The sequence below is a fragment of the Miscanthus floridulus genome, chromosome 7, assembly GCF_019320115.1.
Source record: "Miscanthus floridulus cultivar M001 chromosome 7, ASM1932011v1, whole genome shotgun sequence".
Classification (NCBI taxonomy): domain Eukaryota; kingdom Viridiplantae; phylum Streptophyta; class Magnoliopsida; order Poales; family Poaceae; genus Miscanthus; species Miscanthus floridulus.
Window position 1 is genome coordinate 125,644,196 of NC_089586.1, and position 72,089 is coordinate 125,716,284.

Genomic DNA, 72,089 nt, shown 5'->3' on the forward strand with positions numbered 1-72,089 from the left:
TGTTCCATAGCCATGCTTGCCTCTTAGTATGCATACACATGTGACATACACAAAGCATCGAGCTATAAACATGCCAGCATAAAAAAAAGATGGCACAATGATCATTCTAGTCATTACTATTAGTTGATCTCCACTAATAGGCCCAACGGCCTATTGGGTCCTTTGATCTGCGCCCTGATCGGGGACGCCCAACTCTAATGTGGTTGGTAGGCCCCTGTCGCACAGCACTATTAATAGAGGAGTGGGGAACTGGGCTCAACAAACGAAGTTGACCGGAGCCGCCACAATCCTACCAAAGAGAAACCTAATCCGATCTAAAGGAGTGCTACCAGCGACGGGATGCCCCACCGCACCGCCATCGCCCCTGTAGCGTCACCACCGGTCCACTACATCGCCACCACAACGCCAACAACCCCATGGTACCGGCGTCTACCCTGCTATGGTGCAACTATGCAAATGCAAGGAGGCTTACCTCAGATCTACGGTTATAGAGGTACATTATGATACTAACATTGGTACCAGAGCCAGATTGCCAGTGTGTAACCCTAACCCTAATCAGGTAAAAGCAAATTAAAAAGAGACCGGGGTGGCGGACGTCACTAGAACCCCGGTCACCACCGCCACCAAGCGGGGAAAGATGCCGCACCGTCATCCTCACCGGCGTGCGGCAAGAAAACAAGAGAAGAACATCCGTGATCAGATCAGAGAAGAGATAGGGGTCTCGGCACTTCAAGCCGAACCCTAACCCACAGACAGACCGTGGGAAAGAAAAACCTTAACCCTAACTGGGTGAAAGAAAGAACAAAGGAAGAAGGATTCGGCCTAGAACAGAATCAAAGTCGAACCCTAAACTAAAAAAGAGAAAGGGAAAGGATCTCAAGAACCCTAGAACAAATCCCCATCTCGATCTCGAATCAAAACCGAATCGGGTTCTTGAGAACCCTAACCCTAACTCGCATGAAGAAGGGGAAGAAAGTGATTCGATATAAATAGAAAAGAAAAAAAATCAAAAGAAAAGCGAAACCCTAACCCTAGATCCTGATTCGAATGAACTCCAAAAAGAAAAGGAATAAAAAAATCAAATTGGACTCAACCAAAAAGAGAATCAAGAACCAAATCGTAGAAGGGGAAAGGGGGAACGGACCTACCTCGCCGTGCGTCGGGATAGCCCTTCGCCAGCGCGGGAGAAGAAGGGCCGAGTCGGGGGGTAGCTGCTCACCAGGCTCGGCCAAGGGGGTGCCGTGGCCAGGCCGCTCGACGGCGGCGTGCTCACCCATTGGGGAGCATGTGCATCGGCGAGGAGGCCGGCGCACGGTGCCATAGCTGTCTCACTCCACTGCCTTCATTGCTCTCGGTTCGCTTGCTCGGTTGTGCTCGCTGCGCTGAGGAGAGAAGAAAGAGCGACGTAGAGAGAGAAGAGGGAGGGGCGAATGATGCTAGGGTTACGGTGGCTCTGACGCGGCGCTGGTTTTGACCGACCAAAACGACCGCTCGACCGTCCGATTGAATTCAACTGCGAAGGATGCATGGGCCACATCATGGCCCAGGCGGGCGAGCGCGCCACGGCGCTTTGCCGGCCCAGGCCCGCGTTGCGGCCTGGTAAGGCAGCGTGAGAGAGAGAGAGAGAGAGAGAGAGAGAGAGAGAGAGAGAGAGAGAGAGAGAGAGACGAGGTCGGCCTTAGGCCAGATCTGGGCCGGGCCACTGTGCCAGTTTTGGCCCAAGATCAGTATTTTCTTTTTTATTTTCCAGTAATTATTTATTTCTAGAAAATAAAAAATAGCTCAAAGAAAATAGAAAATTATTTTTTCCCTATGGGTAAAATTCAAGAAATTGAGTATACTTTTTCCGCTGTTAAAGAAATAGTTGATTCTCCAGTTATTTTGAACCAACGTGATATTTAATTGGAGAAAAAGAGAGTTTTTCCGCTGCTAAAGAAATTGTTTATTCTCCAGTTATTTTGAACCAACGTGATATTTAATTGGAGAAAAAGAGAGTTTTTCCGCCACTAAATAAATTGTTTATTCTCCAGTTATTTTGAACCAATGTGATATTTAATTGGAGAAAAAGAGATTTTGACATGATTATGATGTTGTTATTTTCTGACCAATGTTGTTAATAACAATATCATAATTTTAATGATTTATGCATTAATTCTATTTCTGTCCAACGGTGATGTAGAATTAGTGTATAAGAATAGTTATGAATTTTAATGATTTATGCATTAATTCTATTTCTGCCCAACGGTGATGTAGAATTAGTGTGTAAGAGCAAGTTGTGAATTTTAATGTTTTATGCATTAATTCTATTTCTGCCCAACGATGATGTAGAATTAGTGTATAAGAATAATTGTATGTTTTGATTTTGACCTATGTTGGAATCAATGCATACAAATAGTGTCATTTTTATGTTAAGAAAAGGTTTGACTTGGTTTTTATCTTGTCTAAGGTGGACTGGGTAGTCACCTCGCCTTGTTCCACAGAGCCTGTGGTACCGGTGAGGGAGACAAATGGGATGATGCCATTTGGGCAACTAAAGAGAGAGATTTTAAAATCCTAAAAGATGTCCTATACCCTTGTGCATAGGTAGTGGGTCACTGCCAATAAGAAATGTTTGGCTATGATAAAGAACACAATTAAGTCTGTAATTGTGGGCTTAATCCTAGAGTATGACACAGTCAACGAGTACCTCGATAGAATAAAGAGTCAGTTCACTAGCTCTTCAAAGCAATATGCTACCCAACTGATAAAGCAGCTAGTGACAAAGAGTTACTCTGATAATGGTGACATAAGAGAGCTCACAATGTGTCGTTGAAATTATGGCACTATCGTTTAGGCCATATTTCGAGGGGGAGAATAGAAAGACTAGTTAAGAATAATATTCTTCCTCCATTAGAGCTCTCAGAATGCATAAAAGGAAAGTATGTAATTGAAATTAAGAAAGATGCCAAATGAAGCGCAGGAATTTGATAGATTATTCACATAGACATATGTGGTCAGTTTCTTGTAAAGAGTGTGGATGGTTATGTTTTGCTCATAACATTCACAGATGATTACTCCCATTATGGCTATATTTATCCAATCAAAGAAAGAAAAGAAATATTGGATAAATTTAAGATATTTAAGGCAAAAGTTGAAAATCAACATAATTTAAAGATTAAGATAGTCAGGTCCGACCGTGGGGGAGTACGACGGTTGGCATACCTCATATGGCCAAGTTCCTGGACCTTTTGCAAGGTTCTTACAGGAGAATGGCATAGTAGCCCAGTATTCTATATCGGGTGAACCTCAGCAGAATGGAATAGCTGAGAGACGGAATTATACCCTGATGAATATGGTGTGCAGTATGATAAGTTACTCTACCTTACAGTTGAGCCTATGGATAGAGGAGTTAAAAACCGCCATTCATATTCTCAATAGAGTACCAAGTAAGTCGGTGCCCAAAACACCGTATGTGTTGTGGACAGGAAGAGTACCCTCACTAAAACACTTAAGTGTGTGGGGGAGCCCTGCTGAGGCTAAAGTATTTAACCCAAACATTAGAAAGCGAGATTCTAAAACAGTAAGTTGCCATTTCATTGGCTACCCAGAAAAGTCAAAAGTTTTTCGTTTCTACTGTCCAGAGAGACATACAAAGTTTGTGGAAATGAGACACGCTGTCTTCCTAGAGGATGAATTGATGAGGGGGAGCATGGTAGCTCAAGAAATTGACCTTGAATAGAAACGGGTGTATGCGCCCACTCCAATGATTCATGAGCTATTTTTCTCACTACTTGCTGTCGCTGCACCGATAGTGTCAGATACTGTGATGCCAACACCTGTTGTTATTCCACCTATGGCAACAATGAATGATGATAAGAAACCTGTTCTTCAGGATCCTATAGAACCTATTGCCACACATGAGGGGGAGCAACAACAGTCTCAAACAGAAGATGTGCCAAATGTGGAGGCCCCTAGAAGGTCTCAAAGAGTTAGAAAATTAGCTATTCCTGCTGACAATGAAGTATACACCACTGAGGAATTTTAAATGGAGGATAATCCCACCTCATTTGAATAAGCCATGAAAAGTGATCATTCATCAAAGTGACTTGAGGCCATGGAAGATGAAATGAAATCTATGAATGCCAATAAAGTTTGGGACTTGAAGTTAATTTCTAAAGGAGCCAAAACAGTAGGCTGTAAATGGGTCTACAAAACAAAACTTGACTCTCAAGGGAATATAGAGAGATATAAAGTACAACTTGTGGCAAAAGGCTTTACGCAAAGACAAGGAATTGATTACATTGAGCCTTTTCTCCGGTCTCATGTAAGGATTCCTTCAGAATCATAATGGCATTAATGGCACATTACGATTTAGAATTACATCATGTGGATGTAAAGACGACATTTCTCAACGGGAACTTAGAGGAAAATGTTTACATGGCACAACCGAAGGGTTTTGTCATGGAAGGAAAAGAACGAATGGGATGTCGCCTAAAGAAATCCATTTAAGGATTAAAACAAGCTTCAAGACAGTGGTTCTTGAAGTTTGATCAGACAATAAAGAATTTTGGGTTTTAAAGAGAATGTAGAGGACAATTGTGTCTATACAAAGTTTAAGAATGGGAAGTTTATCTTCCTTGTCCTATACGTGGATGATATCTTACTTGCTAGTAGTGATGTCAGTCTACTACTGGAGACAAAAAAGTTTTTGTCCTCAAAATTTGATATGAAAGATCTTGGTGAAGCTTCGTTCGTTCTAGGGATCGAGATTCACCGAGATAGAAGTAAAGGGGTATTAGGACTATCACAAAAGACATACATAGAAAAGAATCTTAAAGAAATTAAGTATGCATAAATATAGTCCCTCACCTGCTCCTATAGTCAAGGGCGATAGATATGGGGATTTTCAATGCCTTAGGAACCAATATAAGATCGATCAAATGAAAGTGGTTCCATATGCTTTAGCTATCGGAAGCTTGCAATATGCTCAAGTATGTACGCGCCCTGACTTAGCATTTGTTACCGGGTTACTTGGCAGATTCCAGAGCAATCCTGGAATAGAACACTGGAAATTGGTAAAGAAAGTTTTACGTTATTTGCAAGGAACGAAAGGCCTTATGATAACGTATAGAAGATCTGATTCACTCCATATAGTGGGGTATTCAGATTCTGATTATGCGGGAGATGATAGAAAATCCACGTCTGGATATGTATTCACTCTCGTAGGGGGAGCTATTTTATGGAAAAGCTCAAAACAAATCGTCCACAATGTATGCCAAGTTTGTAGCGTGTTATGAGGCAACGGGACAGGTGAACTGGCTAAAGAAGTTCATACCCGGTTTGAAGGTGGTGGACATCTATAGACCACTAAAGTTATACTGCGATAATAATCCGACAGTACAGTATGCTCACAACAATAAGTCAAGTGGTGCTGCCAAACACATTAACATAGAGTATTATGTTGTGAAAGAAAAAGTCCGGGATCAAGTCATAAGTCTTGAGCATGTAAGTACAGAAAAGATGCTCGCGGATCCGCTTAAAAAAAGGCTTACCACCCAACGTGTAGCTAGTATGGATTTAAGGGAAAGCCTAAAATTCCTGGACAAAAGAAGGCCCAAAGATAAGTATCTATTTCAGAACAGAGTAGTGTGTTGTAGCTGTTAAATCCATCGGCAATGGACCGTGACGACGAGACATGCTCTATGCGCTAATCTGTAATGGAATGAACAAAAGTAAATGATATGAAATTGAAAGATAGTAATGAGATCAAGGGAAAAAATGTTAGTTGATCTCCATCAATAGGTCCAACAGCCTATTGGGCCCTTTGATCTGCGCCCTGATCGGGGGCGCCCAACCCTAATGTGGTTGGTGGGCCCCTGTCGCACAGCACTATTAATAGAGGAGTGAGGAACTGGGCTCAACGAACGAGGTTGACCGGAGCCACCGCAATTCCACCATAGAGAAACCTAATCCGATCTAAAAGAGTGCTGCCAGCGACGGAATATCCCACCGCACCGCCATCGCCCCTGCAGCGTCACCATCGGTCCACTGCATCGCCACCACGACGCCAACAACCCCACGGTACCGGCGTCTACCCTGCCGCGGTGCAACTACGCAAAGGCGAGGAGGCTTACCCCGGATCTATGGTTACAGAGGTACACTACACTGCATCGCCACCACGACGCCAACAACCCCACGGTATCGGCGTCTACCCTGCTACGGTGCAACTACACAAAGACGAGGAGGCTTACCTCAGATCTACGGTTCCAGAGGTACACTATTATACTAACAATTACAAACTTGTTTATACATGTTCATCAATCGCCATCAGCCATAATGGCACCCTCGCTGCCTTGCAAGTTGCAAACAGCCAATCACATACACTACTCCAACCAACCTACTCCTAAATGAAAAGAGAGCTGCAAGCATGGTCCATTGGTCCACACAACCATGGTAGCGGCAGCTGAATTATTCCGTGGTTCAGTCGAGTAAACAATGGCAGGCAGGAAGGATGCGTGGAGATCTCGGATCTGATAGCCCTGTTCTTCTGCCCACAGCAGTAGCCAGTAGCAACAGCAGCAGTCTACATGGCAGCTGCTCCACCGTTGGACGGCCAGGTCACGGCAATGGGGCTCGTGACGTCGTGCGCGCCGTCGCTCCAGGTGATGGACCCGAACGAGTAGTTGGCGTCCACGATCACCGGGTTGCCTGACACCGCGATGGTGATCTCGTAGCCCAGGCTCTGCTGCTTCCCGTCGAACGCGAGCTTGCTCGGGCTCACCGTGACATCCACGCCGGACGGGCTGACAATCTTGGGCTGGTACACCGCGCTGGAGTTGCTGCCGACGTTGCGCACCACCCGGCGGTAGGTGACTGAATCTTGGTAGGAGGAGAAGACGGCGACGAAGGCAGGGTAGTTGAGGTCGCCGGGGCGAGCGAATTTCCTCGAGCAGTGGGCGACCGACGCGTCCTGTGTGAAGATGGAGATCAACGACGGAGAGTACCCGAGCGTGCAGAGGAAGGCGACGTAGTCGTCGGTGCCGGCGTCGTACACCAGGCCCGGGTCGAGGGCGGCGTTGGGGTCGACGTGGCCGGCGCCACGGACGAACGGCGTCGACTCCTCGCCCGTCGCGAGGTCCTTGATGGTCTTCCCGGAGTTGTCCAGGTTGTACGCCGTGGTCATGAGCGCCGACTTGATCGCGGCGGGGCTCCACTCCGGGTGCGCCTGGCGGAGCAGCGCGGCGAGGCCGCTCACGTGCGGGCAGGACATAGACGTCCCGGAGATGATGTTGAACTCGACGCGCCTCGTGTCGATGTCCAGGTCGGTGGGGGACGCGACGCCGGTCCACGCCGCGAGTATGTTGACGCCGGGGGCGATGACGTCGGGCTTGAGGATCTCCGGCGCGCGGTAGTTGGGGCCTCGACTCGAGAACGCCGCCACTTGCGGCGCGGACGGCGACTTGCCGATGACCGTGCCGCGGAACACGATGGTCGCCGTCGGCGACGGGTCCGTCTGGACGTAGTACCTGATCTTGTCGCCGAACTTCTGCCCGACCATAGTCGCCGACACGAGGTGGGAGTCGGCGATTAGCTCCTCGCCGCTGTCCTCGGTGTTGGCGAGGATCATTCCGACCCCACCGGCGAGCTTGACTGCCGCTCCTTTCTCGACGCGAGCGTTGTTACCACGCAGACAGAGCACGATCTTGCCGGCCACCTTCTTCGGGTCGAGCTCGCCTATCAGGCACAGGCGGGAACCACAGTCCCCGGCGAACACCAGCGGCAGCTGAGTGGAGTCGAGGGGGTCACCGGCGTACAGAGACACGCCGCCAAAGACGCGGCCGTCACCAAGAACCACATCGGCGGGGAACTCGCGGTCGATGGTGGACGCGCCGACGGTCAATATCCACGGCGCAATGTTGACGGAGGTGTACTCGCCGGGGCCGGAGTTGCCGGCGGAGCAGGAGACGACGATGCCCTTGCGCACCGCGTGGAAAGCGCCGATGGCGATGGAATCGGTGTAGAAGCGAGGGGCGTACCCGTTGGCGCCGACGGAGAGCGAGATGACGTCGACGCCGTCGGCGACGGCCTCGTCCATGGCGGCGAGGATGTCGGAGTCGTAGCATCCGGACGCCCAGCAGATCTTGTACGCCGCGATGCGCGCGCCGGGGTCCATGCCCACGGCCTGCCCCTTGGCGTAGTCGAAGAACCCGGCGCCGGGCACCGGCGAGCCAGCCGCCGTGGAGGCGGTGTGCGTGCCATGGCCCTCAGTGTCCAGCGGTGACTTGGACTCCTTGGTCTCATCAATGGGTTGGCCGAGACCAGCCTCGTACCCCTTGTAGAAGAACTTGGCGCCGATGAGCTTGCTGTTGCAGTAAGCGGACGCGTTGAAGGAGCCCGCGGAGACGCATCCTCCGGAGAAGGACGCGGGCGGCGGGCCGAGCCCAGCAGCTGCCGCGAACGAGCCCCGGCCGATGGGGTAGAGCCCGGTGTCGAGCACGCCGACGACGGCAGACGACGCGCCTCCCGCCGCGGCTGGGAGGAGCCCGGCGGTCTCGGTCAGGCCTAGGAACGACGGGGTGTGGGTGGTGTGCAGCTGCCGCGCCTTGTCGGGGTACACGGCCAGGACGCCCTCCGCGGCTGCGGCGTGCGCGGCCTGCTCGGGCGTGAGCTGCGCGGCGATGCCCGTGGCAGCGTGCTGGTAGGAGTAGAGCACGCGCGGCCTCGGCGCGCGCAGGCGGCGCGGGAGGAGGCGGCGGAGGACCGCCTCGCCGCCGCCGTTGGCGCGCGCGGCGGACAGCGCCGGGTGGCCTGGCGCGAGGTGGATGATGTATGTGGACTGCGCGCGCGCCTCGGCGGCGGCGACGGCGGCGAGGACGGCGAGAGCGAGCAGGACGATGAGGCTCGGGCCCCTGATCCTCGCCATGGTGCTCGGAGCAGATTGGAGGGGGTTGGTTTGGGATAACAGTATCATAATAAAAACAAGTGTGGGCCCGGGCGATGTGTGGACCTTGGATTGGTCACGCTGTCGAGGAGAGTTTGGACTTTGGAGTGGCCGCTTGCTCTACCTACCTTCGCTGTCGCTGCCTCATTGTCATCGGTGGAAACGTGGAATGTCTTGGTGGGTGTTTTTGCGTATGCACGTGGACACGTCTTAATGCAAGGTACATGGTAAAGGCATTATATTACACTCACTACTCGCAAGCAATAGCAGTTGTACAGTAGATACTTCAGGCTGTTGCGTGATGCGCCCAATCTTTTCGACAGGGACGCTGTTCTCTTGTTTCCTTTTGAAATTATTAGAATTGATGTGAGATGTGGACTTGGAACTTCCATGACCATTGTTGCTAGCTATACGTAATTCTTTAGAATTTACCAGCAGTAATGGTGGTACTCTAGGCATAGCGTGGAAGAAATCATGGCTTGGGCTTTGAAAGTAGACCGATAAGGTTTTATTTGTCTGCATCGGTATCCATCTCAATTTATATGGATTTAGGGTAAAAATTAACTAATTTTGATCCTAACTAACTCTAACACACGTGAATTGAGATAGATACATGTGCAGTCAAATAAGCCCAGAGTGTGTTTACGACATGATCGTGAGATGTTTCTTTTTTCTTTTAGAAAAAAACTTGGATTCTTTGTTCTTTTATACACAATATTGGGTGCTCATATATCGTATTTAGAAAAAGCTTGGACGCTTTGTTCTTTTAGGTTTATTTTCACATGACTACTCTGTCCTTCGGCCAAAGGAACTTCACCAACACCTTTGGCATCTACACCAACACCACCTCCACCGACACCTTCATCAAGTTCTAGTTTGGTTTTGGTGAATTGATAAAACCCTAAGTGCTAACCTATTGCTCTAGTGATTATAAGATAGGTGGCACATTTCAAGTGATGGAGCATATGAAGATCATGATGATGGTGATGGCATGGTGATGATCAAGGTACTCAGACTTGGAAAAGAAGAAAGAGAAAAATAAAAAAGCTCAAGACAAAGGTGAAATTTAATAGGAGCTTTTATGTTTTGGTGATCAAGACACCAAGTGGGTGTGATCATATTTAGGATAGATAGCCGTACTATTAAGAGGGGTGAAACTCATTGTGAAATGCGGTAATCAAAGTGCCACTAGATGTCCTAACTCATTGCATATGCATTTAGATTCTAGTGAGTGCTAACACCCTTGAAAATATTTGTGAAAATATGTTAACACACGTGCACAAGGTGAAACACTTGGTGGTTAGCACATTTGAGCAATGGTGAAGAAGTTGGTGAAGTGGAGGCACCGATTTTCAGTGACCGAACGCTGCTATCGAAATGATCGGACAAAGTGGTAGAGCGTCCGGTCAATTTTAGAGAAGGTGGCGTGCTCGGGCTCTATCTGGTTTGCGACCGAACTCTGCAAAGTGAATGTGACAAGACGCGCAGGGCCTGCGTCTAGTCACAGGTGACATAGCGGTGCATTGTGAGGCTAACGAAGAGCGGACGCTGGTTGAGTCCGATTGTTCCTGATCGAACACGTCCGATCGTGGGAAATCGTCTCTAGATGCTTACTAGAAATGACCTGACACTGGGAAGCCATAGGGTGCGGCGTGTCCGGTCAGTACTTGGTGGCGCGGGCTCACGCGTGGGTAGGGCTAGCACCGGCATGTCCGGTCCTGCCTAGCGCCGCATTCGATCGTCACTTAACCGTGAGGGCACTGGATTTTGACTGTTGGAGATCGACGAACGTGGTTTAAAGCGGGGGACACATGGATGACATCCAGTGACCGGATGTTGGGGGTTGTGCTTCTGATCGGTTAGACCTACATGTTCGGTCGCCTCGAATTCAGCACTGACAGTGAGCCAACGACTCTATTTTGAGGGGACGCCTATATAAGGTGTTTGGCCAGCTCTAGGTCACTCTCTTAGCCATTTGCATTGGCATAGCAACCTTGTGAGCTTAGCCAAAGCCCTCCCACTTATATCCATCATTGATTCACTATTTTGTGAGATTGGGAGTGAATCCAAGTGTATTGCTTGAGTGATTGCATCTAGAGGCACTTGGTGATTGTGTTTCGCTGTAGGATTCGCTTGTTACTCTTGGTGGTTGCCGCCATCTAGATGGCTTGGTGCAGCGAGGATTGTCGAGTGGAGGAAGGTGCTTGTCTCAGGCTTCGATCGTGGTGATTGTGAGGGGTTCTTGACCTTTCCCCGGTGGAAAGCCAAAAGTACTCTAGTGGATTGCTCATGGCTTGTGTGATCCTCATCTTGTGTTGGTTGTGCTGCACCCGATTGCGGTTTAGGCGTGTGATGCCTATTAGCGTATGAACCTCCAAGTGAGTGAATCACCACAACGGGGACTAGCTTGCCGGCAAGCAAGTGAACCTCGATGAAAAATCATTGTGTCATCTCTTGCCACCGGGATTCTATTGTGATTGATTGGCTTCATCTTGTGATTAGTTTATTCCTCGACACGGTGGTATAACCCTCTATCCCTCTCGTGTATTTACTTTCCTAGTGTGGCTAAGCTCTTTAGTGTAACTAGTTTTGAGAGCTAGCTTATGTTGGTCTAGTGTGGTTAGTGAGGCTCTTTAGTTAGTCTTTGAGAGCTCACTAACTTAGTGTAGCGACATAGCCTTTGTATGCTTAGAGACTAAAGAAACTAGAATTATGGTAGGTGGCTTGTATTTTATTGTAGGCTAGCGCAACATTCGCTTCGCCTCATAATTATCTAACCGCTTTGCTTAGTATTGTTGTAGAAATTTTTATAGGCTATTCACCCCCCTCTAGCCATTAGTGTGGTAGAACCACCTAATCTAATGTCTCCTAGGAGTACTTGTCTTCCATTAGACACTAAGTACTCAAGAGAGGACACTAAACTACGCAGTTCTATCGAGCACACCCCAAGGGAAAACTTAAAAATCCACATTTTTCATCAGGGTCATAAATGAGAGAAATAAGTTTACAACATTCTTAAGCCATTTGTTACATCATTTTATTACAGTAGTAGAATATTACCTCAATTTATTATAACAGCGGAACATAGCAATGTTATCTGAGTTACAGAGGAAACATAGATTAATTTAATGACATGGTGGAGTATTCACATAATGGATATTTATATACGAGAGATGCTAGCAGATTTTACATCTTTTTTATAAAAACCTCTAGTGAGGGTTATAAGTAAACACTACGGTCATAGCGTGAAAGGAATTCTCTTTGAGCCCACTAGGAGGTTTCCACACACAAGAGTCAGCTCTAAGTATCCTCCGATCACCTGCAACAGGGGGAATAAAACCTTGAGTACTCGATTGTACTTAGCAAGACTTACCCAACATGAGAAAAATAAAAGACTCCAAGGATATGCAAGGCTTATTTGGCTTGTGGGTTATTGCATCTACGAAAGTATTACTAAACGTGCATCCTTATATATAATTTTATTAGCAGTTATTATTAGTTCATTAACTAACCATTCTATGTAAGCACTTATGCTACTTTCAAGCATGTGGTAAGCAATCAGAACTATTTTACCATCTTTCATATTCCAGTTCTTACTACGGTGCTAGACCATAGCCAAGTCGTACCAACTCACAGAAACGGTGATTCGCGAATTAATGTATCCCAGCTAGGTACCCCAAAACGCATGCCTTGTTTGTACCCCAGGAACAAACAAGGTCAACCCATTTCACTCCTGTCACGGGGTCCAGGTCCCCGTCCAAACTTAGACTCCAAGCCCCCACACTTGAGACCCGGTCTCAGTATGGTGCTTAGACCTCCATCTTTCTCTGCTTCTAATCAGTCGGTCTAGAAAGAGCTAGAACCCACGACAAGAGCATAACGAGCCTTCCCGCTCCCATAAGCAAGTATGTGCTCAGGATAATAAGTCTGTGACCTGACTACCATTCATAGCAACAGACAGTCCTCAATTGACATAGGCAAAACCAATGCAATCGCTCGAATGCCTAACCAAGTCCAAATCCAAGTACCATTCCGCCTGGTCTCCAATTATCATTCATATATGTTCCATGTGATAGTAATATAATAACAACAATAATATCTTTCCTATCTATCGCGAGACACAGGTAATCACTTGACTTCTACCGAATCCTATAGCATAGCAATCTACACGATCCTAACATAGTAGTAGAACTCATAGGATAAGGATATATATATATATGCAAGTGGTTTCATTCAACTCTTTAAAACTTAATGCACAAGCATAAATTAAAGTGTAGAATAATAGGGGTTATGCACCGGGGCTTGCCTGGGTAAGATATAACCAAAAGTTAGCATTCCATCATGGTGACACAATCATTAAGGCACCATCTTTTCTGCTACTCCGATCATCTCCATGATCCATTGTTGTTCCTATTATGATATACGTGGATGCAACATAGAGACGTAAATAATCAACGACAACTGAAACTCTTAGAAATACGATTACGCCTCGCAAGCTAACGAGATAGCTCTAATAACTAACGTGTTAGGCTACGTATCCATGTTGTTGAATAAGGCGTTGTTTCTCGGAAAAGGTTCTAGTTCTACAACCCTAAGGTGCTTTGGCATTTTATTGATTAAATATATATTTTCAAACTAGGGCTCATTTAGCTACCTTAGCAAACTAATTATTATGGAGCTACAAAAATTACAGTGAGCACCTAATAATGTTAGGAATTTACTGTGAAAGTTTCAGAGTCAACACTATCACCAATTTATCACAAAAATTCCTACAAGTTTATACCTTACAATATTAAGCATCTCAAATTAATTAGATAACTCCTAAAAATATTACAAAACTATGTGAACAAAATATACTAGTAGATAGATCATGATTTTAGGAACCTAACAAAATTGGTTTCATAATTTTTGGTTAACTACACAATTTTATACTGAATTTACAAGTTTACCTTAGAAACTAAATTAAAAATGCATTAGAAAGAGAAAAGGGCCGGCAGCAACCCATCCTGGCCCGGCAGCCCAGTGGCCCAGCGCAGGCATGGCCTCGCGCGGGTCGCAATGGCCCAACACGTCCTAAGGCCAGGAGGCCCGCGCGCGACGGTGGCTTTGCAGAAAAGCCCCCGTGCTTTTAGATAATAACATGACTACTATACGCACTATTCCTACCGTCAGTAATCTTGCAACCAAGCCCTCAGATGTTTTCACCTTTACCACAGGAAGGTCCCTAGGGATCCCTGCACGCGCCGGCTCGGCGATCGATGGCATAAGGCGGTTTCACGGGGCAACCTAGGCGTGCTACGACAGAAGTAAGGGGCCGACCACCATCTGTAGCTAAACACACTATGATGGGAGGTGGTTAGGGACTCGGAGGCGTACTGTCGTGGGCTACAGTGGTGGGTGGCTATCCACGATGGCGGCATGACTATTCCGGCGACCTAAGGTTCTATCAGGGTGGTAGGGATAGTGGGTAAGCACTAGTAGCTCACCAGATTTGTGCTGTGGTGACAGTTGAGGTGGAGGAGTGCCGAGGTGGCCTAGCCACGTGCGAGCCATTGGGGCGGCGGTGCTCCGAGATAGACACCCATGCGTCACCACTTCTCCGATAAGCGCCCTGGCCAAATGGCGTGAGCACCAGATAGAGGAGGTCAAGGCGAGCTCATGGATACAAACAATTGAACTAATTCGGACCTTACCCCAATTTCACTGGCATGGCGGCGCACCTGGCCGGCAGCGAGAAAACTAAGAAATTGGCCGCTAGTAGTGCTCGGTTGCACCAAGGTGAGGGTTGGGCTGCTAGCTAGCTTTCTTGTCTAACTATGGGAATGTCGAATTGAGGTGTGGTGTCCTGAACTGCACGTATTTGTCGTGCGAAGCGGGCAATTCTGTCGGTGACAAGAGTAGGCGGGGGCGGTAGGTCTTCAAGGTTATGCCTGCTTTGGTCGAGGCTGTGTTAATGAAGCAAGGCGTTCGTACAGGGAAGACTCAGAGAGAGAGCGTCGTGAAGCAGCGATCGTGCGTGGGGCCATCTTGTAGGGCTGGCACAACAAAATGATGCAAGGGAGGGCAGTGACACCGTGACACGGACATTAGTACGACGTGAGTACAGAGGTAGGCAATGGCTCATCAAGTAGGTGATTCGAGCGGTGAAAAGAGTGCCACGTCGGTAAGACGAAGGCCGCCGCAACATTGGCTTGGCCCCATGCACGGCCTGGCCGGCAGCGCACATGCGGTAGAGGCAGTGCCATCGGATAGGGCTAGGAAGCGGTGTAGGATTGTAGAGAGCGTAGACACGACGGCGATGCGATGACGAGGTGATGGCACCGGTAGCGGCTCCGTCATGGCGCGGGGCGGGGCCACCGGCGGCCGGGCCATAGCCAGGCCAGAGGCAGCCACAGCCGGCCACATGCGGCAGCGCACACACGCGCGACCAACGCAGTGATGCCGAGCGCCCGGGCCTGGTGACCGCGTCCACTCGACGAGCCAGCCCGAGAATGTGTCGTGCATGAATTTTAAAGCACCTATAAAAACTAAACGGTTGCTTCTGGACCTAAACCATCTTCACCATGCATAAGATGGCATATGATACTACCAAATCTAGCTATAACACTACACCACCCTTTAACCCAATCTCTCAAAATAATTTGCTAAACATAGCAATGTCTAGCTATTGACAAACTTGGAGTTTTTCTAAGTTTTTGAGTTGAACTTGATTCCAATTTGCAATTTCTAGGCTAGTAGAAATATTAGTTAGTAATACCATTTTTCAACAGCAAGTATTTCACTGCCATCTACAAACTTTGTACTTCAAACTTTATTTAAGTATCACACACATGTTCTATAGTATTTTTGCTTAATACAAATTGATTTTCAACCCTACTTGATATACATGAGCTATTGAATCAACATTCATTTAACATTTTTATTGGTTATTTTAGGCTACAAGAAATTTATCAACACCTTCTATCACATGTATTATTATATAAATATGATGCTCATGACATGATTTAGTAGTTTGTTTAGGGCGTAACACCGAGGGTGTTACAATTAGGACCTTTCAGTCATGAGGGGCTTCGCCGACACCTTCGACATCAACACCGAGATTGCCTTCGCCAAGCTCTTTAGCATGAGAGGCTTCACCATCGCCTTCAACGACTACACCAACATCACCTCGGACAAATGCCTTTGCAAGAGGGCCTTCACTAACACTTCCTCAAACTAAGAAAACTTACCTCCTTCAACATGATTAGCACAAAGGAGCTTCGTTGACACCTTCGACGTCTACAACAACATCACCTCTGCTAAACACCTTTATAGGTGGGCCTTCACAAACATTTGGTGAACCACAACAAAATGCCTCTACCAATGCTTCGGCAGGAGTGCTTCACCAACATCTTCAGCGAACCACTATGACTCACCTCCATCAACACTTTGGCAAGGGACTTTGCCATCATCTTCACCTACTACAATGACTTGAGAGCCTTTGTCGAAAACTTTGGCATCAATGCCTATGATGACTTTGCCTCTGTTGCTAAGCTCTAGGTGCTATGTCAACTCCTTAGGCACCGAGGTCTACTACACCTTTGTCAACCACTTTGGCTCGAGGGGCTCATCGACAACTTCGCTCCGAACATCTACTTCCACGACTACATCAACTACACCAAGCATGACTAAGGATCTAGTCATGAGCACCGACCAAGAGGGGCTAAGGAGCATACTGGAGGGCCAACCATTCTGGAGGGTGTAGTATTTTGCTCGGTGCTCGTGAGAGAAGATTCGAGGGCCTCACAGCAACCTTCAACCACAACTACTTTGACTACATCAGCTATGGCAACTATGCCTATTTTCCAAGAGAAGATGCATCATCAAGTGAAGCTTTCAACGAGAAGGTCCCTATCAAAGATATGGGATCGGGATACCTCACCGGCTATATTTCGGACTAGGACCTGGCGAGTGGGCCAAAGACGACGAGTATGAGGCCCACGTACTACATTTGGCGCAGCACTAGACATGATGAGCAAGCAACTTAGCATAGATAGCTTGCATTCTAGTCTTTATGGAAATAGTAGAAGGATTTGTTCTACTTTCTAGGTAATCAACTAGGAAACACATCTATTAGCCGATCAGATCTCTTGTAACCCTACCCCTAAACTATATAAGGAGGGGTAGGGAGCCTCCAATGTGCAATCCTTAACATCCGTACTAGCTCATAGCTACAATTGGCAATCCTTATAAAATCGAGCATACAAATAGAGAGATCTACTTCAAACTAGATGTAGGGTACCACATACCTGAACTAGTATAAATCCTATGTCTTGTGTGCTACCCTTCTGATTCTCTATGCATGGATACGTTGATTTGTATTATTGGAGTAAACACTTTCGATAGTGCCAGAAATGAAGACCTACATGCTCAGAAGGCCTTAGAAGATAAAGATCTATGCATTGAGAAGGTACTGGAAGAAAAGACCTATACGCCGAGCAAAGTTGATGAACCATGTCATAGAAGCGACAGAAGGAGTCGAAGCCCGAAGATGGAGACATCGGGGAAATCAACATTAAGGCACTTGGAGCTACAAGCCTCGAAAGTTAAAACATGTTTAGGATAGAGACATGCACGTGCTTTTTTCTTCATGCCCTTTTTTCCCATAGGGTTTTGGGAGGAGTTTTTAGTGAGGCACGTGTAGGTTGCGAAGGGCGATCCTCGCAACCAAGATTCAAGTTGTATTGTGTCTATTCTTGTATGAGCATCTACTAGGTCATGTAGTATCAGCCATAACCTAGTAGATGAGGGGCTACTGTTAGGAGAGCCCATATGACATATGGACCAAGTATTCCCCTAGAAGAGGCCCAAAAGGAGTTAGTGTAGTAACTTATGAAATCCTCCCCCACCAAGGGGCCACATGTAAATTTTCATTGTCTATATATAGAGCAAAGAGTAAGAAGAGAATTCATTGTGAGCCAATATAAAAGTTTTCAATTCCCTATGAGCCACTGCAAAAGTTACGATGTCACATGAGCCACTGCTCCAAATTTTTGGACCCTTACATGCCACTACCGTTACCTTTTGGGCCAACGACAGCTAACAGGAGCTTATAATGTCCATTTTGCCCCTCTTACACGTGGGCCCTGCATGTTAGCCTTCTTCATCTTCCAGACTCCCCCACTATCTCTAAGGCATGCGCCTCACACCTCGCCAGCGCCGCTAAAAGCTCTAGTTTGGTTTTGGTGAATTAATGAAACTCTAAGTGCTAACATAGTTTATCAAAGTGATTATGAGATAGGTAGCACATTCCAAGTGGTGAAGCAAATGAAGATCATGACATGATGATGGTGATGCCATAGTGATGATCAAGTGCTTAGACTTGAAAAGAAGAAAGAGAAAAAATGAAAGGCTCAAGGCAAAGGTATAAGTGGTAGGAGCCATTTCATTTCGGTGATCAAGACACTTAGCGAGTATGATCATATTTAGGTTTGATAGCCGTACTATTAAGAGGGGTGAAACTCATATTGAAATACGGTTATCAAAGTGCTACTAGATGCTCTAACTCATTGCATATGCATTTAGAATCTAGTAGAGTGCTAACACCCTTGAAAACATTTATGAAAATATGCTAACACATGTGCACAAGGTGATACACTTGGTGGTTAACACATTTGAGCAAGGGTGAAGAAGATAGAGTTGAAATGGAGTTAGTCGCGCTGGTCACAGAGTGACCGGACGTGTTCGGTATGGCGATCGGACGTGTCTGGTATTAATGACCGGACTCTGGCTCAGTGGACTGACTGGACGCTAAGGAGTTACTGTTCAATGTCCGATCAAAGTTATGTGGCTCAGTACTGGATTGAAGAGTGCGACCAAACGTGTCCGGTCGCCACACCGGACACGTCCAGTATGAACCAGCAACTCTCGGGTTTTAGTGCTATAATTGATCAGACTCTAGGAGCATCCGGTCTGGTGTGACCGGACATGTCCAGTTGGCCCAGAGCGGCTCTAGGAGCTCTCTAGACTCGACCGAACGCTGCCCGTCCTACGTCCGATCATCCACACCGGACATGTCCGGTCGCAGTTGAGTATGGGACTCGTGGCAGCAATGGCTACTTCATTTGAATAGGACACGTGGCGGTTAGGCAACGACTAGACATAGGCGACCAGACAGTGCACATGACCTGTGCATCCAGTCGATGCGCAGTCAGCCCAATAATTGAGCCAACGGCTCTATTATTTGGGGTATCTATAAATACCGTTTGGTTAGCTCTAGCTCATCCTCTTGGCCATTTGCATTGACATAGCAACCTTATGAGCTTAGCCAAAGTCCTCCCACTCATCTCCATCATTGATTCATCATCTTTGTAAGATTGGGAGTGAATCCAAGTGCATTGCTTAAGTGTTTGTATTTAGAGGCACTTGGTGTTCATGTTTTGCCATGGGGTTCGCTTGTTACTCTTGGTGGTTGCCACCACCTAGATGGCTTGAAGCAGCGAGGATCGTCGAGCGGAGGTTGGTGATTGTCTCTGACTTCGATCATGGTGATTGTGAGGGGTTCTTGACCTTTCTCTGATGGAGAGCCAAAAGGTACTCTAGTAAATTGCTCGTGGCTTGTGTGATCCGCATCTTGTGTTGGTTGTGTGGCACCCTATTGAGGGTTTGGCGTGTGATGCCAATTAGCGCGTGAACCTCCAAGTGAGTGAATAGCCACAACGAGGACTAGCTTGCCGGCAAGCAAGTGAACCTCAGTAAAAACTCATTGTGTCATCATTTGATTCTGAGGTGATTGGTCTTCATTGGTTTTCATTCTTGTGATTGATTGGTTCATTCCTCTACTCATCAGTATAACCATCTTGCTCACTCTCTTTACATTACCGCAAACTAGTTGTCAAGCTCTTTAGTGTAGCTAGTCATGAGAGCTTGTTAGTTTGGTTAGTGTGGCTCTTTAGTTAGCCTTTGAGAGCACACTAACTTAGTGTATTGACATAGCTATTGTGTGGATAGAAACTATATAAACTAGAATTGTGTTAGGTGACTTGCAATTTTAGTAGGCTAGCGCAACTCTTGCTTCGCCTCATAATTGTCTAACCGGTTTGTTAAGTGTTGTTGTAGAAATTTTTTATAGGCTATTCACCCCCTCTAGCCATTAGGACCTTTCAGCCGCTTGCCCATCCGCTCGCCTGCCTTAGCCACCTTGAGCGAGCTCTAGCCCTCCCTCCTCCGCTCGCTCCCCTCGCCACTGGTCCCATTCTGCCGGTAGCCGCTCCCCAGCCGTAGGTCGCTACGCCATACCACAGCAGTCGGCACAGGCGAGGCTCAACTGTAGGTGCGCCATGGCCACCTAGTGTCACACAGTGTGCCCTCGTCGACCACCATGTCCCGTCGTGCCACCACCGTAGCTCGCGTCCACCGATGCACTCAACCGACCGCCGGTGCCCACGGCTAGCCCATCTTAGGCTGCCTCTAGCATGTTCATGGCCACCAACTGGTGAGTCCACGGCCACCCACCGGTGTGCAAGTCATGGACACATGAGACACGCATAGTCACACGATGCCTCACCGGTCAAGCCATAGTGCTCGTCGTGCCCAATCGAGCCAAGCCGTAGTCACGAGCGAGAAAGGCAGGGACGCCATGTAGGTGTTCGAGGAGCATGACCGCACAGGATGGGAGTGCACTGCCGGTATGCGCCTAACGCCTTGAGCACCATGTCCTTGATCTAACAAGTCTACGCTAGATTCCAAGCAAGTTCATCAACAGGTTACATTGAAGGGGGGAAATCTACTAAATTCAGACCAGACCTCCACTCTCTAAGACCAAAATACTATCCCAAGATGGCAAGAACCCACCTAGGCCATAAGCACCTTGATGGCATGCTCATCGTGCCTAGTCGAGCAAAGCCGCAGTCATGAGCGAGAAGGGGAGGCCTATAGGGACGCTGTGCAGGTGTTGGAGGAGCATAGGATGGCCATCGGTGCGCCCTGGCCAGTCCTCCTCCGGCAAGTCCATGGGCACCCACCAGTGCACCTTGGCCAGCCACTCCCCAGGCACTCCTGCTCTATGGTGAAGAAGAGGTAGTGGTGTGTGGGGGAAGAAGAAGGCTGACGTGTGGGGTCCACCTGTAAGAGGGGCAAAATGGACATTTCAAGATCCTATTAGCTGCCGTCTCCCAAGAAGTTAACGGTAGTGGCATGTAAGAGTGAAAAAATTAGAGCAATGGCTCACATGACATTGTAATTTTTCTAGTGGCTTACAGGGAATTGAGAACTTTTATAATGGCTCACAAGGAATTCTCTCAAGAGTAAGAGGGCAAGAGAGACTCTCTCCCTCCCACTCTCATTTGCAAACCCTAACTTTCGCCACCTCTTGTGTACACCCTCCCTCCTAAACCTGTTTGGGATCGCAATCCCAACAAATATCCCTTCATAGGACCCTAGGAAACCACATATTGAGACAAAAATGCTAAAACCACATTATGTGTTATATATGTAGCAGCAATATTCCATTTCAAGTATGCTAGGTAGAATCATTCTCTGTGTTGAACTGTTACCTCAATAAATCAAACATATTAACCAATTGTTTCCAACTTATCATATGTTGTATACACTCCTCACAAAGACCAGAAAATTACCCACATCGTCTTCTATATTCTCACACCATCCTTGTGCAAATGATACAACATACTTCACTTGGTCATTTTCTCCTAGGAAAGTAGACATCAAATCAAGTCACAGTCCCCATAAGATTTTGGCACCTTACAGAAGCACCAAGATGATATTCCTTCTTGGAGTACATAAAAAATTTACTATAATAATAATAAACTGCATATAGAAATCCTAATTCATCGGTGGCATTGTCTAATTTTCTCCTTGAAGTAAAAGCAGTTGCCAACTGTTTTAGACATAGCGTGTCGGGTTCATAAACCCGAGGTACCTCGAGGACTGGCTTCTGCGCCAAGGCTCAGCCCAAGAGTCTAAGAACAACAGGGCAAAGGGGTGGTCCAGCAACCGACCAGAAGGCCATGCCCAAGAAGAGCAACGCCCGCTCATCAGCTACTTCGGCCCACCTATCCGACCGGAGTGCTCGATTTAGGCTCCAGACGTCTCCGGACGGCCTGCCCCAAGCCCTACTTCTGACTCTGACCCTGCGTCCCTCTGACCGAGGCTCGTAAGAACCCTGCTCACCGCTCTTCTCCGACCGGCGCACTCAGAGCCGACTGGAGCCATCCGACCGGGGACGCCCGTTCGGTAGGAACCAGAAGGCGTACGGAGAAAGGCAAGGCAAGGCTCACAAGTCAAAACCACTATACCAAGGACCATACCCTGCACGGAACAGTACTCTGTAGCCACCCTGACACAAATAGTATTGTAGGCGCCGACATCTCCCTCTACAGTATTGTAGGGGCCGCTAAAACTCCCATACGATAAGGCCCCCCGCGTGTCTCTAGACATCGATAGCGGTATGGGCACCAGGATTTACCATACCGGGTGAACATAGCGAGACTCCTCACATGACTCTAGGCATCAAACAATATTTGTAGGTACCGACTTCCACCATCCCTGAAAAAGGCAGCACGACCTCCCATGTGCATCTGACATTCTACAGTGACAACAACAGTGTTGTAGGCGCCTACCACTATCTTGTACCCGTCGGTGTGGGCAACAAGGCTTGGTAGGCGTGGGCAACAAGGCTTGGCAGCATACGTACCCTCACCCTCTCACTTGTAAAGCCATCCCCTTCATCTATAAAATGGGGTGTGATTCCTCTAATAAGACGGACCGATTCTAGGAGGCCAGAGTTCCTTAGATCGATAACTCACAACCACAGAACCACCAGGTTCAGACCTCAAGCATCCGCTTGAACACTTAGCTCATAGCGAAGTTCCTGTCACTCTCGGCCTTTTCGGTCGTAGCCGACCGGACCTCTTGTACACCCCATCTTTCTCCCTCTCGTTTGTAACCCCACTGCAAACTTCGAGCACCTGGGCTTAGGAATAAAGTCACCGACCGACCCCGACTGGACGTAGGACACGTTGCCCGAACCAGTATAAATCCTGTGTCATTGAGTGCTAGGCTACCTCCGATCACAACGTACAGCAAAACTACAAATATTCACTAGTTGGTCACTTTCTGCACCGACATAGTGATATTTAGAACAAGTGTGAAAAAATGGAAAGACCATATTGAAACTCATGAACAACCCATAATAAATAGAAGCAGCGGCGGATCCAGGAAATATTTCAGGAGGGGCTGAACAATACTGCTGCTCGATCTGAAGTCTCAGCCCCCCTACACTATAGAACTTTGCCTAAAAATTCATGGGGGCTCCACAGGAGGTTCCATTGTTTCGGTATGGGTAGGGGGGGCCGTTGGATCCGCCCCTGAATAGAAGTAGCTAAATCAACGTTGGCAATTATTACTAAGTATAAGGTAGCAACTTATGTTCACGCAACAACCCCTTTGTATGAGCTAATGAACCCGTGTTGTCCTATAGCAAAAAAAAAACTGAATAGAAAAAGGGGCATTGGTTGTGTTGTCGAAACCATAAACTAGATTTGTGGCATCATCCTTCTTATAGAGTTCCGCATAACCACAATCATTAAAATATACTTCTCCGTGTGTATAAGGGCAATGCAGACCTGCATTAAGTATTCCAACTACATGACCATTCATTTCGATTTCTAATAGGAGAACTGCTCTTTGCTATAATGCTTTTGCAAACTAAACTAGGTTAAGCACATTAGGAAGATCAAAGATCTTAATCTCCTGCAAGTTCACCAGATCTGTTAAGATGTAGTTACTGATATATACTCGCTTGCTTGTCTTTTTCTCCAATCAAGAGTTGCACCATATTTAATATAAATTTAGAGACCCCTAAAGCTTTTCCTCCAACACGAGTGATAGAGCTAGCACTTGATAAGTCATGTACCAGCAATGGAATGGAAATGTGTCCACCCATATCGACCAATTAATCCCTATTTCTCGATGACATTATCTTTATTCTGGAGCTAAAGCACTCGCTAAAAGCATGAACAATGCATGTCCCTGCAACGCAGAAGATAAACAAACATACAATTTTTAGGTTGAAACTTTTTATGATTAGAAGAAGCACTGTCAGTTGAGAAATTGTCACTAATTAAATCATGTTTAGAAGTACTATCTCGCCAATCCCAATTAGGCAAGACCATACCAGATGGTAGTGGGATATAATCCTTCCAATTCACATATGCACTTTGCAAGTTATCTTTCCAACTAATAGACTCACATGCCTCCATTTTTTTTGAAAGGTGAAAACTCATAGCGTATCAAATGCTCACATATAGAATAACCAACATCAGCCTTGTTAAATAATATGAAAAGACAAAATAACAAATATGTCTAATAAGAAAGATAAACTTAGCAATAGTAATTGATAATTTAGTTGGTTTGAACCAACGTCAATGATATTATCTAGAATTGTTCAACCAGATCGAAGCATTTAAAACAATGCATACTTAGAAACTAGGAATCTGTGAACGATTTATTTATGACTGAACCAAAAATTAAGTCTTCATTTTTATTTCCTATTACTTTGCATAGCAACTTATAGCATGAAGGTAAAACATTAACAAGCTGCTTATGACCAAGTTAGTATAACTGATTTGCATGTGTTGACACCAAATTTTGACCGATATACACGAGAGCCCTGGATTTCAAAATTCATTAAAAGAAGCGAGATATTCACGAGATCGGCTAAGCGAGTGGCCATCAAAATCAGCTGAGTGATGTGACGTCATCATCCTGGGGAATGGCCTTATCGACGAGAGATGGCGGTGACTTAAAGCAAGAAGACGTGTCAGACTTCATAGAAGGGAAAGATTGATGTCCAAGTTATCTTAATTTGGATATTTTGTTTTTAACCCCGGCTATTGTAATAAACATCTTTTGATCAATCATAAAACCCGTACCTTTACTTTTCGGCTTATGCCAACCCTAGGAATAGGAGTAGAGTAGATCTCGGCGAGTTCTTCAGGCAAGCAGGGCTGCATCAGCTGATTGACTTCCGGTTTGTTTGTGAGTACCCATCACTTGTATTATTACTTGTAAGGCTGCATCAGCTGATTGACCTCTTACAAGTCGTAGTATAAGTTAGTTATCGATCTGTATCGTTGTTCGTAAGGCTGCATCAGCTGATTGACCTTTTACGAGTCATGGTATAGATTAGTTATCGATTGGTATTATTATCTACAAGGCTGCATCAACTGATTGATCTCTTGTAGGTGTCGATTTCAATCAAAGTTATCGACATTGTGTTAGATGGTTTGCTGTTTAGTATAATATCACAATTTATCCGGTCTAGATTGAGATTCGTTGGTTTTTATCATATTGATATATCGTCTACTGCCGTTTTATGCTTGAATTCAACCTTTAACGTTAGATCCTGCTCTAATCGACTAATTCATCTTGATCTTGATCGAACATAGTGAGTATTCGAGGTCTTGCTCTATTAAGAAGTAGATCCATTAATTATCAATCTTCGATCTAGGGTCCTACTGTTAATGCTGCATCAGCTGACTTGATCTGTTGGCAGTACAATAGATTGAATATTGTTGGTTAGTGAATTTACGTCGTTTATCCACTATGTTTCTATAGGCTATTCAGCTGATAGCTTGAGATTTCACGCATATGACATGCTTTCATGACTTTACTGTAACATCCTAATGGGCCAAAGTGGGCCCAATCCAATCCAGTCATGGGCGGTGGCACTGTAGCAGAATGGGTCGGCTAAGGCAGCATCCGAACTCCGGGTTACTGTAGACCAAGCACTGTTCACCGAAATGGGACGGCCAATTCCGGGGTGCTGGTCACGGGTTACTGTAGCGCCGCGAAAAACACTGCACGGCCAGTTTAGTACCATACTGGAAACTCTGAGATCGCCGGATCGACTTAAATACCAGGGTCAGGGACGCGTAGTAACCTTCGGTTAACCATTTTGAACGAAACGAGGACGAAAGTTCACGCGGGTGGGATCACTCCTCGGAAGAGTGGGCCTGAGCCATGTATGTCGGGACTGGTTGTTACATTTACTGAGATATAAGTAGATCTATCGATTGCTGATCTCTGATCTAGGGTCCTACCACCAATGCTGCATCAGCTGATTCGATCTGTTGATGGTACAATAGGTTGAGTTTAGTCAGTTTGTAGATTTATTTATGTAAGGAGTGTTCACATGTTGTACGACAACATCACTAGAATCGGCTATTTTAGCAGATAGTCTGTTTATTGAGGATACACCGGCTATTTTAATGCTTGTACTTGTTTTTGTCTTGGTCAAAAGCTAGATGATTCTCAATTAATATAAATGCTTTCATACCTATTCTTTATGCTTTTGCATGTTCTCATGATCATCGGCTGTTAAGATCTGCATAATTAATACCTCTTAATTATGGATAATGTTTATTTTACTTGCTCTGCATCATGAACATGCTAGATATCGACTCTTTAGTCGATAGCCTTATCTCGTTCGCTATTTAGCCACATATTTAGAACTGTCTGGAGCAATGCCGGCATGTTCCACTTTAAATTACTGATCAATCTTTTCTCCTTGTCAATTACAGGATCAAATTGACTGGCATGCCTCAGGTCACGACCATCCAGTTCTGTGTTTCCAAAGTCCTTGGAGATCTAGGGATCTGCTCCACGCGGCTTCTCCCGGCTTGCTGCCGTGTTGGCGGCGAGGTATTTTTCGACGTCAACAGCATGTCATGAGAACAACTAAGCACATCTTTTGCGGAGAAGTAAAATACAGAGAGAGTATGTAAATAAGTCAGCTTGCATTAACAATTCACTATCACAAGCAAACCTACTCCAGCAGTAAATGAACATTAGGAAGATTTACTTATTAACTTCTGCCAACAAAAAGATTCAGTGTATAGAACAAATCATTATCATGCCAAAATTCATGTGTCCCAAGAGAATCTATAGAATCTCAAGCAATCCCAAAAGGAAAAGAGGAGAGGAAAGAGGAAGAAGAGAAAGGTCAGAGAGTTATGAAGAAGGTTGCCTATTTCATCAAAGTACACGCATACATTATTCACAGATAGTCCACAGGACCGCATGGTATCAAAATTGAAATAGCTAGTATCTGCATGGGTAGTTCATAATTGTACTCTAGATTCAACAAGATTCACTTGAGTCCTGAGGCATGAGGAAGAAGATCTGGTGAAAGAATAGGGGTGGACCTTGCAATGCACAGGACTAATGACATGTCATGTACATTGTGTGACTCCTCACCAAGTACTACCTGCAAACACCAGTTTGATAAACTCTAGATATTGCCCATGTAATCCTAAATGATAGGCTCAAAATATAGATAAGACAAGCACAACCTGTTTGATTTGTCCATCAAATAGCTTGTCAAACTTACAAGCTAAGCCAAGCAAAAGAAATATTTGTTTGTACTTGGGAATATTATTACAAGAAGCTTAAATAAAAAAAATACATATTGCCATGGAACAAAAGATGTTATCAGAATACATTCCCTAAATACATATGAGAGTTGTGTATCATTCTATTAAAGAACAAATGGTACAGAATCAGTTCAAAAACATGCAAAAAATACATAAGACGGGCCACGTGCTAAATAAAGCCGTATACTTAGTTACAACCGAAAGCAAATACTGATGAACAACTTAACATACCTAGGGTGCAAATGGTTGAGTAGGATGCAATATTCAAGCTGAATTTGAAGATCAATAAGGATTGAGGATCGAAACTTACCACATCCGTTGGTGCCATTTCCTTCAAAACAATTGCCGAACCAAGTGTGTCTATAATATACTGACCCTGTACAGAATAAAGTAGTTTTTGTGAAAAAGATATTCCAAAATAATAATTGTATATTGATCAAACGGTTGTAACTTACGTGTGATTTAATCTCTTCCCGTGTTTTTTTTCATTGCCCGAAAATTTATAATACACATCAACTGGATCAATAGGTTCGAGCTCAGCAGTCTTCCCTAATTTTAGGATCTTGTTCACAACCTGCACAAAGATACATATAGTAACTACTCCCTCCGTCTCCAATTATAAGTCACTCCAACCTTGGAGAGTCAAAGCATCTAAAGTTTGACCAAAATTATAGAAAGAACTATAAAGATTTATGACATCAAATAGGTATACTATAAAAATATAATTAATAAAGAATTTAATGATACTTATTTGGTATCATAAATATTATTATTTTATTATATAAATTTTTGACTCTCCGAGAAAGTTAAAATGACTTATAATTTAGGACTGAGGGAGTATATAAAAATATATATTTAGCAATAAGCAATTGAGGTCCCGGACAACCTTAGATATACTTTTTAATGATGTTTTAGTAACAATATGCTAAAACTTAGACAGAAATAGAAAACTTGTCAACTACCTCTCGAGCCACTCCAGCTTCAAACAATCACGGGTTAGTTCATAGATCTAAAATGACTAAAATGTCACCTATAACAAATGCAACATAGGGATGTTTTACAAGAAAAGATTAGCCAAACTAACAAGACAAAATAGCATATTCATGACAAAACCATCTCATACAGCGTCAAACTCCTTCTCTGACACATTTTCAGGAGGCTTGAATTATCGGACCACCTAAAAATAAAAAGTCTACAGGTAAAATTTGTACAAATGGTGAAGATGCAGAAAACTGAAATAAACACCTCCTGCGGTCTAATAGAAACATATTGCACTGAAGTATTCCATGATGCAGAAAACTGAAATAAACACCTTCTGAGGTCTAATAGAAACATTTTGCACTGAAATATTCCATGCCTAGTGATGAGCATGAGAGAGAGAGAGATACAAACACACTAAACTTATAAGTTTCTCCCTTCTTGGGGCAGAGGGAGTAGTCTTCTAATCATACTAGTTGGAAACTATTTGCTACATGAAGATATTTTTAACAGCATCCAAGCACTAGCAAATTTCTAGTCATAAGCTTATGCAATCACCCAATGTTGAGTTGTTGACAGTTGTTATTTCCATCAGACCAAGGACTGCATGTATATGGAACATTACCTTAATATATATCATCTAGATCCAAGCAATGATCCGCAAAAATGAAATCTCTCCACTTTTTTCAAAGGCTAAGATCTGTTCCTGAGTCATCTTCTTCATCACATTTGCTACTTTGCCCATGTCTTTTCCAAGCCTTTTTCCTAGTATACTATAAAGTACCACAAGCATTGAGCAGTGGGTGAAAATGTGCAATATTTGTGCATTGAACTAATCACCCTGAAGTTGGGTTCGGCTCGCAGAGAAGCATACATCAAGGGGTCATTACATGGAGTGACAGTCTTAACATTGACTTCCTCCATGACATACTACATGGAATGAAGTAGAAGTAGTCAGCATCCACCAATTAATGAAGAACCAAAATTTAATGTAAATTAAGAAAAAACTTGCACAGAAATGAATGCGTCTGATTGATGACTACAAAACGGTTCCATAACTTCAGAATGGGAAAGAAGCTCAACGACTATAGGCTTCAGTCTAACAACCTGTGTAGATCACCTGTTGCGTCATGATTGTAACCCCGATTGATGAAGTGTATAACAAACCTCTTCTAGTTTTCGAGTAATGCAAAGAAACCCAATTCAAAAAAAAAAGTTTGCTAGTGATGTATGTTAGGATGATCTCCACCAGTTGGCTCAACGGCCAATTGGGCCCTTCATCCGCGCCCTGATCAGGGGCGCTCAGCCGGTTCTCCTGGCTGATGGGCCCCCGTCGCGCAGCCTCATAAAAGAACGTCGGGGTCTGGGGCACAAGACATGAGGTCACCGGTAGCCGCCATCCTCACCACAAAGTTTCTAACCCTAGACCGATCAAGAGGGGCGCTGTGAGCGACGGGAAGCGTCATCGCCTGTCATCGCCTTCGCCGCCGCCACAGTACCGCACCTGCACTGCTGCTGCGTTCGACGACCTAGCGGGCGCCTGCATGGCTTCCTCTACTACGACTCCAGTGGCCATGTCGCGGTGGCGCCATGGTCGTGACTGCGCATGACGAGGTACATCACCAAGTCTCCCATCTAAGTTAAGTTTTTATCCCCTGATCTGAGGTCCTATTTTCTATCCATGTATTCATGAAATTCATTGTCTGGATCGTAAATGTGGACCGTCTCTGATAGTAGGGTGACTAAAATAAATTTGCCGACAGGATATGTTGGCTGAGGCGCTGAGCCTCATTCTCTTGAGATGATTCTCTTTAACAGCCTCGTGTAAAAAGAAGAAAAAAAAGGCACCTCAAAAAGTCAGTTTTTATAGTACTGATGATGACAGATCTTTAGGTTGTTGCCATATCTGGCTCGGCTTGATCGTAAGCAGAGGCAGTGATATCTTGGATTGTGGTTAATGCCCCGCGCATACATAGTTGTGCACTCGGCGAGTGGGTATCTGCACTTTCGTCGCCGGTAGTTAGAGACCCCGATTTTGTTGAGAAGAACTTTAAAGGTAGAACGAACCGGAAATAATCCATTCTGTTGTATATAGATATTTTTTTGAAATCCAATACGGACGCGACGCTCACGTATATAAAATCAGCAAATCTTGTGTCGTCATTTTAATTATTATTATTTTGGTTTCTGAGCTAGCTTTCGTATACCTCACTAAATATTTTAAAACACATTGTAAGCAGCAATGATCTTGCGTATTCGAGAGAGAAAAACACATAGTAAGCAGAGCATATCCTCGCGCGCTGTGCCTGTGATCGATGTGAGGCCAAGCATGTGTTTCTTATGTAGTATATATATATCATGAAGCTTTGACCTTCTAGACCCTAGAGATTCGACGAGTGGTTGATACCATAAACAACAACGGCCGTGTACTATGATTGCATCGATCATCAGGATGCTAATGTACAGTTGGTGTGCCTGTATTGTACTAACATGCATTCCGATACCGACTGAGGTAAGCTCTGACGCATGCTGCCCATTCTTTAACTCCCATGCATGCTTACTCCTCAAGTCATGCTGTGCCAGGACAATAATCCGCAGATAAAACAGGATCCCGTTTCAGCTGGCTTGTTGATCCTATTCCTACGCAGCTTTGTATGAGTTCAGACATCGCTCACCACTCTTGGCCCTTCCACTTCAGAGTTCAGATATGTCTCCGTCAAGCAGTTGGGAATGGCTGAGATTGAACCCAAATTAATTGATATCCATGCACTATCATTTGCATGGAGTTTTATTTTACTTTGCATAGCTCCACAAGCAGTCGCTGTCTGTCAACGTATACACTGAGAACATCCCTCTCCCACACGCAGCATGCAGCAGCACAACTGAAAGCTGAATGTTCGGTGCACAGTGCATGTAGACCACAACCTGATCTTAAGATTAACCCACTTCTTTACCTATCTACTTACTGGTAACAAGAAACAAAACTACTAGCTTTATTTCTCGCAAAAAAAAAAGAAAAAAAAAACTAGCTAAGTCCTGCATGTTTACGCAAGGTGCTTTCCTAGTTTTATTTCTTGCTTATTGAGCTGGTAATAGCAGGCTATCAGCAGTATACAGCCCGGCGCCCTCTCTGACCTTACCATTTCCCGAGAGCAAAGTAGCCATCCAGCATCCACACCGGCCGCCCAGAGCCTCCCACGCTATAAACAATGCTCTCCAAGCTTAAGTACGTGATTAACAGTATCCTATAAACTACTCATACTCCCGCACAAATCACGGTCCTACCATCACATGCCATTGTCCATTAGCTCTCAACTGATAGCTAGCTAGCCTCCTCCTCCTTGCCTTGCCTGCAGGGCAAGCACAGCCAAGCGGGAGAGAGGGGAGAGCACGCGGTGATCTGATGGGGGACGACGACCAGCAGCTCGTTGCGGCGGCCCGCGTCGCCCCGCGGCGGCCGATGATGTTCCGGGTGCCGCGGAGGCCGGTGGCGAGAGCGGCGGGTGGAGCCGAAGCGTCGCCGCTGTTGCCGACGGGGCCAAGAAGGAAGAAGAAGAAGAAGATGGCCGTGGCCAGGCTCGGTGGGAAAAGGAGGCTCTTTGGCGCGATCCGACGGCTCCGGATGCGGTGGCTGGCCGTGCTGTACAGGCGCACGCTGCGGCGGCTGCGCGCCTACTACGCCACGGCGATCAACGACCTCCTCGAGGGCGCGGCCGTCATCAGCTCCCTCCGCGGGCCGACCGCCGGCGCCGACTGCGCCTTCGGCACCGCGTTCGCGCCGGTCGTCACCGTCGGCCTCTGATGAGCTCTCATGGTCACGGCTGGCCGGCTGCATGCATGCGGCGAGCCCGTATAGAGGTCTGCTTGTATAGAGCCAATCTCTCTCGATCGCTCTCTCTCGTTTTCTATTGCTCGCTTTTCCTCCATCTTCGTCTGCCGTGTTCTTTGCTAACAATTAGCACGCCAAATCTTGTTGATCTCTCCACGTGTACTGTATGGCATCTTTCTGGATCGATCTCAAGAATCAGAAAGAGTACACAAACAAATAAAAGAAATAGAACTCTTTGTTTCAGATTTGCTTGATAATAATGCATATTTCCTATACGTACGTTTCTAATGATTGACATTTTTTTCTAATAAAAAGAAGAAGAAAAAAAAAGAGTTCTCTATCGATGCCTTCATATTCATCGCACGCTGCGTAGTACTAGAAGAACGCCATCTTTTTTCCTTCGTGTCCTGCAATAATATACGTACACTAATTATAGACGCGTTGTACGCCGTGCAGTACTACACACGCTCTGTTTTTCTTATTTGTCCCATATATAAGGCTAGACGAAAAAAATTAAAGCTGGTTAGTTGGCTCGACTCAGCTCGTTATCATAACGAGGCGAACCAAGTTAAGTCAAGATTTTATCTCGTTAGCTATAATGAGCCAACTCGAGCTAACTCTCGAACCGCTCCTGAGTCAAACGAGCCTCGCTTCTAGGGGGAAAAAGCAACAAAACTTATATTAGTTTTGTATTACTTCATGCTTTGCACTCTACGATTAATTGATGACCGGTGTAGACTATGTAAACTTGGGATTATTATGACTTTATCATTTTGTTTTTAATCAGCTATATACTACATATACTCCCCATTTCGCTCTCTTTTACTCTTTATTAATTGTTTATGACTTACGCATGATCACCTTGCTAACTTGAAAAGCTTTAAACCCCCTGTATTAAACTGAATGCTCATCGGTGAAATCTGAAATGAAACACGTTGCCACCACTGTCTTCCTCCCTCGGAGAGGCGACAACAGAGACATTTGTTGATGGGTTGGCATCTTTCCTTTCAAAGATCCTGTGGCTCATGTCGCCACGACTGTCTTGTTGAACCATGTATATGGACACTAGGAGTAGAATTTGTTGATCAAACCAAACCAACCGCCTGATGGGAAAGATAATGACCATTCGCTCCGACAAGTACATCATTTTTCTTTCCTATAAACATGTGGTAGATAGGATCGGAAAGAGTTTCAATAATACAACGGCAATACCGATAATCCACCAAGGAATCAACACGAGCACTACGAAACAAACACTGCAACTTTATGCATGTTGGACACAACTGCACATTTCGAACCATTGCAAAATGGACTCGAGAGATCGCGAGAGAAGCGAAGGACCGAGACGATTCTTATTTTTATTTGCAAATAAAATCATCATCAACAAGTGACGTGACAGGGGACACAGACTCTACCAATCAGTAGGGAGTCTAAGGCCTTGCTTAAATGTAGGTGTAAAATTTTGAAATATCACATCGAATATTATACGAGATGTCGCATAGAATATTCAGATACTAACAAAAAAAAATAAATAAATAATAGAATTTGTCAGTAATCCGTGAGACGAAATTATTAAGCCTAACTAACCAGTCATTAGCACATGTGTTACTGTAGCAGCACATTGTTAAACCACGCCACGTGTTACTGTAGCATCACATTGTTAAATCATGAACTAATTATATTTAAAAGATTCGTCTCGCAAATTAGTCGTAAACTGTGCAATTAGTTATTTTTTAGTCTATATTTAATACTCTATGTATATGTCCAAATATTCGATGGGATAGAAAGTAGACTTTAGGAGGAGTAACTAAATAAGGCCCAAATCTCTCAACAAACCGCATGGTTTTCGTGATTCCGTTAGAATTAGATTCAATATAATAATGATATTAGGATCTGAGCACATGGTGTCAAAATTAAATCCTTGCGGCTCAAAGCCAAAGTGCATATAAACAATCGAACTCAATGGCGGCTGTTACTAGAATTTTTTATTTTTTTAAAAAATTTTGCCTGAATCAAATTTAGCATATTTTTTTTGCAGAAAAGAGATCTTATATTGGTCTCGTTCGCTTGGAGAAATTTAGGAGAAATCTGGAGGAATGTGTGAGAGAAAAACAGATAAAAAAAAGAAGTGAATCAAGCCGGATTTAAGGACATGCGAACAGGGCCATTATAGAGTTTTGCTCCGGTGATCCTCTTTTCAACAGTTGCACGCATCTTAAAGCATGTGGGTACCCATATCCAAGTCCAGGCCCAGGCGCAGCCCAGTCGTTCCCATCTGCCGCTCACCCCAACTCGAATCATTTCTCCTCTCGTCTCGTAGTCACATTTGTCAGGAACCGGAGAGGCGGCGGCGGACGGCGGCGGCGCCAGGCATCCTGCAGATTGAGTCAGTGAGGCGCGGGCCAGGTGCTGGGACGGAGCGGGCGACTGATCGAGAGCCGGCGATGCACCCGACGGACCCGGGGGCGGGGCCCGAGCAGGAGTCGCCGGCGGAGGCGGTGCCCTTGGCGGCTGCGGCGCCGGCTCCGGTGAAAAAGAAGCGAACCTCCCCGGGACGCCAGGTCTGTATGTGCCCGCGGTTGCTTTGGGGTTGGTGTGCGTGCGTGCGTACTACTGCTACTACCTCCGCGCCCGCGTGCGTGCTCTGACGGTTTGCTTGCTTGCTTGACCGCCGCCCGCTGCCCGTCCGCGGCCGCAGATCCGGACGCCGAGGTGATCGCGCTCTCGCCGGGGACGCTGCTGGCCACGAACCGCTTCGTGTGCGAGGTGTGCGGCAAGGGCTTCCAGCGGGACCGAACCTGCAGCTACACCGCTGCGGCCACAACCTCCCCTGGCGGCTGCGGCAGCGCGGGCCGGGCGCGGCGGGGCCGCGCCGCTGGGTCTACGTGTGCCCCGAGCCCGGCTGCGTGCACCACTCCCCGGCGCGAGCGCTCGGCGACCTCACCGGGATCAAGAAGCACTTCTGCCGAAAGCACGGGGAGAAGCGCTGGGCCTGCCCGCGCTGCGGCAAGCGCTACGCCGTCCGGGCCGAGCTCAAGGTGCACGCCAAGACCTGCGGCACCCGCGAGTACCGCTGCGACAGCGGCACGCTCTTCACCAGGTGCGTGCGCGTGATTGCTTGCTCGCCACTTGTAAGTCCAGTCTGTAAACTTTGTGCAGAGTCAAGTGATCTTTTGGTCATGTGTTGATGGTGCTGGTCATTCATTTGTAGTTCGTCTGTGGAGATGTTTCGTTGGATTCCTAGCTGTTCTGGAAGGGAGGACTTGCCAGCGCCTGCATACGTGTGCAATGCCAATTTGGTACTGAATTGTACGCTTTGTAATAAAGTCAGGCATGATAAACTTGAATTAGATTCAATATAATAATGATATTAGGATCTGAGCACATCGCGTCACAATTAAATCCTTGTGATGGCTCAAAGCCAAAGCGTGTATGAACAAGAGAATTCAATGGCGGCTGTTACTAGAATATATTTTTTTTAACAAATTGCCTGAATCAAATTTAGCATCTTTTTTTGCCAGAAGAGAGATCTTATATTATATAATAAAAGACATGTTACAATCAGTTGCAGTGAGCTCGCCTAGAGAAGAAGGAGCACTCGCGCGCCAAAACAGCACGGGAGTTGCAGTGCGCCGTTCGTATTGCTAAATGTAATTGGGCTAACCCACGAGCTATACAAATCTTTCTGAACTTTACTGTCAGATGTAAGTTTCGGTCCACCGCGAGCAACAAGCTATGAAGCTATACTATTGCACTCTCTCCTAATCTTTCTGAACCCCACTCAGCAACGAGCTTCAGTCTTCTCTAGGCAGACAATGGCTTCAACTTGTTCAGTGGAGTGACAAACTTGCAAAGTTCGACAGAAGGACAGAAGCACCTGAACCCTATCCCTCACAAATTCCACCTACACTGACTGGATGCACCAGTTTGGGCCTTCAAAACGCCATCAACATTGAGTTTTACTCATGATTCCCAGCCTGACCTGCCTTCCTCATGATCCATGGCATTTCTTTACATTAATGCCAAATTCAGTTGCCAGTGTTGGGCTTGGTCCAGCGGCCGTTCTCGTGCCGGGATGAGGAGCCGTAGCAAGTAGCAACGAGCAGGGCACCTTTCCGGCCTGCATTCATCTTTCGAGACACCAAGCAATCACTTCTTTCCGTGAACGACAACAGCCATTTAGTCTCCTGATTTCAAGCATAACCCGTTTATTCTTTCACATAGTCATTGCAAAAACAGCTTTTAAACAAAAATCCAGCATGGCTTAGTGAAAATGATTGCTCATGACAATGGTGATAATCTTTGTAAATTCTGTTGCCAGAAGCCATGTGGTGGATTGGTAGACCCTACTAGCTGTCTACAGTTTGTTTTGCCATCACATCAGCAGCTAGCCCTCTCATTGCACCAAGGAGGATCTATGCTCCATCACTAATCACTAGATAGAGCGCCCCTCCCCCGGCCAATTTCGTAGTCACACACACACACCTCCCACTGATCATTAACATTGTCGCAGATACCGGAAGAAAGAAAAGCAAAGATGATAAGAAAAACAGTGTAAGAGTTTTTTTTTCTCGACCGTACCACGAGGCACATATTTCATTAAGAGGAAGAAGAGTTATTAGAGTACAAAACTAGCGCAAATCCAAGGATTACAACACACAACAAATGGTCCTAAAACACACGCAGGAATGACTTGTGGACAGAACAACATTTTTTTCGAAGGGACGGCAAAAGCTTTGCCATGATTTTTATTAGACGGAGAAATTAACAATACAAGTGTTCAGCCCAGTTTTTTTAATGGAAACCGGGTAAAAAAACTACCAACTGGGAGAGTGCACCACTTATTCTGACCAACTTTGGAAACACCACCCGAACATCTAACGACTTTGGCCCACTACTTGCTCAAACCTGAGCCAACTTGGTCGAAAAACGACCCAACTAGTAACACAACTGCATTGGCAACTATCTAGAAAACTAAAGCAACTAAGAACATCTCGGACCTAGACCCAAATAGCAAAAAAAAAACAAATATCTCTACCAACAACAGCACCTAGTACAAACACCCCAACAAGAAAAACCACTAGCTGCCGATGAATACTTCTATCAAACCACTTACTAATATTTCCATATCACCTTTTGGTTAGCTTGCCCCTTGTCGACGAAATCTAGTCGGCAGTCTACCGAAGGGTATGCCCATGGTAGTAGATGAATCGGTGGAGGTGCGCGTGAGGAGACCGGATGGTGACACCGAACGCAAGAGACAATGATTAAACAGGTTCGGACCATCGGCTTGACGTAATACCCTACGTCATGTGTCTTTGTGGATTGTATTGTGTGTGTTCAAATAAAAATGAGAGGGTCCTTACCCGCCTTATATAGCTTAGGGGTAGGGTTACAGATCGATTATTTCCATTCTGATCGGTTTACAAGATAGAAAGTTACAGATCGTACAATATCTATCATATTCGAGCAGATTTTGTAGATCACCGAGGATCTTCACGTTGACTTGTGAAGCACGTCGTCCTCCAACATACTTCGCGTGGCGTTGTCTTGCGAGCTGGGCCTCGGCCGGTAGTGTGACCCATGCATAGTCTTGTGGGCTAGGCCTCCCCTAGCGGCTCGGCCCACGTGGAGCCTTGCGGGTATCAGGGGTCATACCCCCACAGTTTGTCCCCGAGCACCTTGCGTCCGCTAAGCAATGTAACACCCCAGTGTTAAGCTTTGCATTTGGCACCTGCATTTCATGAGCACAAGCATCATCCAAGCATTCATGAACATGAGCATATGAAATTTCATCTCATTCTTATACCTTATCACATGAAATGTTGATTTTATATATATGCTTATGCTTGTAATCATGTATGACCAATGTATGAAATGGTTGTGAGGTCATGAAAATACCTTAGACACATCTAGGATGGTAAATGGAACAATGTTTATATTCATGACATAGACCAAATTTGCTTCTAAGTGTTGGTTTACTTTGAAATGCTATTTTCATAATATTAGTTTGACTAAAGTTGAACAGTAGCTTAGAGTGTTTGCATGGTTGTGTGACCTAAATAAAAATTGTAGTTCACATCATGGGTAACAAACTTTATTTAAGGGTCATGAGCTAATTCATCGTCTAACATGGTCAAATAGAGCTCACAAGTATCAACAAAATGTTGTTTGGTGACTTAAAAAATTTTCTAAGTATTGAAGTTGTTTTTAGTTTCAAAGTACCTCATTTTAGAGCTTTGTAGTTTGAAAACCATTGGGAATTAGACCAAACTCCTTTAAGCATTTTTGTAGTACTCACATAGTTCTACGATTTCTATTAACGAAGTTTTTGCTAAATGCCATGGATTAGAAGATTTAGGAGCTCAAAGTAGCGCTGTCAGACAGACTAGATCGGCCGGCATCGTGGCTGACCAGCCACAGGCCGTGGCCGTCGTGTGGCGAGCACACACCTGGGTTGGGTCGCGTTGCGGCTAGGCACGCGCTAAAGAGGCCACCGTGCATCCAGGCGCGTGCTGAAGAGGCCACCGTGCATCGCTGCCCTCACTCGCTTCCCTCACTCGCTCTTGCTCCGTCTCTCTCGCTCTCGCGCCCGCAATAGCAAAACCGAGCGCTGCCATCGCCATTGCCGAGCTCCACCATGCTCGCACGCCAACCACACCTAACCACCGTCCAATCCATCTTGCTCACGGCTTTGCCATCATCTTATCTACCTCCCCGAGCCACCATTGCCACCGTTAGAGCCCAGGTAATGCGATATTTTATGTCACCATCACTGCCATGGTCACGGAGCACCACCGTGCTCTGAGCTCGCCGTGGCCAGCTCTATCCACAGCTACTCCCATCTCTCTCTCTCTCTTGATTCATCTTCATCGTAGGTCCTAGAAGCTATAGCCATAGATCGTTGAGCCGCTACCACGTCATCGGTGCCGAAACGCGAGTCGCACAGCCGTGAGCCAAGAGCGCCGCCGCCATGCACGTCAACGTGGTCACGCCTGTTTGGTCACCGTTCTCTCACACAGTTAGGCGTTAGGGTGTAACCTTAGGACAGTGAAGCTCGCAGGGAAGACGGACGCACGCTTGCGTCACCTTTCCCTCCGTAACCTCACCGTGCCACCGCCGTGCTCACGCTGCCGTGCTGCCATGCACACGGCCAAGCTTCACCGTGACTTGATCCGCATCGTAGAGCTTCGCTAGGGTTTGTAGATGTCATAGTCATGCTCGCCTGAGCATGCCATCACTGGAGATGGCCGGAGCAGCACCGCGCACCACCACCGAGCCACCATGCTCATCGGCGAGGCAGCTCCGGTGATCCTCCAAGCAAACCTAGGGTACCAGTGGGTGCGCAAGAGAGTGGGGAACACGACGCCGGTGACCTCACCGCCAGTGACCTCGCCGTCGATGAGCTTTTCGCCAGTCAAGCCATGCCCCTGCTCTGTGTGTCGTTGACATGTGGGTCCCGTTGACCCGCAGGTCCTAGCTGTCAGTCAGTATTTGAAATGTTTTCTTGATTTATTTTCATAGATTTGAATGCAAACTTCAAAAATGTATAACTGGAGCTAGAAATGTACAAATTGAGTGAACTAAATTTTCTTAGATTCATCATTAATTGCACTATTTTATAAAAATATAAAATCTACTATTTAAGGTATTTTTCTAGGAGAATTAAATTGAGCAATATAAGTGCTTTTAAAATAGTTTCTATCTTGTAAATTGCATAACTTGAGCTAGGAAGGTGATAAAATTGTGATTCTAATTTTGCTAGTCTTGTGTTGACATGCTCTATCTAGAAAAATACTAAACCTATAGTAGGCATACTTGAAATATGGTCTTCATATTTAATTCTAATTAATTGTTAGTTTCTAGTGAAATTAAATGGGGTAAAAAGACATAACATATGATCATAAAGTTTTTTACACAATATTCTCATGCTAGGAGAAAAGTAAAAAAAAAATTAAATATGTTGTTTGACACTTTTCACTATGCTAAATTATTTTTGCTAAAATAAGCATATATAACTTATCATTTTTGTAGAGGTAGCTATACCTATCCAAATGGCATAAAATTTATACAATATACTACTAGGGTCATTTGTAGGCTACTGTAATGTTATCAGAATTTATTAAGCACTAGAAATAATTACTCTATAAATCACCTTATTATCTAAGGAAATTAATAAATAAATATAAATAAGTTAGTTAGGCTTAACCATAATATTTTCTGTGGTGTGTGTGATGCATATAATCTGTTGATACTGTTAGTGAGGTTTAGAAGTATTTATTTATAGGCAACTAGTTAATTATTGTTTTATAATTCAACTAGATGGCTGCATGTATAGTTTCTGTTGTGGTCTTTTTCTGTGAAACTTGTTAATAACAAAGTTATAGATAACTTATCTATCTACCTGGTGTTAAATTTTCATAGTCATAGGCCTTATGGTTTGAGAATTTGGCTGTTAGAAGTCTGTTGTCAGAAATGCTTACTCTCTAGATAGATCTGAAAGATTAATTTTTTTGACCTAGATAACTGCTAAATCACATTAAGATGATTAAAAGAAAGTTGTAGGTAATTTCATAAGCTTTTCATAAAGTCCATAATCATATTATTTTGATATGTATAACTCCAGTTTTGATTAAAACAAGTGTTTGTTGTCTTGTAGTCCAGAAAATTGCTTAGATGAGAATTTGTTTAGTTACTAGAGAAGAGATATACACCTACTCAGTAAAATAAGATGTAACTTGTTATCACCTTAATACAATGCTGTTGAAAACACCTATGAGAATGCATTTCATCATACCCCACCATATCATACATGTTGTTATATATGCATCCACGATATCTTATTCCATGATCATGCATATAGGATCGTCTGAGAGGATAACTCTTTTGGATTTCAACGAAGAAGAAGAGGAGGAACAGCAGGAGACACCTTAGGCCATAGCTCTAGAAGAAGAGGAGCAAACTCTTGAGGATCTCCCTAAGTGTTCGGATCACAGGCCAACCTCTTTCCTCAAAGGCAAGCCCTAGAGCATTCTAAGTCTCCTATATTTTACAAAATATCACTTGAGTCCTTTATGTTTGATGTATTAGGTTATAAGAGTTGATTGGAAACACTTGATGTATAGAACTATCTTATCCATATATATACTTTAAACCCTATGTAGGTCTAGGATCAAATATATGCTTAGCCATGCTTAGACCGGTAGAAGTCGGGTGATTTCCTGTTACCTGCGAGATATAGGTGAATACCGAAGCACGATTGGCTATATTTGCTATCATAAAAAGAACCATAGGATAATGTAACTAGAGATTAGGTGGAGTCTATGTGTGGGTTAACTCATGTGATTCCGTCTGTGTCGATTAAGGACCGTACCGTTGGAAACCCTCTTGTCATTTTGAACGCATGCCTCTCACTTAGCTGGCCGAATAACTTGTTCTGACTGCGAACCCAAGTAGCTCAACTTAGGCCGGGCCTCATTCTATAAGAGTGCATACTCTGGATGGTAGTAAGGATGTGTAGGGAGCCAGACATGAGCCCAAGGGCTGGGTAGTCCTGATTGTCCTGACAGCTGGTCGTCCCTGATTGTGCGGCGCTGATCGAACCCACAAAATGTGGACCTGAGTCATACCAAAGGTGACCTAAGGCTACTGTGGCTGGTAGACCTGGGTTTGTGTTAGGAATACTGCCTAGCTGGTTGCAATCGATTCGAATCGCCATCTCTTTTGGATAGTGAGAAACTTGGCGAAGCCCCTTCATCGTAGTAACTGTGTTGTGGAATATGATGGTTCGGATGAACATGGAATTATTATACTAGCTATGGTTACTACTGTATGATACTAAATGATATACCACATGTTTAGCAAAGGTAGTTGCTAATCTAGAGATGAATAGCTATAATTTTAACTATATACTTAAATCGGTAAGTTTTTTATGCAAAATGTTGTCAAGCTAGCTCCACTTATATAGCCGTGCATAATCCTTGGAGTCACTTTATTTTTGGTTTATGATGGGTAAGTCTAGCTGAGTACCTTCTTGCACTTAGGATTTATTTCCCATTATTGCAGATGGTATAGTTTATCATGGCTACTATAAGAACTGCTTCTGTCCCACCGTGGACGAGGAGTAGAGCTCTAGGCAAGGCATCTCTTCTTAATCCCTCTCTTAGGCTTTTGTGGGATTATGATCATGAGCTGGCACAGTATTTGAATAATGATGAAGATGTTGGTTTCAAACTTTAATTGCTTCTGCTACTATTTTATCTAAACTTGGTTTGTAATAACTTTTAATCGTACTCTGATATATAGAACTATATTTGTGAACTTTATATAATGTGTGACATGTATGTTGAATCTTGTACGATCTTGGTCGTATGTTGGTTGAATTGAGATCCTTTGCGGTACTCAACGCACTATTGGGTTTATATGGGCACAAGTGTAACAGTGCGACCGCTTGCGGGCTGTCATTGTACTTGTGCTCTTATAAATTGGTCGGTTCTATTATAAGCAACACCATCTTGCATCCATCCGAGCTGTGCAACTTGTAGCAACTCATTAGGATCAGTCTTCTGACCAGTTCAAATAGGGGTTGAGCTATTGAAGCAAGTGTTCGAGCAGTTCGAACGAGCATCCGAGCTATCCAAGTGGGTGTCCGAGCAGCTGAGACAGGTGTCCGACCAGTTTAACTAGGCGTCGAGCTCGGACTCACTTGAAGTCGTGGTTTGCCATAAGGATGTAAGGAGCTCAAGTAAAAAATTTGAAGTCTTGGTTGGTGAAGTGTACACACTTAAGTGCCAATTGCGATGGTCCTGATGATGTGGTCATTAGGGCAAAGCATGGGTGGAGACTTGACAAAGTCGAAACACTGTGAAGAAGAAAAAGTACATGCACCGCAAGGTGCATTGTACACAATATAGTCCCCGAGCCTGCTAGAAGATGATGAAGGAATCTTGTAGCAGGGTCAAAGAAAAATATGTAGTCCCTATCATTGCTGAAAGATCGAGTAATCAGGGAACCAATACATTCACCGCAAGGTGAAGTGTACACACTTAGTCCCCGAGCCTGCTGGAAGATGGTGAAGAAATCTTGTAGCAGGGTAAAGGAAAAATATCTTGGCATAGATGTATAATGAATTTTGTTGACCCAACACTGAGTCTGGAGATTCATTTTGTCATTCCGCATTCAACATGATTTAATGTCGTGGCCCACCTTGCTCATTTGGCGGCCCATCAGCGTGCGGCGGTTTTAGGAGGGAATACGGCGGGTCAGGTGTGGTTTCCCAAAATCCCTAGAAGGCAAAGGGTCGGGGGTCAAACCGTTATAAAGTGCCACAGCCCCGACACACATTCTCCACCTTGCTCTCGCCTCTTCGTCTTCTTTCTTGTGCCCACACCACATCACCCGGTAACTGCTCCGCCATCTTAGCAACCACATGCTCATAATCTCCAACCATTTCGTAGATCGGCAAGATGGCACCCAAGAGAAGCCGCAGCAGCTCGAGCAGGGCATCGTGTGAGCTCAATTGCACCAAGGAATGGGTGAGATCCGTTAGCAATGAGGCGGCGCTCAACCAGTTGGTGGTGGACGGTGTGCTGCTGGATAGGGTGACGGCGGGATGGTGTCCTGCTCATGGTGAGAGCTCTCCTACCCCCCACGGCAATGAATTGGTCGTGTTTGAAGATTATTTCTAGCGTGGATTTGGCATTCCGATCCATCCATTCCTCCATGGATTGATTGAGTATTAAGCCATTAGTCTTTGCAATCTAGACCCGAACTCTATCCTTCACGTGTCTGTCTTCATCCATTTCTGCGAAGCCTATCTTGGCATTCTCCCACATTTTGATCTCTTCCACCACTTTTTCTGTTTGAAATCTTGTGGGGGTCTAGATCTAGGGTTGTGGGTAGCGCATACTTGTAGCTGCGGGATGGTATGGTTGGACAGTACATCGCTACCCGGTTGAACACAAACGTGAAGTATTAGGCACAACGATGGTTCTACATGCCATAGGGGGAACATTATGTGGCGTGCGACATTGATCAGATTCTCGTGAGTAACGCCAGGTGGCCGGAGAGACCTAGTGCTAGTGGAATGGAGCAGGTGAGGGAGCTCCTAACATTAATTGACCAAAGGAGAGTAGATGGGGTCATAGTGGCGACGAACTTTACTTTTTGGCGATGCCAGCCTAGCAAGGAGGGGGCACACCCTACATATGAATTCTGAGGGGATACTGATGGGACCTAAGAGGTGCTCGAGCTAATTAACTAAGAGGAAATCAAGCGATGGATTGGGGTGTTGTTCAACCTCACAGGACGCCGCAAGGTTGACGACCAACATAGGGCCTTTAGTGTTGGGAACCTCCGACCAGAGGTAAGAGTCTTCGTATTAGTTTGGCCTAATTTGTTTTTGTTGCAATGTACTCATTCGTGCTCTTGAAGATCCATCGGCTATACTGAGCAGCATACTTCTCAGCCATGCCATCGATGGACTAGGTGAGGGGTGTTGATGCCGGTTGAGCAGTCCCTAGTGTTGAGCTAGCTCGGAGGCTAGTGGAGACAGCTCGAATGACAACGACAACAAAGACAGAGGTGAGCGGACATCAGATGTCCGTGAGAAGCTTTAGGGGAAGCGGCCTGCTAGTGAGGAGCTATCCCTGAAGAGAAGGAAGATGGTAGGATCATCCCATCGAGAAGAGCGGCCAGTGAACATCAGTGGTCCCGCTCACCCTCGAAAATGACAAATGGTGGTTTCAAGCTCATCGGATGATGATGGGTTGGCAGCACTGCCATCTTGGATGATGTGGAGCCTTGCGGGTACCGGGGGTCTTACCCCCATAGCTAGTCCCCGAGAACCGTGCATCCGCTAAGCAACACCATCTTGGTATGCTCGGAGGACACAAGAATTTATATTGGTTCAGGGGGAATGTCCCTACGTCCAATCTGTTGCTGCTCGTGTTACCAGCACTAGTTTGTAGTAGGGGTTATAAACGGGTGAGAGAGGGAGCAGGTCCCAAGTCTCTGGTGAAAGGGTCGAACGGAGTTGAGCTCATTCCGTCATTCAGTGTCCCCCTCGTGGAGCGTCCTGCTTCACCTTTTATAGATGAAGGGGAGGCGTAGGTTACATGAGAGAAAGAGAGAGAGAAAAGCGAGGAGGAAGAAGGCCTCTAGGGTCATGGTGCCCTTCATCTATTTTATGTGGGTCCTGCTGGTCTTATAGATGATGATGGGGATGGCTCCATGTCGCGCCCCTGTTCATCACTAGCGCTATACATGGGCGTCATCAACCAGTCGTGGCGCTCTATTCCATCTTGGTGGGTGGCATGGTTTGTAGATACCCCCGTCGAAAGTCGTATGGGGATTAGGTAGCATAGCGCTAGCATGCCCAACACTGTTGGCGATGTGAGTCCTCAGGTATGGCCTGTCGTGGTCGTGGGTCATGTCAAGACATGCCTACTCCCTTTCTGGTGTAACAACTTTGACCCTGGGTTCGTACTCTTAGACCCATAGTGGTTGGGGGTGATATGGACCCACATCAGGCGAGATGGAATCCCCTTTTGAGGGGGTCTAGCGAGGTGAAGTCCGCACCTGAGGGGTCGGGCAAGATGGAGCCCGCACCATTGAGGTCAGGTGTGATGGAGCTCATGCCCACAGGGTCAGGCGAGATGAAGCCCGCATCCTCATGGTCAGATGTGATGGAGATCACACCCGAGGGGTTAGGCAAGATGGAGCACGCACCCTCGGGATTGGATGAGATGGAGCCCACGCCCTCGGGGTCTGGTGACACGGAGCCCGCACCCTCGGGGTCGAGCGAGACGGAACTCGTACTTTCAAGGTTGAGTGAGACCAAAATACGCTCTTGACCATCTGGATGAGTTAGCGTTCACGGCCATCAGCTTCCTTCTTCTAGGTATCCCCAATACTAATACCCAACAGTTGTCCTAGAGCCTGCGGAGGAGTAGGATACTCCTTCAAAGGCTTTTTCAGATGGAAGGATTCTAAGGGTGTTGATCTCCCTTTGTGGGCCTTCGGATGTCTTGGTAGGGCCGCGATTCCTTTTCATCATGCTTGGACTCTTTGCAAGCGTGCAACTGTGGGATTCAGGGGGTCAGAAAAGATCTTTCTTGATTCCAATGCCTCCCTATGATCCAATCGATCCGCCATTGTCATGCGATTGCATATTTGGTCTCCTTGTGAGTCCAACTTCCCCCAAGCCCCCGCACATAGCAAGTGTCTGGTCGAGGGGTCAGCTTGTCTTATGGTCGTCCTCTCTCAAGCATTTTTTTGATAAAACGGAGGGGCTGAGTTATGCCATGTTTCCCTCGATGGACAAAAAATGGTGCTCGGTGTGCTGTTAACGGGCTAGTTTGAGTGGGGCCCTAGCTTCCTATTCATGGGGGTCCAGCATGGGTCAGCTGGTGACCGACTCCAAATTCCTGGTGACCAATCCATATAGTTCTTGGGTTTGTTTGACTGGTCCCAAGGGGTCATTGCCACTCTTCAAAGAAAAACCATGGACCGTGCTCCAGCCAAGACCCAAACATGGGCTGGGATGCCCATGGCACTCATGCACCTAGGTACCGACCGCTAGCGGGCCCATATCTTACCACCCCTCACTCTAAAGGTGCCCTAGAGCAGTTGTGAAACCATCGATGGGCCAACCTTCGAACTCCTAGGCCTTAATGGGCTGTGGAAGCATTTTTAGCTCTGTATCCCTTCTTACCTGCGGCAGTTTTTAGCCCATCGAGGGGGCGAACCGCCGTCCTTTGTGCCCTTCCATGAGTCGGTGGCCCTCTGGTGCAAGACCTATCTGTCAAGATCAAGGATGAGGTCATCCCCTCGAGGGGTTAGTTAGTTAGATAGGCTAGGCGGCAAACTTGTAATAAGTAAATAAGTTTTTAACTTTTGTTGTGGCCGAATAGACTTTTGGTTCTTTTCCCTTTTTGTGTATAAAAAGGTTAATGTGTTCTGACCCTTTCTGTAGTTAAGGTTGTAAAGCTCGGGTGCGGGCGAAGAAACTCTAATCACGCTGGTGAGCAAAAAGGCCATAGTCGCTGGGGCGTAGGTTTCTAGCGGTTCGACCAGTTTTACTCAGTGTTTGTTTCCGTAGCCCTTACTTCTAGATCTTAACGTAAGAGAGGATCAGGCATAGAGAATGTTTTTGGGTAGAAATTCTCCTATCAACCCTTGAGTGAGGCTCAACCCCTTTCCATTGCTGGGGTCGGGTGTCACTGAAGATCAAGGAGACAAATAGCAAAATCGATAAGAAAAAATGTTTTTGCATTTTAGAAATATCATTCTTAATTTCCACAAGTGCATGCATAGACTGGGGATAAAAGCGATGTAGCTGTTCAATGTTCTAGGCATTGATGAAGGATTTGCCATTAATGGTCTTGAGCTTGTAGGTGCCCGGTCAGAGCACCTCCATGATGATGTACGGTCCCTCCCACGACAGAGAGAGCTTGTGACAGTTTTTGCTGCTCTAGATGAGACAGAGCACCAAGTCCCCGATGTTGAAGGCCTGACCCCACACTCGAGGGCCATGGTACCAGCGCAACACTTGCTGGTACTTGGCCGAGCAGAGGAGGGCAACATCGCGCGCTTCATCGAGCCGATCCATGGCGTCCTCGAGGGATGCCTTGGCTCCCTACTCGTTGTATGCCCTAACCCTCAGTGCTTCGTAGTTGAGGTTAGTTGGGAGGACCGCCTTGGAACCGTAGACCATGAAGAAAGGTGTGTAGTCAGTCCTCAATCTCCATAATACCGTGGGAAGCTCCACAACCCATCGTTCGCCAAATTTGTTCAGCCGGTTGAAGATCCTAGGCTTAAGGCCTTGCAAGACCATGCCATTCGTGTGCTCAACCTGCCCATTCATGTGGGGGTGCGCCACGGTGGCCTAATCAGCGTGGATGTGGTAGTCATCACAGAATTGGAGGAATTTTTTTTCTGATGAACTATGTGCCGGTGTCTATGATGATGGAGTTTGGGACTCCAAAGCGGTGGACAATGTTGAGGAAAAATTGCATGGCTTGCTCGGATTTGATCACAGAGATCGGCCGAGCCTCTATCCATTTTATGAAATCTCCACGGCGACATACAAGTGCGTGTAGCCCCCCAGCGCTCTTTTGAGGGGTTCGACCAGATCAAGCCCCCAGACCATGAACAACCACGTGATATGGATCATCTAGAGCGCTTGGGCTAGCAGGTGGGTTTGATGAGCATAGAACTAACACCCTTCAAGGTGCGCACAATTTGCTCGGCGTCAGCCACCGTGGTTGGCCAGTAGAAGCCCTATCAAAATGCATTTTTGACCAAGGTTCTGGGTATGGCATGATGTCTGCAGACCTCGCCATGGATGTCCTTTAGCAGTAGCCTCCCTTGATTGATGGGGATGCAATGTTGTAGGATCTTGGTGTGGCTTCGCTTATAGAGCTCCCCCTCAATAATGACAAAGGACTTGGCGCAACGTGCGAGCCATCAGACCTCCATTTTGTCCGTCGAGAGCACCTCATGGAGGAGGTAATTGAGGTAAGGTGTCCTCCTATCAGCTAGAGGGTTAGGCTCTACCACTGGATCTTCATCAAGCTCTATGACTTTGAGGTCAGAAGGAGCCAATAGTTGGTCAGCCCCAGAACCCAGGGTAGGCAGCCCATCATCGGTCTGTTCCTGCTCCTCGTAGCGGACTGAGGGCTTGTACTGATCGCTGGCAAAGACACTTGTCAGCACTAGCTCTCGGCCGGATGCCATTTTTGCTAGCATGTCGGCCGCCTTGTTGAGACACCTCGGGATGTGGTTGAGTTTGAGGCCATCGAACTTGTCCTCTAGCTGGTAGACTTCTTGGTAGTATGTAGCTATCTTGGTGCTGTGGTAGCTTGACCCCTTCATGACTTGATCGATGACTAGCTGTGAGTAGCCTTGGACATCAAGCCATCAGATGCCCAACTGGATGGCGAGGCATAGGCTATTGATGAGCGCCTCATATTTGATCGCATTGTTGGAGGCGAGGAAGTGGATGCGAACTATGTACCTCTTGTGCACCCTAAGGGGCAAAACAAAGACCATTCCCATGCCGGCACCTTTCTTCGTTAGGGATCCATCAAAGTACATCATGCAGTACTCTTGGTCGATGACTATTGGCGGCATCTGGATCTCGGTCTATTCTATAATGAAATTGGCCAGCGCTTGGGACTTGATGGCCGTTTGAGGGGCATACGAAATGCCCTGACCCATCAGCTCGAGTGCCTACTTCATGATTCTTCCTATGGTGTCCTAGTTTTGGACGACTTCACCGAGAGGGAAGGATGTCACGACCATCATCGGGTGTGACTCAAAGTAGTGACACAACTTCCTCCTAGCGATCAGGACGGCGTACAAGAGCTTCTGGCTTTGGGGGTCGCGAGTCTTGGAGTCATATAAGAGTTCACTAATGAAGTATATGGGACGTTGCACCTTGAGGATATGTCCATCTTCTTCCCGTTCTACCACCAGGGTGGTGTGGACCACTTGCATGGTGGTCGTAATGTAAAGTAGGAGTGGTTCCCCATCGGTCAGTGGGACCAGAATTAAGGCTTTCATCAGAATTTCCTTCACCTTGTCAAGTGCCTCTTAAGCCTTGGGTGTCCATGCAAATTGGTCAATTTTCTTTAGAAGCCGATCTAAGGGGAGGCCTCATTCACCGAGGCATGAGATAAAATGGCTAAGCACGGCGAGGCACCTCGTAGCTCGCTATACTCCCTTTAGATTCCAAATTGGGGCCATCCTTGTGATAGTCGAGATCTTCTCTGGGTTGGCTTCGATGCTACGCTCGGAGATAATGAACCCAAGCAGCATACCCCTTAGGACCCTAAAAACGCATTTCTTAGGGTTGAGTTTGATGCTGTTTGCCCAGTGTTTAGCGAAGGTTTGCTCTAGGTCTGCTATGAGCTGGTCAGCCTATTTAGACTTGACCATGATGTCATCTACATAAGCCTTAATGGTTCGCCCAATGAGGTCCCCAAAACACTTGAGCATACAACGCTGGTATGTAGCCCCTGCATTTTTCAGACCGAACGACATCTTGACATAGCAGAATGATCCAAATGGGGTGATGAAAGAAGTCACAAGCTGGTCGGATTCTTTCATCATGATATGATGGTACCTAGAGTACGCATCAAGGAAGTAGAGGGTTTCACGCCCTGAGGTCGAGTCAACTACTTGATCTATATGTGGCAAAGGAAATAGATCCTTTGAACGCGCCTTATTGAGACTCATGTAGTCAACACAAATTCTCCATTTCCCATTCTTTTTTCATACAAGGACGGGATTGGCTAACCACTCGAGATGATACACTTTCTTGATGAATCTGTCCTCCAAAAGCTTTGTGATCTCCTCACTGATGGCTCTGCTCTTCTCCTCGTCGAAGCAACACTGGTGCTGCTTTACCAGCTTAGAGCCTGGCCTGATCTTCAAGGCATGCTCAGTGACTTCCCTCGGAATGCCTAGTATGTCTAGGGGTTTCCACGTGAAGATATCTCTATTGGCGCGGAGGAAGTCGTCGAGCGCGCTTTCCAATCTAGAGGAAAGCGTGGTGTCAATGCACACCACTTTGTCCTCAGAGCTACTAGGGTCTATGAGGACCTCCTTAATGCCCTCTATGGGCTCAAAAGGTCTAGTCGACCGCTTGGAGTCAGGTGCTTCCTCGGTGGTCCCCTCCTTGATGACAGTGAGCTCCTCGGAGGCGATAATCACCGAGGCGTGCTCGTAGCACTCAACTTCGCACTCATAAGCATGTTGGAAGGAGGTGCCAACGGTGATGACCCCACACTGGCATCTTGAGCTTTAGGTAAGTGTAGTTGGGGTCGGCCATGAATTTCACGGTGCATGGTCATCCTAGGATGGCGTGGTAGGTTCTGTGGAACCTGACCACCTCAAAGGTGAGGGTCTCTATCCTATAGTTGGCTGGACCCCCCAAGGTGATGGGCAGGTCGATCGGCCTAAGTGGTACATCTTATTTTCATGGCACGACGTCGTGGAAAGGTGACCGATCGATGCCCATGGCATCAAGCGTCTTGGCATACATGATGTTAAGGCCACTGCCTCCATCCATCAGCACCTTGATGAGCCACTTTATGCCAATGATTGGGTCGATCATGAGCAGGTACCTTCCCAGCTATGGGATGCTCTCTAGGTGGTTGGATCAGTCAAAGGTGATGGCAGACTTTGACCACCAGAGGAAAGATGGCATGGCAAGCTCGGCCGCATATACCTCACGACGCATGAGCTTTTGGTGGTGCTTGGAGTCGTAAGTCGCCGCCCCATCGAAGATCACAAGGTAGCCATCTACCGTTAGAAAGCCACCATCCTTCCCCTCGGCATCGTTTGTCGCTGGCTCAGGCATCTTCCTCTAGTCCCCCTTTTTGCAGCCATTAGACAGGAAACACTTCATGAGGGTGCAGTCCTTGTATAGGTGCTTGATGGGGAAGGCGTGGTTCATGCATGGCCCCTTGAGGAGCTTCTCAAAGTGGTTAGGAGCACCCTCAGTGGGTGCTCAACCACCTTTCCACTTGGTAGCGGCCATGAGCGAGCTCATGTGTTGCTGCTTGTTCTTCTTGTTCAGGCGGTTGGAGGCGCCCTCGTCGGCATCCTCATTCTGCTTCGCTTTGCCCTTAGGGCGGTCAAAAATCACTCCGACCGCCTCCTCACCTAAGGCATGGTTGGTTACAATGTTGAGGAGCTCCTTAGTGGTCCGAGGGCCCTTGCGTCCTAGCTTGTGGACCAAGGACTCGTAGGTGGTCCTAGACAGGAAGGCTCCGATGATGTCAACATCAGCGATGTCGGGCAACTCATTGCATTGCCTAGAGAAGTGTTGGATGTACTTGTAGAGAGTTTCCCTAGACTTCTATTGGCAATTCTTCAGATCCTAGGGGTTCCTAGGGCGTGTGTAGGTGCCCTAGAAATTTCCCACAAAGATATCCTTTAGGTCCACCCAACTTTGAATCTGGTTGGGTGAAAGGTGCTCTAGCCATGATTGTGCTGAATCAGCCAGAAACAAGAGAAGGTTCCAGATAATGAAGTAATCACTATTCACACCGCTAGCTTGACAAGCAAGCCGGTAATCCTCGAGCCATAGGCCGAGGTTTGTTTCCCCAGAGTATTTTGGGATGTTGATCGGTGGTCGATACCGTGGCGGGAAAGCCGTGTTGAGGATGTGTCGGTCAAAAGCCTAGGTCCCAGCAGATTGGGGCTTAGGCTTTGGTCCTCGCCACTGTCGTAGCATCTGCCATGATGAGGGTGGTAACCGTGGTAGCCTCCTATCTCTTGTCCCCTCATCCGTGCCTGTAGGCGTCCAGGGTGTTACGTGCGTCACGGTTAGGGCGAAGACACTCATGCACCGAGACCATGGCAAGCCCCCCGCCGTCGCATGGTGCCTAGAGGATGGATATGTCCCAGCCATGTCATCCCGAAGACATGCGTTGAGCTTTCTACCTGTTGTACTGCCGCGCGCTCGAGAAACATGTAGATCTCATGATGGGCCCAACGGTCTTCGGGTGTCATGGGCTCCAGGAGCCCTCAGAGCAATGCCGTTGCGGCAACTATGTTCTAGCTTGCCTGGGCGAAGTACAGGAGGCCTCCGTTGTCCTCAATGATCCTTCGGTTTACATCGTGGGCGATGGCGCATGCATGGCCACCATCTCCATGGCATTTGATCTCATGCTTGGTCTCCATGCACTCCTGCTCTAGCTAGAGTCACGCATCCTCGATCTCCTTGTGCCATGCCCTCAGCTGCTCCACCCATAGGTGAGGTGAGGCCCCTACATCTCCCTCGACCTCATCATTGGGGTCATCCATAGGAGTATCCCCTCCCTCGCGGAAGCTTTTGACATGTCCCTCATTGGTGCCTACCATGAAGCATTCTCACAAGGGGTGATGGCTTCCCCTACTAGAGTCAGAGTCGGAGATCATCTCTGAATCTCCCTCCAGAAGGTCATGGAAAGATTCCACGACGTAGTCCATCATACCCAAGAATTCATCATCCATGGGGAATGGGTGCATGCGTTGTGTCGTGAGGTGACTATTGGTCCTTGTGGCGTTGTGTAGACCGAATGAGAATGCTATCAGGGCGCTCTAGGTGAGGTATTCCAGGGAGAGTGGTTCCCCTCTGGCAAGTTGCGTCATGATATTGGCGAACGAGAAGGTGAGGCAGCGCAGGTCCTCCCAGGACAGGTGGGGTCCTAAGAAGGTGTCAAGCTAGCACTCTAGCCTCCTATAATTGAAGCCGAGGAGCTAGTCACCCCTGAGGGCATGGGCCTTCGGGGCATGCAACTACAGCTCTTTTAGGGCCTTGATAGTTCATCAAGGCCAGAGGAGCAAAGAAGTTGGACGGGGGTAGGAGCCCACGCCAGCTCTCCCTCCATGATGACAAAAAAATCTAGGCTCCTGAAGCGCACGTGGCACCCGGGACCCAGCTGACACCATGACCAGCCATCTGTGGCCTGTTGTGGATGACGAGATGCGCAAAAGGCCCCTACTTGGCACACCAACTATCGGTGTTTTGAATCACCAACTAGTAAATTTGTGATTTGCATGTCTGGCCTAGATGGTGTGCTCAGAGGACACAAGAATTTATACTAGTTTAGGCGGAATGTCCCTACATCTAGTCTGCTGCTGCTCGTGTTACCAACACTAGTTTATAGTAGGGGTTACAAATGGGTGAGAGAGGGAGTAGGTCCCATGTCTCTGGTGAAAGGGTTGAACAGAGTTCAGTCTCATTGAGCTTGTTCCACCATTCAGCGTCCCCCTCGTGGAGCATCCCGCTTCCCCTTTTATAGATGAAGGGGAAGGCATAGGTTACATGAGAGAAAGAGAGAGAGAGAGAAGTGAGGAGGAAGAAGACCTCTAGGGTCACGGCACCCTTCATCTCCTTTATGTGGGTCACGCCAGTCCTATAGATGATGACGAGGATGGCTCCATGTCGTGACCCTGTTCATCACTGGCACTATATGTGGGCATTGTCAGCCAGTTGTGGCGCTCCATTCTATCCTGATGGGCGACATGGTTAGCAGATACCCTTGTCGGAAGTTGTATGGGGATTAGGTAGCATAGCGCTGGCACGCCCAACACTGTTGGTGATGTGAGTCCTTAGGTATGGCCATCGTGGTCGTGGGTCATGTCAAGACACGCCTACTCCCTTTCTGGTGTCAAAAGTTTGACCCAGGGTTCGTACTCTTAGCCTCGTAGTGGTTGGGGGGTATGGACCCCCATCGGGTGAGGTGGAAGCCCCCTTCAAGGGGTCTAGTGAGGTGAAGTCCATGCTCGAGGGGTCGGGCAAGACAGAACCCACACCCTCAGGGTGAGGTGTGATGGAGCCCGTGCCCTTAGGGTTGGGCGAGACGGAGCCTGTGCCCTTGCGGTTAGACGTGATGGAGCATGCACCCTCGAGATTAGGTGAGATGGAGCTCATGCCCTCGGTGTCAGGCATGGCAGAGACCGCACCCTCAGGGTCGGACATCATGGAGCCTACACCCTCAGGGTCAGGCAACACAAAGCTCGTTCCTTCGGGGTCGAGCGAGACCAAAATACGCTCTTGACCATCTAGGCGAGTTAGCGTTGCGGCCATTAGCTTCCTTCTTTCAGGTATCCCTAATACTGGTACCCGACAATAGTCTTATGGGCTAGGCCTCCCCTAGTGACTCTACTCACATGGAGCCTTACGGGTACCGGGGGTCATACTCCCACACCCCTCTTCTTGGTTTTTTGTTGCCCCACTTCAATTAGTACCGTGATGGCATCCATGTTCGCCTTGGTGAGTGGATGCTCCAAATGTCGTACAAAAAATTCAAATTGGTCAACTTCCTCTTGTGTTGCTGGTGGTGATAAGTCTCCTAGCTTTTTGATAAGCAACTCCTCTGCAACTTGGATTGCTCCTTTTCCTTGTGTGGTTTTGGATTTCTTTGCTAACCTAATGCTTTTACATTGTGGGGTAAAGAATGATGGTCTTGGTGGTGGTGGGGTTTGAGGAGGTTCGAATGTGTTTCCCATTTCATGATCATTGGGTTCTCCTTAGGAATTGGTACTAGTAGTTGTGGGATTAGAGGGGTTGGTACAAATTTAGAAATTGAAGCAAAAAACCCATCCATTGTAATTTCCTTAGCTATCGCAGCTGGGTCTTGTGGTAAAGTGGAATCCAACTCAATCTCAACAACCTTGGAAGGAACTTTAGGGATAACCGGCTCCTGTAGTCTAGAAGAGGTGGCATTTTGATCATTGACAGATTTCCAACCGTTATCATGTAGATCAGTGTGTCCTAGGTCCACAACAAGCTTTGGTATTCTAGTCTCTAGAGGTGGTAAGCCTCCCAAACTAGCCCCAAGCGATGATGCCTTGCCATCAGCAACATCCACAGCCTCCCTTAAGTTGCACATTGGTTCCACTGCAGAACATGTTGGGTGCATCACTTCCTCATCTTCACCCACTAGTGTTGTCGTACCACCTTGTAGGATTTTTGTTGACTCCTCTGTTGGTGGTTCCCAATCTTTATAAGATGGTATTGGCATCTCCATTAACCATGAGCTTGCATTAAGGTACGAAGGCAATAGAGTAGGATGTTGGGCATTTTGCATAGTTGTGTAGAGGCAAGATTTGAACAACATGCATGGGATCACAACTGAAGATACTTTCATTAAAAAGAGGGTAGTACCCAGCAGGATGAGATGCCCATCATCAGCAACAACAGGTGCATGTTCCCCCATGACCTGGGTAATAGGCGTCGTGAAGGATACCCTCTTGAGGCTAGGTGCTTGCTTCTTATGATCTTTATTGTTCCTACTACTAGCATGGTCCATCACCTCCTCTGAACCAATGTCAAAGTGATTCATGTCCATCTCTTCACCACCTTTGCAAATTGAAACTCCTTCTCATTCCCTTGAACGACCATGAGAAGTCTGGACTCTCTTCTCTCTCTCCCAACATTGTGGCAAGCGCTGACAGTGGAAGCCACTCTGATGGGACCAATGCATTCTAGGTTGGTGAGGTTAAAGTGACATTTGTTCGAGACCTATCGTAAGATGATATAACACGACATAATAATGTAGAAAAATCCCTTGAAATGCTAAATCTTTTGAACATAAACCTGACATGAGTTTTGCCTAGATTTATATTAATAGTATAGAAGAGAGTTAGGACCTAGGCAAAGAGAGACAGAGAGAGAAGTGGGAAAAGGAAAAGACTATAGAAAGGGCAGCAAAGCTCCCCGCCTTCTTCCTTGAAACATTGAATCATATTGCCGTTAAACACACTACTACAGCCAACCTTTTCAGCCGCCTCTTTTTCTCTACAAAAGAAACCTGATTCTAGGCTGTGAAGCAAAACTAAAGGGATGTGGATAAAAGGAGGGATGATAGATAGAAGGAAGAAGAATAAGAAAGATATAGGATTCCCATGTGTATGGTCTATGAATTACATCATAAAAAAAAGGCAATGTGATAAAGCATCAATATAATAAAATTCTAAAAAAAGAAAAAAAAGAGAGAATTCGAAATCGTAACTTTACTTTTGAAACAACAAATATAAAGCAATAAATAAAGAGCAGCCGGGTTAATAAAACTGAAAAAATTGACTCGGAAATAAATTTTTTAGAACTAGAGGCATGTCTAGAGACGGCTTGGAATTACAACTGTCTTTAGAAATCGATTTTTTATAGATAGTTTGCAATTTGACCCACCTATAAATTAAAAATAGGTGCACCACAATAAAATTTATAATTTTCTTCAAAGCAAGTCAGATGAAGAAAAAATTTATATTAAAGTTGTATTACTTGAAGAAATCTATAACTTTGTAGTTGTTGATTTTTCCATTTGAAATCATTTAGGCCCCAAAAAAATTTGTTTCAAGTTTTTCTTAATTAGAAATCTAATATTTCAATTTTTTTTAGAAACAGCCTAAACAAAAGTTATATTACTCGAAGAGATCTACTCCCTCCGTATCAAATTATAAGTCACTTTGACTTTTTTAGTTCATCCATTTTGCTATGTATCTAGACATATTATTATATCTAGATACGTAATAAAATGGATGTAACAAAAAAGTCAAAGTGACTTATAATTTGAAATGAAGGGAGTACAACTTTTTAGTTGACTACTTTTTCATTTGAAATTATTTTGGACCCAAAAATTATATTATAAGATTAATTAAGAATTTTGAAATTCATTTTTTTTGGGCTCAATTTACAAATTTTAAAAATGATATCTAAAGAATGTTAGATTTCAGCAGCCTCTAGAGATCGATTTATACACCTTTATAAGGCAAGTAGAGGCAAACCAAATAGCCACCTCTACAAATGGTTTTTCCAGTCGTATCTAAAAAGACTTCTGGTCGTACAATCTGTACAAAATGTCGACCATGGTTCACAAGTGTGGACGAATTAGAACCAATTAAAATTAATTCTCTTGAATATCCACCCGGTCGATCAATTTCTTATAATGTACACTATGTTTCTTTATCAAAAAAACCAGCAAATGTTAACGTTTTTTTCAAAAGTCTTCATAGACCTCTTTCTGAAGTCATAGTGGTGACAAGTTTACTCCTAGAAATGCCTGCCAAATCAACAGCTCACTTGCTCATCAGGGCTATGGCGTAATCATCAAGACGGGCCGCGCTAAACTTCTCAAGGTCAGGCTTAAACGTGATCCTTATCTAATTAACCTCCTGCAAACAAACAGTGACCCTGTGTTCTGCCATATCTGAATAATTGGATGTGAGGGTGGGGACTGTAGACAAAGAAGAGTAATGTGGACAGAGGTAGAGTGATAGAAGAACAAAAAGTTTTTTACTCTTTAATATTATACATAAAGTATAGATAAGATATAAATATAGATGTATACTCGTTTGAATTTTTAAATGGGGATTGCTAGCGCCCGGACGTCCGGACGCTAGTACCAACACCCCATTTCCCGTGCCTACACACCGGTGTGCCCACTCGGGGCCCACGCCACCTGGACCGCACGCGCTGCCCACCTGACCTACAACACGCGGAGGCTGCTTGTGCCTCGTACGCTTTCCATGCGCATGCAAGTAGGGACATTCTATGCCCGTCCAGCGGCGCCCCAGCAACTGCAGCAGGAGACTAAGGCAGGTGGTCCTATTGCACCATGTGCAACACCAGATTTCCTTTTGCAACATCCAGATGAAACACTTGCAACATATATCCAAAATAGTTGAAACACTTGCAACATATATCTGAAACACTTGCAAAACACCCGAAAACACTTGAAAGCCATTGCAAACGCATGCAACACCCAAATCTACTTTTGCAACATACAAATAAAACACTTGCAACATACGTATGAAACACATGAAACACTTAAAACATACGCTTGCAACATACATGTTATGCAACATCCAGATAAAACACTTGAAACATACATATGAAACAACTGAAACACTTTAAACATATACTTGCAACATGCATATATAGCCATTACCACATACGCAATATCCAGATGAAACACTTGAAAACATACTCTGAAACATCTAAAAACACTTAACACGGTGTCACCGCCAGCCACGGCCTACCTGGTGGGGAATTGCGGTAGCCAGCAAACAGCGCTCGGGTGCAGTGGAGAGGGAGGATGGCGGCAGGCAAGCGGCTGGCATGGTGAAGAACGGCGCGTCGGAGCAGTCACCGTGGACCACGTTGCGTCGGCTCGAAGAACCCGGCGATGAGTGGTGAGTGGCAATGGGGAGATAGGAAGGCAGACGACAGCGCTCGGGCATGGTGCAGCACGCCACCATGTTTCGGCCACCGGTAGCGTGGTCGTGGCGGAGCATGCCGCGGCGGTGCAGGCACGGTGGCGATTCGAGAGTGGGTTCGAACAATACGAGATGGATGCGGTGAAAGCCCTAATTTGGTTTTGGATAATTGATGAAACCTGTGTACTAACCTTTGTCATGAGTGAAATGCAAAGATAGATTGGTACACACAAAAGTCTTGGAGCTAGATGATGGTCACTATGATGGAGGTGACCAAACTTGAAGATCAAGTGCTCCAACTTGGTAAAGAAGAAAGAGAAAAACAAAAACCAAGATGATCAAGGCAAATGTATCAAATAGATTTTTGTTTTGGCACTCAAGACACCATAGAGGGTGTGAGTGTGTTTAGGATAGATAACCATACTATAAAGAGAGAAAATTTTTAATTGCAATGGTTATCTAGTGCCGCTAAGTGTGAGTCTCATTTGCATATACATTACGCTTAGTGGTGTGGTGAGATGTTTGAGAAAAATCTTGAAAATATGGTTGAGAAACGCTAACTTAAGTGCTAAAATGTTTTGGTACTTTATGAGAGAGTTAGCACCTTAAAAATTTGGAAAAGGAGCGCCTGGTCACACCCAAACAGAGAGGGGTCACCCGGATTTTTCCCTGCCCGACCTGGATATTCTAGCGGATGTGCGTGCAACCAGAGGAGCTTGCCCAAATATTTTCTAGGCCCGAGCCAGATATTCCGGTCCAGCTCAGATCTGACCGTTGGGAGCGCGAACCTGAGTGTTTTTAGGGGTGCTACTGCCCCCCCTTTCTTCCCATCTCTTGCTCATTCTTCTTCCTCACTTGCTATTATCTTTCATAATAGCAAAAGTTTATAATTTAGACACAAATTTAGGGGTTATCTGAATTAGCTTTCATAGTGGAAGATGTGGGCAATTTAAATGCAAAATCATGGGTTACTTAATGTATTTTTCAGAATGCCAAAGACGGATATTTTTTTATAAAACAAAATGGATCCAATGGCTCTTGTTGCCGATGACGATTGGTCCACCAAATTAAAGGCGAGATGTTTCTGCTTAACGAGAAATTATAAGATTTATCTTTTTTTCCTAACATGTCTAGTGATAATTAACTTGGAGGCTCCGTTGAGCCTCTAATTATTATTAGTAATAATAAGATAAGATCATCATGTTTCTCTTTTCAAATTAAAGAAGCCATGCGACTACATTGATGAAGGGTGGAGTGTTTTAGAATGTGTGAATGACAAATATTGTTATAGAAAAATTTGAATGCTACAATGGTGTGTAATATGAAATGGAGGGAATATGAATAGTCGGCTTAATACACACAAATATCACACAGTAGTTAATTAGTTGCCAATATGTAAAGTAGTATTGTAAGGCATCAAATTAATAGCGGCCAATTAAAGATATCTCGTAAACTGAGAGAGAAGCATGACATCACTAATTAATTATTAGCCACATTTGCTTCATCCATCTACATCTACATATGCTAGTCGGCTTAATATACACAAATATCGCACAAAAATTAATTAGTTGCCAATACGTAAAGCAGTGTTGTAAGGCATCAAATTAATAGCAGCCAATTAAAGATATCTCCTGAACAGAGAGAGAAGCATGCACTACTACATAAACCTTTTGTAGGGTCAGCTCCAGATGATTTGTATGGGCGGTTTGGCCAGCCGCCCCTACCAAAGCGTGGCTACAAATCATGCATTTGTAAAGGCGGTTCCCAGACCGCCCCTACAAATTAATTTGTAAGGGCGCCTGCCCTACAACTGTATTTATAGGGGCGGTTAGTAACACCAGCCGTCTCTATAAAAATAACTTGTAGGGGCGATTGTAACACCAGCCGCCCCTATAAATCCTATTTCTAGGGGCGGTTCACTCTATAACCACCCCTACAGTATATTCTCACATCAAAAAATAAAATTTAAAAATTTAAATATGACCAGAACATATACATATATATATATAATATAATTCACAAGGACATTATATCAACAACTAATTGACAAGAAGATATATGCATTACAAACCCATAATAATTTAAATTACTTCATTACAAACCCATTCATTATAAACACATAATAATTTAAATTTGTTCATTACAAATCATAATAATTTCGATCAGTTCATTATTACCACTAATAGTAATTTAACTTTCTAGAATTTTCTAACGTTGTACCACGTACTTGGAGAAGTGCAGATCATTCATTTTATATGTCAAAATATCACTGATATAGCGCAATGTATTTACTAGTGCACTCTCCCTTGCTTCACAAGATCGTTCACAAGGTCTACTGACGACGATCAGCATTGGTCGAGAACCTTCACTCCTAGTCACAATTTTTTTACTTGGATTCCCTCTGAAATGAGAACAGGGCCACCATATTCCCATTTATAATGACTCAAGTGATACATGGCCTAGTTTAAAATGGCTTCAAAGCTACAACTTACGTATGTTACGTCGTTCTCCTGAATCTGTAAGTGTTGAAAAAATATGGTTATCAGAACCATGCGTATATATATAGACATAACAATTAATCTGGATATAAGTTATGAGACCGACCACATCATTCATGTTGTTCTCAGCAAGCTTTACATAAAACAGTCCAATATCGTGGTGGAGGCCCACATTCAAAGCAACAATTCTCTTGGAGGAGTATGTAGGAATATTGTACCCAATATTTTGAAGAGCCATTAAACATACTTGCACAACATATTTTTGTGCAGTAGTGTCATGAGGTTGACCGCTGCTCATCGTATCGATGTATAAAACCATACCTTGTTGGTTATCCGCCCTAGCGAGAATAGAAAAGCCAATTCGACATTGCTTGATTCGACCATCTATAGAAAATGTATCAACATTGAGGAAATCAACCCCAAAATTTGAGAGTGTCTCTCTGAACCATGGTATAGGATGAATTGTCTACATTTAAGAATTATATATATATATATATATCAGAACAAAATATCTATAGAGGTGTCTTTAAACATGTTACTTACTATGTTTGGATATGGGTGATTTGCCCTCCCCAATGCTGGTTGGAAGCCCAGATCATACACATAATTATTTGGCAGATCCGACGAAGGGAGTTCGGCCGTATCTTCTCCTAAATTTATGTCAAGAAAAACAATTATAGTAGAGGAACAGGAGAGGATAGGAGTAGAAGAAGTAGAAGTAGAGGATAGGAGAGGAGAAGAGTAGAAGTAGTAGGACTAGTAGAGGAGGGTCTACAAAGCAGCATCAGCATTGGCAGCTCATGGAGAAGAGTAGAAGTAGATGCAAGAAAGTGTGCTTTAGGTACGCGAGAAGGTATAAGAAATTAAAACGGTCCATAAACCAAAGTAGTCCTATAAAACAACAATATATCAATAAAACGAGTAGTAGCAGTATTAGAGGCCTCAGAAACATGTCAATCATCATTTGATCATGAACTTGGAGCATCAAGGCATCATAACAGAGAAGAGAGGAGAAGATAATGTAGGGGCTGCTGCTAATGATGCCAAGTTCCTTACAAGTTCTTGATCATCAACTCATATTCCATATAAGGTATGGACTTAGATAATTTCATCATCGGCAAAACAAAGGAGAGGAGAGGAGAGGAGAGGGGAGATTTGGCAAAAAAGCAATAGCTGCTTAACAAATATAGAGAGGAAAAGGTGTAAAAAGCAGTTGCTGCTTCCCAAACATAGAGGATAGGAAAGGTGGCAAAAAAACAACAGCCGCTTATAAGTAAGGGGGCATTCAATCATCATATGAGCTACCTCATATGCCTGAGTTGAGTCTAAGTTGTGGCATGGATTACCATACTGACTTTGCTCGATCACACATGAACATCATATGCTTAATATCTTCCGAACCTGATAGGTAGATCAGACAATCAGAATTTTCTCCAATATGGCGATGGAATACGACCCCCTTATAGGGAATGAACCCATTAAGAAGTCACCAACCATAAATTTTAATAATAATGTTTGCCAAATTATGTATAGAATTATCGGTAAACACTAATGTATTGACGCAACTAGCCCATTCGGCTATCACTATTGGATCTACTGGATATAAAAAGTAAGCATGAAAGCCCAATTCTATGCCCAAAAAATTAGAAACTATTGAAACTTAGTTGAGCATTAATCAAAAGAGTAGCTGAAGCAAGCTGACACGACATATAAACCATGAGACAGTTTTCCAATGACATGTTCAGATAATTTGATAATGACAACCACAACTGATCATAGTGACTTGAGAACTACATATTTTTACGTAAAATGCTCAAAGACAATAACTAAAGTAGTCTGCAGCAAACACCAATCATAAAAAATATCCAGCATATGACTAGTTTGCAACTCTTAAAGCTGTTCATGAGGTAGTCTTATCCATTTTTTTCCTCGAACTACATAGGAGATCTTCGTGTCATTTCATTAAGTTTCTTCTAGAAAATGTAGATGTATTAATAAAAACTGTAGACAAGCATAGACACAAAAGGCAAATGAATGTCTAAACTGTAGGTTGTTTCATTTGGGCCCCTAAGCTTGATGACTACATATTAGATGTTGAAACTTGTATAAGCAAGGTATGTTCAAAACCAAACCAAAATCAGCAATTATTGATGTTAGGGTTTTTTAAATTAAATTATGTATCATATAAGTCAAACTCCATACAGAAAAGGGGGTAACAGTAGAGCTGAATTATGTTCTTGCTAAGTCCAATCAATAGAACACAAGGAAAAGTTGTCCAAAGATACAAGAAACACGATTCAAGTCTATGTGTCAGATTGGCCTTTGATTTTATAGGATGAGTTATGTAGTTGACTAAACCAATATGTCCTATCATCTCTACTTACCGATTAACAAGAGCGAACTTTTTCTTCACTAAGTCATACAAGTATAGGTCAAGTATGCAGTTTATGAGTTCGGATCCAAAAGATATATCAATATATGTATGCAACTATGGGAACATATGTTGCATTGAACCAACATGCAGTTTATGAGTAGAGTTGATTGCATTAACATCACCACAGATAAGCACCAAGGCATCAAGTATAAAGCTAACTTGTCTATAGCAAAACAACCTAGGAAAGGGGCTACCACCCTTGTTGGCAATCTTGGAGCCACGCACAACAACTATTATCACTTTATCAGTCAGGACGCACCAACATAGATAAAGCAAGCATCCAAGTTTTCTTATAGCAACATACCCATGGAAAACTCTAATAACATCTAGAGCTTTTACTTTCTTATAGCAACACACCCATGGAAAACTCCAATAACCAATAAGAGCTTTTATTGAAAGAATCAAAGAAATAATACTGATAGCTACATATGGAAGTATGGCACCAAGATCTTCTTAACAACCAGTAATACAAAAGGTGGAAAGTAATTTGTCTGTAGCAAAACCAACCTAAGAAAAGGCCAAAAATCCTAGTCATTCACATGCCAGCCACATATATAAGCATCAACAAAAGAGGTTGCAACTAATTTGTCTATAGCAAAACTACCCTGAGGAAAAGTCCATTATCCTAGTTGCTATAATCAGGCATTCATGAACGCGAACTAAGCAAAGGTAATCAGGCATTCATGAACGCGAACTGGTTCAATAAACCTTACCTTTCACAAGTTCCTTGGACCAATAACTTCTTAGTTATGAACGGCAGCTACTATGATTGTTTTAGATGTCTAGAAAACTTCAAATGCTTGTAGGCACCTCCTTTACCCTAAGAACAGGTGGCTAGTGAAAATAAAACAATTTACACTATGAATCAAAGTGGAGGGCAGAAGTAAACGATCAGCCTGATGCTTACCTGTTGGATATTTCACTTAATGATGTTTGCTCATACGGGATGATTCGAACAAGGTCTGTGGGTGGGTAATCTGCAATAGCATATATTTTTACATGAGATCCACATGTATTTTCCTGTTGTCCATGTCAAATAGAAGCTAATATATCCTATGTCATTAAAAATCATTACAAGACAAGCCAAACTTAAAGCTTACTCCAGTGAAAGGAGTTAACAATATAGCTATTACTATGTTTAATAGAATGTCCATGTTAACTGAAAAAATTTAGGCTAGTCTTATGATATCAATTTAGTAACAAGCCATGCTTATGTCCAGCCTAATTTGGTAATCCCAAGCTCCATCGTGAAGAGAAGCTTACTCTAGTGAAGGATGATTTAGAATGTCTAAGAGGTTGTGTCATCTGCAACTGCTGCTTGATCCTAGCCTGTACAATTAACCTTTTTATCTTAAATGCATAAGTAGTGATCCTTCCATTTTCATAACAAAAAGGGCTAGCCTACAAGGTTGCAATGGCTTACAAGGCTCAACTCATGTGTAACCTCTTATACTAACTTCAAGAGTTAGCTTGTTTCACATATGTGCACAGCAAACTGGATGAGATACACCAACAAGATAAAACCTAGGAGGCTAGGACTATGCATATTATTTTCCAATTTTAACAGGATCCTACCAAAAAAGGAACAATAACTCTATACATATTCATTAGATGAAAAAAGAAGAGTAAAAAAGGTAGGATCCAGCAACACCAAAATATACCACCACAACCACACAAATTCCTTGGTGGAACACTACATATAAAATATAATAAATTTCAATTGCATGTGTGAATATTCAATAACATTCGCAAAAGAAGTGTTCAGATAAAGTATTTACCTTTAGAAGATTTAGGGTGAGGAGCTGCGGAGGGACCCTGCCAGCGTGGGGCACCCGGTGGGAGCGAGTAGGCAATGCAGAGGAGGGTGCTCGTGGGACCTTCGCCCAGCAGTCGAGCGGATGTTCGGGCATGGGCAGGGGCGGGCAGGGGTGGGCGGTAGTCGGGTGTGCTCGGCCGAGGCGGTGGCGTGTCTAGCGGCGTGAGGAGGGGCGCAGCACGGGAGCAGAGAGGCGGCGTGGGGAGAACAATGGGAGCAGGGAGGCCATGGGGACGCTGTACTCGAATCAGTGGAGTGTGCCACCATAGAGGAAGCAGTCGAAGTAGGTCCTAGCGGTTAGGGTTCCGTAGAGGAACGACGTCGCCCGGCTAGGGTTTCACAGCGGGTCCCAGCTGCTAGGGTTCCACAGCGGGTCCCAGCGGCGAACGGAGCGGTGGTGAGTTGAAGCACGTGGCCGGGCGCGCACGGGTCGGCGGAGGTGAGAGGAAGCGCGCATGGTGGTGGCAGCGGTGGGTTTGGTAGCCTGAAAGCGTCTGAAAGGAAGAATAGCGCCCCTGAGATAGCCGCCCGTGGCTCTTGCTTATATACTGGAGGGCATTTGTAGGGGCGGCTCTTGAGTTAGCCGCCCCAACAAATCGATTTTTAGGGGCGGTTCCTGAGTTAGCCACCCTTACAAATATTTTTCAATTTATTATAATTAATAATTCTGTAATTCATTCATATATAAAGAACGCAATATAAATTTATATATTAGTTTTTTTATTATTCTATATATATAAATATATGTATTTATAAATAATTTTATTATATTTATAGATATAATTTTATATTTTCTCCTTTACAAAAATAATATTTTAAAATTTTAAAATTTGAATTTCAAAACAACTAATAGAATTTTAGGACACTAAATGACCTTAAATTAAAATTTTGTAAACATCAAAGTTGTAGAACTCATCAAGATGTACAACTTATATTTTGGTCATCTTTTCATTTGACAAAATTTGAAAAGTTCAAATTTTGAATTTCAATAAATGGCAACTTCAAACAAGATTTTGAAACCTTAAATGATTTCAAATAAGAAAGCCATGAACATAAAAGTTGTTGAATACATTACTATCTACAACTTTTATTTTGATCATCTTTTCATTTGACTAAATTTGAATAGTTCAAATTTTGAATTTTAATAAATGATAACTTCAAACAAGATTTTGAAACTTTAAATGATTTGAACTATAAAAGTCATGATCATAAAAGTTGTTAAACTCATCACTATCTACAACTTTTATTTTGATCATTTCTTTATTTAACAAAGTGTCAGTAAACATTGTTCACAAATCCACATGTCACTTATAGTTTCATAAACTATACGAGAGACATGTTGATTTATGAACAATATTTACTATCATTTTGTCAGATGAAGAAATGATCAAAACAAAAGTTTTAGATCTTGATGAGTTATACAACTTTGGTATTCATCACTTTTTCAGCTGAAATCATTTGGTATTTCAAAATCTTGTTAGAACTTATCATTTTTTAAATTTAAAAATTTGAATTGCTCAAACTTTGTCAAACGAAAAGAATGACCAAATCAACACAGTAACTTGATAGGGAATGATTTTAGAACATTTTAGGAAAAATCATCACATTTGGAGTTAGTATGAGGGAGAAAGACTAGTTACAAATTTTATCCAGAGATTAAAAAGAAAAATTACAACTATTCATGATGATCAATGATGAACAAGTGTGATTTCTCTTTTTAATCTGTGGCTGAAACTTATAACTAGTTTTTCTCCCTCATACTAACTCCAAATGTGATGGTTTTTTTTTCTAAAAATTTTTAAAATCATGCTCTATCATTTTAGTCTAGCCATCTATCTTTGTCACTAATTTTGGACAATTCAAAATATGAATTTCAGAAAATGACAACTTCAAACCTTATTTTCAACCACTAAATGATTTCAGCTGTAAATGTGAAGAATATAAAAGTTGTATAACTCGTTAAGATCTCCAACTTTTATTTTGGTCATTTCTTCATTTCATAAAGTGTTAACAGATTTCATAAAGTTTTATTAGTAATAGGGTGGATGTTGAAATAGATTCATTTGGATGTTGCAAAGGGTAGTCTTACACACATGCATAAAATAGTCTCACACACATACATAAATATATAGTTTCACACATATACATAAATATATACTCTCACACGCATGCATAAATGAAGTCTTACAAATACACACACATACACAAACACTCCACGTTCAACAACTAGCTAGCCCACTGTAACGACTTTTCCCTTAATACATTTTCGTTCCTATGGCAATATATCTTTGGGCAGGTTCTTTTCCACAACACTGATCTTCTTAGGAAAGTCTATGAATAGCGGCATCTCATCATAGTTATTGTAAGCTTCAACATCGTCCACATCATCAACTCCGATAATGTGTTGTTTCCCTGAGGCAACCATGTGCTTTGTCTTTTTCTTCGGGGGGAGATTACTTTATGGGTCAGGCATATAGAAAACTTGTGTGACACGTGAAGCGAGCACCCAAGGGTCATCTTGGTAGCCTAGATTCTCGAGGTCTAGGACTCTCAATCCGATCTTAATTAGTTGGTGTTGTTTGATCTAGTGGTATCAAAATAGGGCCACCATTATATCCCTTCCATAGTCAAGTTCCCATATCTCTTCAATGATGCAAAAGTATTGGATCTTTCGCCCCACTCCATCAAGAGCTTCTATTCGAACACTGTTGTTTTGGTTCACACATTTACTATCCTTTGCGTGGGTATAGTACGTATACCCATTGATGTCATAAGCTTTTCAAGATGTCACTTGTCTCGATAGCCCCTCCGCCAACCTACTGATGGTAATAGAGTCTATTATTTCTTCAGGCGGTATGTTTTGGTCCTTCAACAATGTAGTTAGTCATTGCTTGTGCTATTTCATGATCCAATCATCTGAATGACCATTTCTCTCTGCCTTAATGATAGCCAAGTGTTCATTAATGTATGGTTGCATCAGTTTGTACTCTGCAAGACACTGTAATGCGCCCGACTCACCTCTTTGTAATCATGGTCGATGAACACTTTTCTACCACTGGTGCCCTTCCCAGCTAGCCTACCCTTGTGATGAGAATTAGGTTTACCAATCCCTTTCTGTACTTTTAGGTACTCTTGACAGCACTAGACAACTTCTTTAGTACTGTAACCTTCTATCATGGAGCCCTCTGGGCATGCTTGATTATGCACGTATCGACTTAGAACCGACATAAACCGCTCATATGACCACATTTTATGCAAGTAGCAAGGGCCCAGCCCTTGTATCTGATGAACCATGTGAATCATGAGATGTGGTATTATATCAAAAAAAAGCAGGAGGTAAACACATCTCTAGTTGGTTTTGTCTCCACCACAAATTCATGTAGGTCACTCAGCTCTTGCTTGCCAATCGTCTTCTATGAGATCTTTAAAAAGAAGTAGCACATGTGGGTGATGGCCATTTTCAAGAACTCTAGCTTTATAACCCTAATTGCAATAGGTAGAAACATTGTCAACATCACATGACAATCATGAGCCTTGTAGTGTGTTATTGACAAGTCCTTCATCGACACTAGCTTCTTCACATTCGCTGAAAACTCAGTCGGGACTTTGACCCCTCTCAGGAAAGTGCATATAGCTCTCTTCTCTTCTGGTGTTAGGTTGAAGCATGCCGTAGGTAGAGTGTATTTTCCATTTGCCTTAGGTACCGGGTGAAGCTGTGGCATCACGTTTAGCTCCACCATGTCTTTCTGTGATTTTAGACCATCCTTTGACTTGCCTATGTCCATCAAGGTAGCAATGAGACTCTCAAAGATATTCTTCTGCATGTGCATAGCATCAATGGCATGGGAGACCTCCAAGTCTAGCCAATAAGGCAGATACTGAAAGAAGATCGATTGTTTCTTAAAAGGTACACCTCTCTGTTCGTCCCATCTAGATTCTTCTTTCCATAGACAACACATATGTTTTTTACCATTCTGTACACGTGTTCTCTGTTATGACGTCTCTCCGGAGGGGGTTTAATCTCTAGAGTGTTGTTATAAAATCTAGAGAACAATTTGCTATAGTACTTGTGACTTGTCTTTAAAAAGTGTTGGTTCCTTAGATAAACTATCTTCTTGGATGCCTCCAGGAACACCCATGTAGTACCATCCAAGCAAACCAAGCATCCCGTCTTCCCTTTGATCTGTCTAGACAAAGCAAACAGCGTGGGGTAATCATTGGTAGTAACAAATATTATTGCTCTACATATGAAGTCCTCCTTTCGGAACGCATCGTACATTGGCTCTCCATGCCTCTATAGCCTCTCCATTTCTTACATTAAAGGCTCGAGGAACACATCTATATCAATGCCTAGTTGTTTAGGGCCAGAAATAAGAATAGTGAGGAGAAGGTACTTTCTCTTCTGACACAACCACGTTGGGATGTTGTACATGGTCAAGATCACTAGCCAAGTGTTGTGGTCGCTCATCCTCTCACTGAAGGGATTCATTCCATCGGTGCTCAAGCCAAACCGTATATTCCTTGGGTCATCGCTAAATTACTTGTGCTTCTCATTGATCCTTTGCCACTGACTACAATCAACCGGGTGTGCAATCTTATCATCATCCACCTTGTGCTCATCATCCCACCATGTCATAAGTGTGGCTTCTTTAGGGTTTAGGAAGATATGTCTCAAGCGGTTGGTCACTGGCAGGTACCACATTACCAAGGTAGAAATTCTTCTCTGCTTTGCATCGTTGCCTAATGGAGTGTCCTCTGGGGGGTGAGATTCTTGTACCACCTTTTTTGTACCCTTCTTATTCCTCTTTTTTCCCGTGGAGGCTTCATTCCCACCATAAAAGTCATTGTTCTTGTACCGGCTGGCCCCATACCAGGGACATTTATCTAGTGACTTGAATGTTTTGTCATGAAAAAGGATATAGTGGTTGGGGCATGCATGGATTTTTCAACCCCATTGTCAATGGACTTATGACCTTCTTCGCTTGGTATGTGTTGGCGGGAACTGAGTTTGGTTGTGGCAGCGCCCATGATAGGAGACGCAATAGATCATTGAAACTATAGTCTGACCAGCCGTACTTAGCCTTTAGGATGAGTAGCTCAAGCATAAAACGTAGCAATGTCCAATGTGTTGGACAGCCCTTTTCAACACCACACACAGTCTCTTTCGATGCTTTTTTCATCCTTTCTAAATTTTCTAGACCTTTCAGGCTCTTTAGTAAAATCTCTGGTCCAAGGGCTCGAATCATGTCCTCCAAATCATCTTCATCCCCGACACATGCTCCACCATCATTACTGGCACCACCTTCGTTGTTACCATCCCAACCACCAGCATCACCAGCTTGTTCATTGTCGAACTCGGGATCCATTCGTGCATCAAGCTCTGCTGAATATTGGGACAGAGATTCTAGGGTTTTGTCGTCGTATTCCTCCTCATCCTCGTCGTTAACAATAACTATTTCACCATGATGAATCCACACTATGTAGTCCTCAACAAATCCTCGCATAATCAAATGTGATCTGATGATACTCACATCTATCCATGCCATATGGTTCTTACAATCTTTACAAGGATAAATAATTGTATCCTTATTCTCTGTCAATGTCGTTGCATGCTTCTCTATGGCTTCAATAAATTTATCCACCTCTTCACAGAAACCTGTCTTGAACCTTAATGAACCATACATCCAAGAGTTCATATACCCCCTCTTTTACAACAACAACAAAACAAACATTAAAGGACTACTTATTCAGATATATATAAAAATAAATCAAATTAATAATTACAAGAGAATAATTGTATATACTTCAGATATATATGAATATAAATCAAATATAATTACATGAAGCATACAAACACACCATGGTAGAGGAAAATTAATTAATGCCCATTTATCCATAAATAATTAAAATACATATTTGTTGATTACAATAAACAATTTCAAAGACAACAATTAGCAATAATTATATTTTACCCAACATCTTTCATGCAAACCCTAGTCCAATTTCATCAAATATAAATTTATAAAAACAAAATTAATAAAAAAATCAAACCCTAGATCTAGATCTACATGCACATGAAACATCCATAAAACTAACTAATTGTTCACTAAAATCAAGAAACATTGACCAAATAAGGGTATGATCTTGTTCCCCTACCTAATTTACCCTAGCACATTCAAAACTTGGGTCTAATTGGCTTCATAAGTAGCTCAATCACCATAGAAGAGAGAGAAAAGCAAAACTGCTAATTACTCACTAACCAACCATTAAAACTTCAAAAAAGTGTGGAATAGTATTTTCTTACCTTCTACAACCTCTCCACTAAAGGATTTGAGATCAAAACTTTCCCCCCTTAGTAGAGCAATTTTTAGGAGGTGCCCAAGGCCTCCTTACCTTTTTTCACGGGTTAGAGTGGGTGACCCGAGGATGAAGAATGGGGCTACAACCATTTATACAGCGTGCATTTGT

At 44.6% G+C, this 72,089-nt stretch overlaps 3 protein-coding genes, 1 long non-coding RNA gene and 1 pseudogene across 5 annotated transcripts; 2 read left to right on the forward strand and 3 right to left on the reverse strand.

Moving 5' to 3' along the window:
- Window positions 1-6,238: 6,238 nt before the first annotated feature.
- Window positions 6,239-8,945, reverse strand: LOC136467867 (subtilisin-like protease SBT1.4). The gene has a single exon (XM_066466666.1). The coding sequence runs from the start codon at window positions 8,900-8,902 to the stop codon at window positions 6,563-6,565; it is 2,340 nt and encodes a 779-aa protein (XP_066322763.1). The 5' UTR covers window positions 8,903-8,945; the 3' UTR covers window positions 6,239-6,562.
- An 18,123-nt stretch (window positions 8,946-27,068) lies between these two features.
- On the reverse strand, window positions 27,069-29,905 carry LOC136466213 (isoleucine--tRNA ligase, cytoplasmic-like; annotated as a pseudogene).
- Window positions 29,906-31,552: 1,647 nt separating this feature from the next.
- Window positions 31,553-32,416, forward strand: LOC136464643 (uncharacterized). The gene has a single exon (XM_066463606.1). It carries the CDS (start codon window positions 31,733-31,735, stop codon window positions 32,129-32,131), a length of 399 nt encoding a protein of 132 aa, XP_066319703.1. The 5' UTR covers window positions 31,553-31,732; the 3' UTR covers window positions 32,132-32,416.
- A 2,018-nt stretch (window positions 32,417-34,434) lies between these two features.
- LOC136464644 (uncharacterized) lies at window positions 34,435-35,544 on the forward strand. 2 transcript variants are annotated; one of them, XR_010761238.1, is made up of 3 exons: window positions 34,435-34,719; window positions 34,857-35,289; window positions 35,370-35,544. It is a non-coding gene; the product is annotated as an uncharacterized lncRNA (long non-coding RNA). The 2 variants fall into 2 exon arrangements; XR_010761237.1 differs by having other exon boundaries at window positions 34,857-35,258.
- Window positions 35,545-48,625: 13,081 nt separating this feature from the next.
- LOC136466214 (uncharacterized) lies at window positions 48,626-49,033 on the reverse strand. The gene has a single exon (XM_066464639.1). The coding sequence runs from the start codon at window positions 49,031-49,033 to the stop codon at window positions 48,626-48,628; it is 408 nt and encodes a 135-aa protein (XP_066320736.1).
- Between the last annotated feature and the right edge of the window lie 23,056 nt (window positions 49,034-72,089).

What these genes read in the sequence shown, in the direction of transcription:
- LOC136467867 (XM_066466666.1), bottom strand. Translation starts at nt 8,902, where the DNA reads ATGGCGAGGATCAGGGGCCCGAGCCTCATCGTCCTGCTCGCTCTCGCC.
- LOC136464643 (XM_066463606.1), top strand. Translation starts at nt 31,733, where the DNA reads ATGGGGGACGACGACCAGCAGCTCGTTGCGGCGGCCCGCGTCGCCCCG.
- LOC136466214 (XM_066464639.1), bottom strand. Translation starts at nt 49,033, where the DNA reads ATGAAGGGGTCAAGCTACCACAGCACCAAGATAGCTACATACTACCAA.